Source organism: Canis aureus, chromosome 18 (assembly GCF_053574225.1).
Source record: "Canis aureus isolate CA01 chromosome 18, VMU_Caureus_v.1.0, whole genome shotgun sequence".
Classification (NCBI taxonomy): Eukaryota; Metazoa; Chordata; class Mammalia; order Carnivora; family Canidae; genus Canis; species Canis aureus.
Window position 1 is genome coordinate 8884935 of NC_135628.1, and position 71397 is coordinate 8956331.

At 43.5% G+C, this 71397-nt stretch overlaps 3 protein-coding genes across 4 annotated transcripts; all 3 read right to left on the bottom strand.

The window, feature by feature from the left end:
• Positions 1-3873: 3873 nt before the first annotated feature.
• LSMEM1 (leucine rich single-pass membrane protein 1) lies at positions 3874-16213 on the bottom strand. Of its 2 annotated transcripts, none has more exons than XM_077856135.1 (4): positions 15431-16213; positions 10919-11050; positions 8891-9016; positions 3874-4490 (listed from the first exon to the last, which is right to left on the bottom strand). In XM_077856135.1, exons 2-4 carry the CDS (start codon positions 11043-11045, stop codon positions 4360-4362), a joined length of 384 nt encoding a protein of 127 aa, XP_077712261.1. In that variant the 5' UTR covers positions 11046-11050; positions 15431-16213; the 3' UTR covers positions 3874-4359. The 2 variants fall into 2 exon arrangements, with proteins under 2 accessions (XP_077712261.1, XP_077712260.1); XM_077856134.1 differs by having other exon boundaries at positions 15223-16208.
• A 2353-nt stretch (positions 16214-18566) lies between these two features.
• IFRD1 (interferon related developmental regulator 1) lies at positions 18567-43147 on the bottom strand. Its single transcript, XM_077856137.1, has 12 exons — positions 43014-43147; positions 38068-38172; positions 37842-37926; positions 37010-37134; positions 35108-35265; positions 31610-31660; positions 31321-31499; positions 31127-31235; positions 27774-27908; positions 23347-23475; positions 22718-22813; positions 18567-20619 (listed from the first exon to the last, which is right to left on the bottom strand). Exons 1-12 carry the CDS (start codon positions 43102-43104, stop codon positions 20530-20532), a joined length of 1353 nt encoding a protein of 450 aa, XP_077712263.1. The 5' UTR covers positions 43105-43147; the 3' UTR covers positions 18567-20529.
• LOC144288554 (uncharacterized) lies at positions 43148-43355 on the bottom strand. Its single transcript, XM_077856138.1, has one exon. It carries the CDS (start codon positions 43304-43306, stop codon positions 43148-43150), a length of 159 nt encoding a protein of 52 aa, XP_077712264.1. The 5' UTR covers positions 43307-43355.
• Between the last annotated feature and the right edge of the window lie 28042 nt (positions 43356-71397).

Here is a 71397-nt window from a genome sequence, read left to right on the forward strand (position 1 = left end):
CCCACTTGCTTTTTCAACCTGTCTTTAAAACCCCCTGGGGGACACCTGGGTGGCTCAGCGGTTTAGCACCACCTTCAGCCCAGGGCCTGATCCTGGAGACCCGAGATGGAGTCCCATGTCGGGCTCCCTGCAGGGAGCCTGCTTCTCCCTCTGTCTGTGTCTCTGCCTCTCTCTCTCTGTGTCTCTCATGAATAAGTAAATAAGTAAATAAAATCTTTTAAAAATAAAAAATAAAAACCCTTGGGTGGCTCAGTGGCTGAGTCTGCCTTCAGCTCAGGGCCTGGTCCTGGGACCCAGGATGGAGTTCCTCCCTGCAGGGAGCCTGCTTCTCCCTCGGTCTCTCTCCCCCTCTCTCATGAATAAATAAATAAAATCTTAAATTAAAAAAATAAAAATAACCCTTTTCGCCTTCGTAAAGAGTAGGATTACATTTCAGTAATGTTTTCCCCATAAAAAAGTTTACTGAGAAGCATTTGTCTTCACCAAATAAGAATAAAGGGGCACAGAGGTTCCAATAAGAATGTTTTCATTTTTTCCTCTTAAAAAAAAATACACTTCCTGCCCCCCGCGGAGCGATAGCTCTTGGCCCTTCCTGCGTTTTGCAGCTGCTTGTGGGCAAACTCCTTTACAAAGGGGCTAGATTACCAGCTTCCCTCCTCCCGGGCTGACCCCAGTGGGGTCATTATGCTAAGCTGGGATAAAGTCATTTTATACACCCTGACTCAGAGAAATCTCGTTTCCGCTGAAATTATCTTTCAAAGCAATAAAAATGGGTTAGAACACAATGGTTTGAGCCGCATTTCCTAAGACCCTTGGGTGACTCCCCAGGACATGCACAGCAGGACGCTGCCCTTTGCCACGGGCTGTCCTTAGTAAGGCAAACAATGGCTTTGTGTTATTTTTACCCCTGCAGGGTTGCTTTGTTCTTACCCAGAAGCTGGGCTTTGGAGATTGGCGTCCACGTCCACCCGCAGGGCCTCGGGCAGATGGCCCAGGTCCTTTCTGGAGGAGTAAGCCAGGTGTCAACAAGTGTGATGGCAAGGGCTCGGCCATGCTCACCTGCAGGTGGTTGCCAGAGCAGCACAATCGGAGGGGCTCAGGGAAGGGGGACTAGAAATTACCTGGCCTGGGAGCGGTGGGGCAGAAGGTGTGTGGAATCCTCCCAACACAGTGGAGCCCATTGCCAGGGGGGAAAAAAAAAACAACTCTCAGCCTCTTGTGAACACACAACAGGGTCCAAAGAATGATGCAAAACATTCTTTTCCTATCAGGACATGTCTCAGGTCGGCTGTCTCTTCTCTTTCTTTTTCTCCTCCTTTGCTAGCTCCGCCTCCCCCTAGAACCTTGTGGTCAAGCCCTTAGCGCAGGACAGACACACAGATTCCTGGCTCCATCTCAGAGTAGGCAAGTGGGGATCCTGATGGTCTTCAGACTAGACTATTTGGGGAACAATAAAACCCTCCTGCATTTATTGATCACCTCCTACAGCATAGTAAATTTTTTGCTAAAAAAAGGCTCTCACCCTATCGTCCGTGGCCAGATGAGCTCAGGATGCTGTGATCTTGAACTCTGCAGCCGAAAAGATATTTTGGCTTTAAGTCCCAAAGATTTATTTTTTATTTTTATTTTTTTTAAGTCCCAAAGATTTAATGCAGAGGTTTAAATGTAGTGGGTTATTTCCACCATCCCACACTTACTGCGTTTAACAATAATAATTACTAGAACAACTAGTACTTACTTTGTTTCTGATTTCAGTGGTTTATCATCTCTTTTAGGCCTCCCAGCAATACTAAGAAATAGATTTTATAATTATGCGGTTGTGCTGATAAACAACCGGAAGTTAATTTTCCAAAACTCACAGTAAATAGTGGCAGCAGGATCTGAACCAGGAGGTTTGAGTTCCCCAGCCCGCGTCTCAATGGCCCTATTTGACAGCTGTGTAGGCAAAGGGTACAAAGTTCCAGTAACACAAGACGAATCCTCTCTCAAGACCTTATGTCCAGCACGGTGACGACAGTTAACAATACTGTCCTGTATGCCTGAAATGTGTTGAGGATAGATCTTAAATATTCTCACCCCGCACCCCCCAAACACAAACAGTAACCATAGAGGTGATACATATGTTAATTAGCTTCATTGTGGTGCTCATTCAACAATGTATACATACATCAAAACACCAAGTTCTATACCCTACATATATACAATTTTTATATGTTGATAGCTCAAGAAAGCTGTTTAAAATGAAAGCAAAGGGGCACCTGTGTGGCTTAGTTGGTTGGGCGTCCACCTCTTGATTTCAGCTCAGGTCGAGATCTCAGGGCCCTGGGATTGAGCCCTGTGTCCGCCTCCCTGCTCAGTGGAGAGTCTGCTTGGGACTCTCTCTCTCTCTCTCTCTCTCTGTCTCCCTCCCTCCAGATAAAATTATTTTGCCACAACCCATCAACAGTTTCAATAAGAATTTTCCAGTAAACACAAATTTTAGATTATTAAAATACTCTATATGATATCTATCAATTTTAACTAAGTGAGTATAAAGGACAAATGCTTTTGAGGGCAAAAATGGGTAAGTAAAATGTCTTGTGATGTATTTCATCAACTAGTGTCATAAAACATAACTGCTCGTGTATGTGTTTAATAGTTAATGGCAGGTGTTTGATCAACCCCAAATGACTGAATCACAATGCATTCTTCAGTCAACTTGCACGATATATTTGTATTAAGTAAAAGGTTTTCTAAGACTCATAGCTTTATAAGCTCATTTATGTCACACTCTGTCTTATAAACTGTGTATCTTACCTTTGGGGCTAAAACAGGGCGGGTTGCAAATATTCCAAATATACAATTTTCTACTGTAGTTCAGTAAAGACCACAAACCTATCAGATTTCTTCCAAAGGAATCCTCAGAACACTGAAGGATTGTTTTCATGAGAAAGGACGCCAACAAAGTTTATGTAATTTATATATAACCAAACCATTTCCTTGGTTCCCCAAATGAATGTAAACTCTTCTAAGAAAAGTAGATGGTGAACCCTCTTGCACTGTTGGTGGGAAGGTGAACTGGTGCAGCCACTCTGGAAAACTGTGTGGAGGTTCCTCAAAGAGTTCAAAATAGACCTGCCCTACGACCCAGCAATTGCACTGCTGGGGATTTACCCCAAAGATACAGATGCAATGAAACGCCGGGACACCTGCACCCCGATGTTTCTAGCAGCAATGGCCACAATAGCCAAACTGCAGAAGGAGCCTCGGTGTCCATCGAAAGATGATGGATAAAGAAGATGTGGCTTATGTATACATGGAATATTCCTCAGCCATTAGAAATGACAAATACCCACCATTTGCTTCAACGTGGATGGAACTGGAGGGTATTATGCTGAGTGAAATAAGTCAATCGCAGAACGACAAACATTATATGGTCTCATTCATTTGGGGAATATAAATAATAGTGAAAGGGAATAGAGGGGAAGGGAGAAGAAATGGGTAGGAAATACCATAAAGGGAGACAGAACATGGAAGACTGCTAACTCTGGGAAACGAACTAGGGGTGATGGAAGGGGAGGAGGGCGGGGGGTGGGGGTGACTGGTTGATGGGCACTGAGGGGAGCACTTGACGGGATGAGCACTGGGTGTTATTCTGTATGTTGGCAAATTGAACACCAATAAAAAAATTTATTATTAAAAAAAGAAAAGAAAAGTAGATGGTTTGCACAAAGGAAGAGCTCAATAAACATTGGTTGAATAAATTAGGCTCTCGCTTTTCACCAGCCCCCATCCCCTCCCCCCATACACATAGAAATACTACTAGCAAATACCAGAAGGCCACTAGCTCTGATGTCCAGCCATCCCCTGCCCCTGGGGAAATAAGAGTCAAAGTTTAATCACCTGAGCAGAACATCTTTTATTGCAAAGAATTATCACCTGGTTCTCTTGACTACAAATCATTCGCTGACTTCATTAGGCGCCCCCAGGAAGTCATAAAGCTGCACGGGGTGCCACGGACCTCCCCGGCCCAGTGAACTTACTCTGCTGACAAAGCTCCTCTTGTAAGAGAAGTTGTAGGTACAGAGGCGAATTCTCTTGCTCGCTGCTGGTTCCCCGCCACGCCAGCCACCCCTAACCCCAACGGGGCGGGAGGACCCTTCCAGAAAACGAGCCCTTTTCTAAAGGCTGCTGTCCCCAGCCCCTTTGCCTAGGAGCTGCTCCCCTCCCTAGAGCAGAAAGTTGGCCCCAGGGCGGGGGTCACTGACCAGATGTTTTGGGGGTCCTGCAGAAATGCACGTGCCCAGGTCAGAACCGCACGCACACCCAGAAAGAGTGCGAAGCTCAGGTGTTAGCAGCGGCTCTTAGATGCTCAGTTCTTTAGTTTTGCTCAGCGTCCAGTTGATTGAGTAGCTTTACAATCATGCTGTTGATTTTCTTAAGCTCGTCTATGTCCTTTCCCTCGGCTGTTAGTCTTCTTGACACATCATCCATCTTGTTTCCAGTCTGAACTTCAAAATAGAAAACAGACTGTGTTACACTGGTTTCCAGACTGTTCCATCGGGACTCGTTAGTGCCTTGTGTTGGTGCTCAGCTGAATGCTGAAAGGCCCTCTTGGCAAGTCCCCTGCTCCGATAATCCCACGCAGCCCAGAAGCCCGGGAGAGAAACTGCTGAAGACTACAGTTCTCTACCAAATGGATTATTTTTCCAATTTATTGGAGCCAGCTTAGACTACCTTTGGAAGCTCTGCACACACTTTGGCTGAGAAACATCACTGTGAGCAACCAGAGGAAACCTCCAGCGTGCCTCATTATGAGCATGTCAGAGAAGGGGCTGTTACATTGTCTTTTTTAGAGACTTCATCTCAAAAGGATTTTGGCTCCTCATCGGGAAATGAGGTTTTCTGGGTTTCAGCCTATTTTGACATAGGCTCTGCTGGCTATGAATTACCAGCCCATAAATGAATATGTAATAACTCCCCTCGGACCATCCTAAAAGAGCAGAGACAATATTTTCAAAATAAACAGAACTCCTGGCAACACAGTCAGCTATGGAACAGAACACCCTGAGGTCTGCTTATCAGAGTTAAAATTTCCAGAAAACGCAGCACAAAATCCACACTTAATATTTGAGCTTCTTGATTTCCATTTTAGGCAAGTTTCTTCCAAGGTATCTTTCAGGAGCTAATGATACTGGTAACGTGCCATGAAGCTTAGTGGATAAACTAATGTGGGAAGGTAAACCAAACATCAGAGCTTCCCCTGCCAGGCTCAGGACAAACTATTGCTCAGAAGCTGGTTCTTCCTCACGTCTGAAAACTTATGCTGGATAAAGGATGGCCCAAGACATGAAGGAAGGATCTTAATTGAGACTTGCTGCAGAGCAAGGCAGAAATACCACTTGCCTCTGGGAAAAAATGTGAAACTGAAGTAAATTCCTAACACATGATATCCTTTCCCCTCTTGGGAACCTTCTAGAACATTAGTCAGAGAAGGAAGCAGCAGCCATGTTGGCTTAAGTGGATTCCACTTAAATTTTAATTTAATTCCAAATTAAAATCCCCCCCCAAAAAAAGTTGCATGTGCAAAAATTTCAGAGAAAAATTATATACTGACTTGTCTCTTGGAAACTCAGAAGTAAAAAAAAATTACAATATTAAAAAAAAAAAAAAAAAAAAACTTTGAGCATTATCTGACTCAGCAATTCTCAAATGCATTTGACCAGAGAATCCTTTTTCTCTTCAGGCAACACTTGGTAACATCCCATGCCCCTAAGTAGTCTCTAGAATACACGACTTGGCCACTAGAAACCGTGACCTGAGGCATCCATAGTCATCCACCCTTGCTGTCAATTATTTCTTTATAGGACAGAGATTATGACAAAAACATAAGGCCCCATGCTCTAATAAGAAAGTAATCAGTATAAAATAAGTTGTCTCTCTCTCTCTCATGTAAAAAGACCAGAGTTATAAAGAATACAGGTTCTTTCACTTCAGTGAAAAGGCTACAAATCTGCACTAAATACCACTGAGAGCAAAAAGATTTCCATGTTAAAGATGAGCACAGGCCAAGGTCACTTCCAGATGCCGGGGCCAACTCTGGTCTTAGGTTAAGTTTTGTCTGAAAACCACACGAGATCCTTCATTTATTGCTTTATTGCGTTTATTGCCCGTTATTCACCGAGGCCAGGGGAGCTCTGGATCCGGACAGATGAGGGCTTGGATCTCAGGGCTGCTCTGATTTGCACGGTAAACACGGAGAGGTAGGCTCTCTGGGCCTTAGTCTTGCTTCGGTGAAATAGAAACATTAAATACTATCTTAAGAGGTAAAGATTTTTGTTTTTTTTTAAGATTTTATTTATTTATTCATAGAGATGCAGAGAGAGAGAGAGAGAGAGAGGCAGAGACAGAGGCAGAGGGAGAAGCAGGCTCCATGCAGGGAGCCCGACGTGGGACTCGATCCAGGGTCTCCAGGATCACACCCCCGGCTGCAGGCGGCGCTAAACCCCTAAGCCACCGGGGCGGCCCAAGAGGTAAAGATTTAAGATAATGTACTTATGTGTCTGGCACAGAGCAACCGCCCCATAAAGACATTCTTCTCTATTCATGTCTTCCTATTTCTTAATATAACTTTACCCTCAATATAAAACACCAGCAGCAAATATAAAATAAATCCTATTTATAATGACGGTGCTAAGGTGCATGCTCTGTGAGGTCAGGCAGGAGTGTCTTTGGGGACTTAGTAGCTGTGGACCTCGGGCACCGTCATGAATCGAAGCCTCAGCATCTGTAAAACCAGAATAATAGTAGATCCTACACCACAGAGTCGAGAGTGTGAGCAGACATCACGTGCTTAGCACAGTGTGTGCAACAGTGCGCACCCCAAATCTAGCATTTGTCATCATCCTTATCCTACCTATGATCCCGCAGAAGAGAGTTCTTTGGGGGGCTCTCCTGTCGGGGGGCATTCCCAACGTTTCCCAGTAGTGGAACTCAGTAAACAGAATGGTATGTGGAGCAGTAATTTTTGTTGGTATAACATTTCAGAAGAGCACTGCCCATGGGACCTTTCTGGCCCCGAAGGTTCAGGAACAAGCCACATGCAGCTGACGGATGCAAGGGCGCCCTTAGAGGGAGGAGGGTTGCCACTGCGGCTTCTAAGCGCCAGAGGGCGGGGCGGGGCCCGGGAGCCCCAACAGCGGGAGGTCCTTGTCCCCAGCTGCGGAAAGACCTTCCAGCTGGAAGGAGGGCCTTGGGGAAGAAAAGGGGTCTGAAGCTCTGAACAGTCGCACCTGGGGCGCCCGGGGGCTCAGTGGGTTAAGCGATTGCCCTCAGCTCAAGTCGTGATCCTGGGGTCCTGGGATCGAGCCCCGCGCAAACCTCTGCGCCCTGCGGAGCCGACTTCTCCCTCTCCCTCTGCCCCTACAGCCCCCTCCGCTCATGCTCTGTCCCTTTTTTTTTTTTTAAAGGTCACGCCCTCAGCCCGCCTGTCTCCCCCATCACCCCCATCACCACCACTACCGCAGGATTAATCCTGAGTGAATCTAGATTAAAGGCGTTCCCCAGACCAGGCTCCGCTCCCCGCTTAGGAGTTTCGGGGGCTGCCGGGCCTGGGGGAAGGAGGGGGAGACGACCCCCTCCCCGCGGGCTCCTTCCACGGGGCGCCCCAGGGATGCGAACCCCGGGGGTGGGGGGGGCTCGCGGGCGCTGCGGGCTGCAGGGGCGGAGGCAACGAGCAGGGGGCGCGAGGGGTCTGCGGCCGAGGGGCGGTGTGCGCCAGCCCGGGTCACGGGGCGGGGCCGCGCGGCAGAGCAGCCAGTGCCCACCGGGAGGCCAGTGGCCCCACCGCCCCCTCGCGCTGCACCCGGGACCCTGCAGCTGATTCCCGGGACGGGAGAAAACCTGCCCCGGGCTCGTGGGCCGCACGTGCGGGGCGGAGGGTGGGATCACCGTGCCCGTGGGCCCCCGTGGTGGGCGTGTGTCCCGGTGCCCGTGCCCGTGGGGCCCCCCGTGGTGGGTGTGTGTCCCGGTGACCGTCACCGTGGGCCCCCGTGGTGGGCGTGTGTCCCGGTGCCCGTGCCCGTGGGGCCCCCCGTGGTGGGCGTGTGTCCCGGTGCCCGTCGGCCCCGTGGTGGGCGTGTGTCCCGGTGACCGTGCCCGTGGGCCCCGTGGTGGGCGTGTGTCCCGGTGCCCGTGCCCGTGGGCCCCGTGGTGGGCGTGTGTCCCGGTGACCGTCGGCCCCGTGGTGGGCGTGTGTCCCGGTGACCGTCGGCCCCGTGGTGGGCGTGTGTCCCGGTGCCCGTGCCCGTGGGGCCCCCCGTGGTGGGCGTGTGTCCCGGTGACCGTCACCGCGCCCGTGGGCCCCGTGGTGGGCGTGTGTCCCGGTGACCGTCGGCCCCGTGGTGGGCGTGTGTCCCGGTGCCCGTGCCCGTGGGGCCCCCCGTGGTGGGCGTGTGTCCCGGTGCCCGTGGGCCCCGTGGTAGGCGTGTGTCCCGGTGCCCGTCGGCCCCGTGGTGGGCGTGTGTCCCGGTGACCGTCGGCCCCGTGGTGGGCGTGTGTCCCGGTGCCCGTGCCCGTGGGGCCCCCCGTGGTGGGCGTGTGTCCCGGTGACCGTCACCGCGCCCGTGGGCCCCGTGGTGGGCGTGTGTCCCGGTGACCGTCGGCCCCGTGGTGGGCGTGTGTCCCGGTGCCCGTGCCCGTGGGGCCCCCCGTGGTGGGCGTGTGTCCCGGTGCCCGTGGGCCCCGTGGTAGGCGTGTGTCCCGGTGCCCGTCGGCCCCGTGGTGGGCGTGTGTCCCGGTGCCCGTGCGCCCCCCCCCCAGCGGGGAGCCCCGCGGTCACCGCCCGCCGCAGGACACAGCCAAAGCCCCGGCAGGCCGCGTGTAGGTGATGAGAACAGGGGCGCGGCCTTACCTGTTAGAAAAATCACGAAGGAGACCAGCGCCAGGCTGACAATCAGCACAGTTATCAGCCCCATAAAGAACAGGCCCCGGCCGCCGTGTCCCGGGTCGCGGGTGTCCGGGAGCTCCTCCTGGGGGGCTGACAGGGAGCAGAGGGACAGTGACGAGAGCCGGAGCGCAGCCGCGGGGCCGGGCCGCGACCTGCTTCAGGACAGGCCGGGCCCAGGTTGGGGTCGCCTCCTCCCGTCGGGGTTCAAAGCGCAGGCGGCTTCGCAGCCTCCTCGCGGTGGTTCAAGGTGCTGGTAACCCTGAAGAGGGGAGCGCGGGCTTGGGGGGGGTCCCTAGGTGCCATCAGGGGTCAGAGTCCTGGAGGCCTCGCGCCCTTCCTCCCGACGTGACCCCGGAGGGAACACAGCCGCCTGGGGCCATCTCCTGAGTAGAAGGTGTCACCTGGCAGGCTCCTTGCACGGGGAGCCATCGGGGAGCCATGGGGGAGCGATAGGGGAGCCATGGGGGAGCCATCGAGGGAGCCATCGGGGGAGTCATCGGGGAGCCATTGGGGGAAATATCGGGGAGCCACCGGGGAAACCATCAGGGAGCCATCGGGGAGTCATGGGGAGCCATTGGGGGGGGGAACCATCAGGGGAGCCATCCGGAGCCCTCAGGGGAACCATTGGGGTAGCCATCAGGAGCCATTGGGGAAACCATCAGGGGAGCCATCAAGGAACCATCGGGGAGCCATGGGGGAGCCATTGGGGGAGCCACCGGGGGAGCCATCGGGGGAGCCATGGGGGAACCATGGGGGAACCATCAGGGAGCCATCAGGGGAACCATCAGGGAGCCATCGGGGAGCCATCGGGGAAGCTATGGAGGAGCCATAGGGGAGCCTCTGTCCATTTAAACAGGAAAACGGCCCGAGGTATTCGGGCTCCTTAGAGCTTCCTTGGGAGGGCCCTGCTCCCCAAACAGGGTTCTTCCCATGCGGTGCCCTGGAATCAGCCTGCACCCCGGAACGCAGCTGGGGTCCCCGCAGCCTGAAATGCCTGCGTCTGGCCATCACGCCGTGAGGCCTGTGTGCCCAGTGACACTCTAGGTAAATTAACTGACATCGAGAAACTGAGGGTAACGCAGGCTGCTGCCGCCCCGTGTGTCCTCTCCCGCAGCATCAGTCCCGCCGCCTAGTCCCGCAGCCTAGCCCGGTGGGTGGCCTTGTCCTGGGCTGCGGAGCACAGCCCCGTGCCCTGCCACCACCGTGCTCCCTCATGGAAGCGACGGCCCTAGCTGGCCCCCAGGACCTGTCTATGAGACTGGCGGCAGTGAAAGCAAGTGAGAACCTGAACACACCAAAATGAAGCAGATAGTGAGACCTCGGGAAGGATTTAGAAGGGGACTAATAGATGTGGATTTGGGGCGGGAACGCAACAGGCGGCCAGTGGAATATTAGGGCCTGTGTTTGAATGTCAAAGTTGAAGCTGGAAAAATGGGGCTTAGTATTTAGTAGAGTTTTGCTTTTCCCCTTCCCGTGTTCACCCTTTAACTGGGGCCATTTGCAACGTGGAAGTAGGAAACGAAGGGGACTTCTTAGCCCAACAACATCTTCAGGACTTTGTAAAAGCGGGATGAACGTGTGCGGCATCTTCTCCGCAATCCGCTATGAATGAACGAGAGCTGTCCAGGGAAATGGGCACCCGGGGGGCCTGGCTGTGGTCCCCGGAAGGTCCGGCAGCAGCCGAGAGGGATGAGCAGCCTCTGGGAGCCCCCACACCTGGCCGGGGGACAGCGCCCCAGGACTTCTCAGCACCCTTGAAGACAGATCCCAAATCTTGCTTAGGAGCCAAGGAAGCCCATAAGCCTGTCAAAGACTAAGAGAACAAAACCAAAAACTGCCTAATAATAACTAGCACTTCCCTCCTAAGCTGTTCCTACCCCCCACCCCGGTCCCCCCCACTATCTTCCCCCCAACCCAGGTCCACACCAGCAGCGACCGTCTGCAGGTGGCCTGGAAGCCGGGAGGGCCAGCAAGCTGGGAGGGCACACATACGGAACAGGGGCTGTGACCCGGCGGGACAGAGGCTGAGCTTGTGTAGGTCGTTTATGGAGTCCACGACGTACAGCTTCCTCCCCTCGGGCGAACCCCGAGAGCCGGCATCCGGGGAGCAGTGAGTCATCGTTCCTGGAAGAAAACCTGCCATGAGGTGGAAGGCTGGGCCCGGGAGCCCCACGTCACAGGAGTCACAGGCCGCGGGAGGCCGCAGCCACATGCCTTACCCCCAGCTGAAGCCCCATTAAAGCTAGGTCGTCCAGGGGCCCAGGGCCTGTGGGGACCCCTTGGGGCCTGTTCTTTTGCTCAGTGGCTCAGCTCCAGTGAGTGGCCCAAGCTGAGCCCTTGATGTCTCACTTCTCTGAACGTCCTCCCCTCCCTGCCTCCTCGGATTTCTCAGCTCTCCCTGCTTTCCCTGGGCCTGCTTTTCATTTTGTAATTCACTTTTACATAGCCTTTTTTTTTTTTTAATTCATGAGAGACACACAGAGAGAGAGGCAGAGACACAGACAGAGGGAGAAGCAGGCTCCATGCAGGGAGCCCGACGTGGGACTCGATCCTGGGTCTCCAGGATCACGCCTTGGGCTGAAAGTGGCACTAAGTGAGCCACCCGGGCTGCCCTACACAGCTTTCTTTATGACAGCATGTATGTTCTGCTGAGATGCCTCAAATTCTTCACCCAAGAAAAGTAGGTATAAAGGCACAGAAAGATAAGACTAAGCCAGTTGGCCTGTGGCCCAAAGATTCCGAGGGAGGAAGAGAACAGCACCATGAACCCTCCTAATTGCATGAGGCTTTAAAACAAAACTGCAATTTTCTTTTAAAGATTCTATGTGGTTTGTTTTTGGGGTTTTTTTGAGACAGAGAGAGCAGGGGGGAGGGGCAGAGAGAGGAGAGAGAGAGAATCTCAAGCAGACGCCACACTGACAGGAGCCTGACACGGGGCTTGATCCCACAACCCTGAGATCACGGCCTGAGCTGAAATCAGGAGTTGAGCGCTCAATCGACTGTGCAAAACTGCAATTGTTATATTCTCCCTCAATGTGGCAAAAGAGTCTCTACCCTAAATGTATCCTTTAGCCAGGAGATGCTGGCTCAGTCCTCCAGACAAAATCTTTGCAAGCTCAGGGGCTACAGACAGGAACCATACGGTGGGTTGGAGGCTAGACTCTGGGACATCTGAGGTCTCTTCCTCCTGAATTTCCTTAGATCGAGGTCACTTATATAATACAGAATTTTAAAAGTGAGGCTTACGGGGCACCTGAGTGGCTCAGTGGGTTAAGTCTGCCTTTGTGATCCCGGATTCCTGGGTTTCACCCCTGCATCAGGCTCCCTGCCGAATGGGGAGCCTGCTTCTCCCTCCGCCCCTCACCCCGCTCGTGCTCTCTCTCTTGCTCATTCTCTGTCTCTCAAATAAATAAAATCTTTTTTTTTTTTTTTTTTTAAGTGAGGCTTACATTTAAGGTACTATTTTCTTGAAGCACAACTTCAAGCAACCCTGAAAAGCCTGAATGGTTCCAAAGGTCTATTTTAAGAGGTCTCTCCAGGACAACAGAGACCTTGTGGCCTTTTAAGTACATGAAATGAAGGGCTCTAGGAAGACAAATTCAAATTACTGTCAAAGCCATCTCTGTCACAGTTCCCTCTTTGCCTAAAATGAGTCTACTGGTGATTCAGGGCCTTGATGTGAAAGGGAGTATAGACACGGTCTGGTCTGGTCCCCCTCCTTCCCACGAGGGAGGAAATCGAAGCTCGGCTGGTGAAAGGCCCAGATGGTACAGGTAGTTGCAGGGCTGCGAGCGGGCCTCTTGCTTCAGAGTTCGCCGTGTCCTCCTTTCTTCTCCACATCCCTCCCTCGCTGTCTTTCAAGGCTCAGCTCAAACCTCAGGTCCTCTAAGAATCAACCTGCTTTTCCTTTGTGCCTTTGCTCGACGCGGTGCATTCTCCCATCAGAACACTTCTACAGTTTTCCAGCATTTATTGCCACATCTTTGACTTTCCCAACTGCCTGCAAACTCCTTAGGGTGGGCACCAATCCTATTCTTCAAATGCCCAATGTCAAACGTACACGCCAGTGACTTTTGTGAAGTCGGAGCAACTAAAATATTTCATTCAAGATTTGAAGCTCACCATTTCCAAAAGAATTTGAGGCAGTTAATAATAAATACAAGCATAGAAATAAAACTGGGTGTAAAAAATCCCCATGTGCTATCCACCTGGACTCTGGTAAAGTCCGTAAACTCTGTGCCTGCTGATATAAAGCCATACGCTTCGTCCCATAAACATTTAAAAATTTTCCTTTAATAGCAGTTACAGAATGAAGAAAAGTAGGAGAAACCAAATTCAGAAAAAAAGAAAGGTGTGAACACTTGTAGAAGATCTGATAAAAGAATCAGCCGTTTACTAAGTAGACTACATTGCCGTCTAAAATATTAAAACCAAGAATGTCCCAGTGATACCTGAAACCCACTAGTACTTGGGAAAAAATATGCTCCCAAAGCCCTAAGGAAGACAGTGGGTTCAAAATGGCCTGGGGAGTTAGGTGGCTCAGTCAGCTGCACCTGCCTCTTGATCTCGCTCATGATCTCAGGGTGGTGGGGTCGAGCCCCAATCCCAGCTCCAAGCTCAGCGGGGAGTCTGCTTGGGATGCTCTCCCTCTCCCTCTGCTCCTCCCATCACACATGCTCTCTCTCTGAAATGAACAGATAAATCTTTTTTTAAAATGTCATGGTCTAATTAAACGTTTTCTCAAAGCTAAAAACTAAACAAGGTGGTTCAGTTATCTTGAAATTTTAATTAACAAAAAAAATAGAATTCTCTGGGTATCTTAGATTAGCTGCTACTGAAGCACCTTAGATATTGATATTACTGAATTCCAAATATACCTCATGGAGCATTCCTAAGGGAATGACATGATCATTTCTTTAAAAAGCAGCAGCAGCAGCATGTAAAATAAAGGAGCCTTGGAGATCAATCCGATCTTATCCTCTCATAGATGAAACCAGAATGGCTGAGCCCCGGTCACAGATCTCTATTCTTTTAGAAATGTTTTGCATTTTATCATCTCTTATACTTTATTATCCCAAATACTAATATTTGATGAGGGCTAAAGGTTGTGTGTGTGTCACATCACAGGATCATCACTCCAGCCACAGCTTCTATTTTGGGCCTGGTGACTGACGTGTGGTTCATTTTTGGATCTCTGACATAACGTCCTTAGGCCTTAGCTTCCCCTTTAGGAACGGAATTCCGATCGCTCAGATCTCATACTGAAGCTCAATCGACGTTTACAAAGTGGAGGACCAACCAGAAAATCCTGGCCGCAGTGAGCTAACCTAAGAGCAGGGCAGCTGATTAAATCTCCAAATTATGAGCCAAGCTTGCTTCTAGTGACTACAAAGGTGACTCAGCACAACATCAAACCCAAAAGCACTAAGGCAGGAACTTAGAATAAGCTAGGAAGTGCCCTGAAAGTGAATTTCTTCTTCAGGGTGAAGTCACAAAAATAAATGGATGCCACTTTCATATATTTTTAAATTAACTCAACATGCAAGAGGACAATAAGGAACTAGTAAGGAAAATGGAGTTGGCTGGCTGTGGTTCGCGGCCCCCAAGGGCGAAAACGGATATAGGATGGCATGGGCCCCTGAAACCGGGGCCCATGCTGTTGACATCCAGTTGTTGCTATCTCTCCGTATAGGGCAGCAACCAGCGGGGCTGGAGAGGCCACAGTCACTAAATTCTGCATCCCACTAGCTCAGCCCCCCTCCCTCACGCTGCTGTGCAGATCCCATTAAGACCGACCAAAGCAGCAGCCGGTCGATGGAGCCCTTTCTCAGACCTTTGCCCCACAACATGTAAGTAAGTCCGTTTTCCTCCAGCTTAGATCAACGCTCACAGCTGATTCTTATTATCATTTGAGAATCCTTTCACTACCTACAAATAAATATTCTGACAAAATAGTTGTCTATGGAAAATTGCTTTGCTCTTTTTTTTCCCATAGGTGCTCGGAATCAAAGCACAGAAATAGCACACCGGCACCGCTTGCCACGGGATCAGAATTGTTATAATAGGGCTTAATTCAAAGCTAATAGGGAGCTTTATTGAGTGAGTCATGGTAATTTGTTCCTTAATTCCATTTCAGAGTCGGTGCCTCTTCACATTCAGGAATTAATTTTTTAAATCAAGTCTAAATCACTTCTATCAAAAGTTAAAAGCACAGAGCGCATGCAACAAAAAAACATCCCAGCCTCAAGAATCATATAATTCAGTGTGGGGAGAGTAATAGCATGCAAATTACTTACAAAAATGTGAGCTTTGCCTGCTAGGTTACCAGGAAAAAAAAAAAAAAAAACTGTTCAGAAGCAACTGTAATAAAACTTTTTGCAAACTCTGTGGTCCTTTGCCTTCCTTCAGCGCACGGGTGCTCCCGCAGGCCCCGGAACCCCAGCACGATGCCGGACTAGATTTAGGGTTCGTCTAGCCAAGCAATGTCAGGTTCCAAATACTAACTTTTTTCAAAATGTCTTAAGGTTTCTCGTGAAGGTATTACTGAAACTATGCTTTCAAAAGAATCCACTTTGCCTTGATTCAACTGGTAATGGAGAAGGTTCTTACTGGGCCGAAGTTAATGTCCTTATTTGGCCGCTGTGACTGTGGAAGCTGACCCGTTGCCAGCACTTGCGCCACCCTAGGCGCCCGGGTATTAACCCGCAGAGGCCAGCTGGCCCGGGCCCCCAGACCGCAGCCAACAAGGGCAGGATAGGGTGGTGACAACCCAGGGTGACCGTCAGACACCCCCTGGGGCTCCCAGCAGCTACCAAACAGCGCTGTGAGTGGGAGGTCGGATGGCCGAGAGCACATGTCATCCACGGCCCTTTCTCCCCAGGGGCTTGATTCTTTCGGAGTTTCTATGCACGTTTCTCAGGAACGTCAGGCTTTCTCCTGCGTGGTTCCCTCACACACATGCCAAGGAGCTTCTGCCCTCTGGTGTACACGAAAGAAGCTACAGTGAGACCTGCCATGCCCAGTCCCATCTGCAGGCCACAGGGACCGACTACCCCAGCAGGACACTGAGGGCGAGGTAGGCAGCGGACGTGCAGTCCTGTCTAGTCCCACCTTCCCTTGCTACGTCTAGACGGACGTTATTCATCCTTGAAACACTTTGCACGTCAATGAGAAAATGTTTGCTTCACCCAACTCCCTTTAATTTTATATTCAGGGGATGCCTGGGTGGCTCAGGGGTTGAGCATCTGCATTTGGCTCAGGGCATGATTCTGGGGTCCTGGGATCGAGTCCCACCTCGGGCTCCCTGTGTGGAGCCTGCTTCTCCCTCTGCCTGTGTCTCTTCTCTCCGTGTCTCTCATGAATAAATAAATCTACATTTATATTCAGTATAGACCTCACTGTATTTTGAGAGGAAAGGAATGCCATTTTCTTTTTTTTTTAATTTATTTTTTTTATTTTTTTATGATAGTCACAGAGAGAGAGAGAGAGAGAGAGAGAGAGAGAGAGAGAGGCAGAGACACAGGCAGAAGGAGAAGCAGGCTCCATGCACCGGGAGCCCGACGTGGGATTCGATCCCGGGTCTCCAGGATCGCGCCCTGGGCCAAAGGCAGGCACCAAACCGCTGCGCCACCCAGGGATCCCAGGAATGCCATTTTCTTAAGCTTCATCTGTACCAGCAGGCCAGTTCATGGAGGAAAATGATGTAACCTCTGTCTTCTCAGAGGTATATTATACATTAAAAAGCTATGCCAAGGGCAGCCCGGGTGGCCCAACGGTTTAGCGCCGCCTTCAGCCCCAGGGCATGATCCTGGAGACTCCGGATCAAGTCCCACATCGGGCTCCCGGCAGGGAGCCTGCTTCACCCTCTGCCTGTGTCTCTGCCTCTCTTGCTCTCTCTCCGTGTCTGTCATGAATAAATCATCTTAAAAAAAATAAAAAAACTATGCCAAATTCCTTGAAAAATGAGAATGTGTTTGCTGTTATGAACCTGTTTTTTTTTTTTATGAACCTGTTTTTGACATAATCTTCCAACTATCTGATCTATCTTAAACCATCGAACCTTTGAAGAAATAGGATAGCCTCATTTTGAGCATTTACTGTGTTTTTCTCTCTCCTATAACCTTACAAGCCTGTGACGTATCATTTCCCCTTCAGGGATGAAGAAGATGGAGCCTAAGCAATCCTTACACCACAAATCTGAATAAAACCATTATTTGAAGCCAGTGAAGGGGATGAAAGTTTTTATGGCTTATGACCAATTGTCTCCAGTTCTGGAGAACCACTTAACAAAGCAAGATAACATACCTCATTTTATCTATTACATACCTGAAAGACCACATCAAGAAGAGTTCAGAGTTACCAGAAGAAAATAGGTATTCTCACCTGAATTGTTTTGTCTGGGGGCATTTTAAGTATTTCTTAATTTGGGGGATCCCTGGGTGGCTCAGTGGTTGAGCATCTGCCTTCAGCCCAGGGCATGATCCTGGAGTCCCGGGATCGAGTCCCATGACAGGCTCCTTGCATGGAGCCTGCTTCCCCCTCTGCCTGTGTCTTTTCCTCTCTCTCTCTCATGAATAAATAAATAAAATCTTAAAAAAAAAAAGTATTTAATTTTTATTTCAATACTTTATCTGGATTCAAACCCCAGGAAATTCAGTCAATGCCATTAGAGACTTGAATCATGGAATGCTGGATGCTCCAAAATTAAAGCTTGAGCCTCAAAATAAAGAACTTAGTAGGCAGGGACCATTTAAAATTCCTTTAAACCAGCAGGAATAACAAAGAATCAAGGAATAAGCTCGTCTATCATACACTGTTTTACTACTTTCAAGAAAACTCAAACATTTTTATACACTGAATCCCCAGTAATCCTTGTTGAGCAATCACCCATAAATAAATTTCATGAAGACGTACCCATCTATAGAAAAGGAGGTGGGCGGGGGTGGGGGTGACTGGGTGATGGGCACTGAGGGGGGCACTTGATGGGATGAGCACTGGGTGTTATTCTATATGTTGGCAAATTGAACACCAATAAAAAATAAATTTATTAAAAAAATGTACCCATCTATAAATTTAATATGTAGATTAACTCATTTCTCTCGTCTTCCTCCTAAAACCCCAGTAAAAAAAGCAGAATAGGAATAAAAATTACAATACTACAAGAATGAAAATTGAAAGAAACAATGCTGAACAAGATTTCAACAAATGTGCTGAATACGGAAGAGCTAGTGGTTGTTAATCTGCCTTAGCAGACCTCCAGAGGCCCATCACTGATGGGGGAGGTGCAGAATCTTGGCAGGCTCTAGAATTCGAGGAAACAGGTAAGGAGCTAAATACAGGAAGGTAATTTCATGAAGATTGGGAAACTGTTCTAGAAATCTCCCAGAAAGAAAAATTAATGAATGAAAAGTAAGGCCAGAGGCTCAATCCAGCAGCTCTAGTAGGTCATGGGGTTCACACACAAAACGTGTGCGCATTCAGTTGGGTTTTTTTGGCGAAGGCAGTGAGGAGGACAGTGCAGGGCAGGGTTAAGAACTTACAAATACTTTCCGGGTTGCCGGAGGCCACCAAAGCACAGTATCACACAATTTTAGAAGAACACTAAAGAGCCCCTAACAAAAAAACAAGTCAGGAATAAAAATTACACATCACAATGCTTTAATTAGAATAGAGCAATGCCTTCGAAATTCTTAATTTGATGATCTAGCTAAAATTTAAATACCAAGCCATGCTACCTTTCAGACATGTAGTACTCTTAGAAGTAACTGACCTCCCCTGTACCCATCACCGGAGTTATTGAAGGAAGTGTTCCACTTTAGCAAATAATCTAGTAACAAAGACAGAGGGTCCAGGAAACGCAGACTCCCAACATGAGAGGAAAACAAATCACAGGGTGAAGTCTCAGGAAACAGCTGTATACATGAATGAGACCAATTAGTTTAGACTGAAACAACTAAGTATGCAGTTGAGCTTTGACCAGTTGAAAATAATTTTAAGTTTTACATATTTGGGGCTGTTTTGGAAGCAGTGGTGATGTGTATGTAAAACCAAGACCAAATGTTGAGAATGGAAATGGAAGCACAGTAAACTAGTTCAGGAAGGAACATAGAAATTTGGTCACTATAATGCAATGATGCCAATTTAATGCAAAAATACTGGAGAATGGGAAAAAAGTAAAAAGGCAGAAATCTTCATGTATCAAATGGGAAGCTGTCAGACGCCTAAACACAGTAAATTAATAAATAAGCAGCATAAGACTATTACTTAGAAGTCTGAAGCCAAAGCACTAGCAGAAACCTCAAGTCTGAAATGTCCCCCGAGAAAAGGACAGAGCAAGGAGCGTTCTCCCTTACCGTCCTCGCAACACCACTGAGCTATGTACATAGATCACTTTAATAACTCATTATTTAAAGGTATATACATACAGGCAACTGAAGATTTACGGGGGAAAAACACTCCTTGCAATCTCTTTTCCAAGGTTCTAAGCTACTTGGGAGTACAAGGAGGTGAAAGCACGCAGACTCAAGTTCTGGATTCCAAGGTGGTCTTCCCCGGCACCGGAGCTGAGGGATGGGACGCAGACTCCCAGAGGCAGAGAGACTCCACAGGCCACCGCGTGTGCAGGGAGGGGTCACATCAGACCTCCCAGGAGGTGTTGAGGAGGAGAAAGAGGAAGAACGCTAGTTTGGGAAGCACCTTCACTGACTTGGGTTCTTCTCTACAGTGTACATGCTTCAACCGCCCTCTTATTACTGTTTTCTACACTAATACCAAAGAAATCAGTAACTAGAATCCCAATGATATACTACACTATTATTCTACAGTACTACTCCCGGTGACATGGCTACATTTTTTTCATTTATTCTTATGCGTCCAAATATACAAAGCAAGTTTTGTCTCACTCCCTATCTAGATTGGTCACTGTGAACTCTACTTGAAACTCATAACTATTTCTATTAGAAAAGAAGCACTTCTTATGTGAAAAATCTTTATTTCAAAATACAAGAATATAGCAGATAAAATGTGTTAGTACCCTCAGAGGTCAAGGTTAGCAGCCTTTCTGGCGTATGCTAATTCTTCATGAACTCCCAACAGCTGGACTGAATGACCTTTAAGTGCAGCTGTAAGGTCTCGTAGTGTAATTCTGTTGATCCCAGTGACAAAATTAAATTAGGTTCCATTTAAAAATTAAAATATAGCAGCTTTTCCAGAAGAACTAGCTCCCAAAACTGTATTCAGAACTTGCCTAACATCTTAAGTTAAATGCCTCGTATATTTACACCATTATAATCAATATTTTTGGACAACCACAATCAAGAAATTTAACCTTGGGTAATAGTTTTCCTCATTGTGAAATACTGTATTTTTGTTCTCTCATAAATAGAAAATGCCCAAACATTACACTTTATTTATGTTTAATGATTTACAGAGAATATTTAATAATCAGAACTCACCATTTGCAATATTGTACATTAAATTATAATATAACCCCTGCTGCTACAAAAGCTATCTATGTTGACCCAAGATAAAAACTGTCTCTAGTTTAAATACATTAGAAATTAAAAAAAATATATATTAGAAAGTGGTCTTTAAGTGCTGAAAATCTAGAAGAATTCTCCAACATCTGCTCTCTTATCTCGACATTTGCTTCGAGCTTTTGTTCGAGCTTTGAAGGCTGCAGAGTTATACAGGTGCTGAAATGGAGGAAAGGAAAACACATGTGGATCACTAAAGCTTAAGGTATCCTGATAAAGAAAAGGATGAACAAAAATCACAGGAAAGAAATGAGCTAACTCAACTTTATCAATATTTTAAATGTTTATAAAACACATACACAAAAAGAACAAGGGGGAAAACACATAATAGATGATAGCTATTCTGTATTAAGAAAAAATATTAATCAAATATGTAAAATACCAAGAAAATTCCAACAAAAAGTTAAAAAAAATGCATCATTTCATCTGATCAAAGCAAAAACAAATCATGAACCAAAGTGAGCAAAATATCCAATTAATTAAAAGAACATGGAAAAAAGCAATAAGCTTCCATCTCGATGCCAATTAAACCAAAAAATTTTTTTAAATCCTAAAACTCAATGCTGTCAAGAATGTGTGTAATTGCTATGTGCCTTTGTTCATTACTAGAAACAATTCAAAATGATAGAATAACTTTAGAAGGTAATTTGGCAGTACATATGAAAAAGTAGTAATCCAGCCCCATATCCCCATGTGAAGAGAAAAATTTCAAAAGAGAAATAGTATGTAAAGATACTAATATTAAAATACCCAACAATCAATTACATGGCCATATAAATGATTAACTATAAAAAGTCTATAAATCTAATTAAGCACTTCAGGAGCACCCGGGTGGCACAGTCAGTGAAGCTCCTACTCTTGGTTTTGGCTCAGGTCATGATCTCAGGATTATGAGATCAAGCCTGGCATTGGGCTTCTTGCTCAGGGTGGAGTCCGCTTGGGATTCTCTGCCTCTGCCCTTCCCCCAACTCACACGCTCCTGAGCACACTCTCTCAAACAAGCAAATTCTTTAAAAAAGTTTTATATATATATATAAAAATTATATATATATATATATATATATATATGTACATATATATACAAAAATGTTGCACTTCACACCCACTAATATGGCTATAATTTAAAACAAAAACAAAAAAAGGCACAATACAAGTGTTGATAAGGACATAGAAATTGGAATACTCATATACTGCTGATCGCAATGCAAAATCAGTCCCTACAGAAAACAGTTCCTTAAAAAGTTAAACACAGAACTACCATATGACCCTGCAACTCTGCTCCTAGGTATAAACCTAGAAGAACTGAGAACAGCTGTTCTAACAAAAACTTGTACGCAAATGTTCATAGCAGCACTATTCACAATGGCCCAAAACTGGACACAAGCTAAATGTCCATCAATGGATGGATGACTGGATAATCATGTGGTGTCAGCCACACAATGGGGTTTCATTCAGCCACAAAAAGGACTGAAGTACTGGTGTGCGCTAGAACATGGATGACCCTTGGCAACCTTACGCGAAATGAAAAAAGCCTACAATAGGTCACACGATACATGAGTCTATTCATAAGAAATATCCAAAATAGGTAAATGCAGAGACAGAAAGCACACTAGCGGCTGACAGCAGCTGGGGGGAAGTGGGAGAGAGAATGGGAAGTGAATGCTTAAGGGGTTTAGGTTTCCTTTCCCAGCGATGAAAATATTTTGAAACTAGACAGACAGTTGCAAAACATTGTTGAGTGTACTAAATGCTCTGAATTGTACACTTTAAAATAGTTCATGTTATATGAATTTCACCTCGGTAAAAACATAAAAATATAATTAAGAATTTTGAAATGTTAAGGAAATTTTGAGGAATGTTACAAATTCTCTGAGCACATATTTCCTTAACTTGCAAAATGAATCTGGTACTTATTAAGTAGGTTTAGTTGTCAGATATAAAAGCACTATGGACTTATTCTTAAATATAAAAGGCTAACAGAACAAGAAAGGGAGAGAATTTCTACGTTAATGGGATTATGGATAAAATTATTCATTATCACCCCTCCATACTCTAGACGCAGTAAAGTTTCTACAATTTTCATACAGCTGTTCTGTGTCTGATACAGCATGAAGCACTGTAAGCCCAGACTCCACTAAATACCTATTTAGCCCAGACTAAATACTAAATACCCTCCCCCCCACCTGGGAGAATCAAAGCTTTGGCTCTGCTTTTCTTCAATGCATTTAGTCTTGAGGAGAACAAAAACAAAACCTACCCTTTCAAAACGAGAGATCTTCATTGTTTTAAGTGTTGCAGCATCAAGCATCACGGGGGGTCCAAGCTCAAATACATTACGAAGGAATTCATTGGACTTTGGTAAAACAGAAAGGAAATAAGGCTCATTATTAAATACCAGCTCTTTTTTTATTACACAGAGTGAAATCTGATTAACGGAAGTTATGCAGAGCTTATAAATAAGCACTCAGGTCACTTATTTTCTGTTTCTAAGACTAAACTGTTTCCAATGCCTCGAATCCGACAAAGTTATGAGGAAAGCAACAGTGCTCTACTAAATTTATAGATGATCCACCCGATTTATACAATACAAAAAGAACAGTTTATTTACTCAATTTTACTTTTAAAAAAAGTCTCTCATGAATAAATGAAATCTAAATAAATAAATAAATGAATAAATAAATAAATTATAGTTCTGTATCCTGCTGAAAGTATTCTGCACAACCAACTTCAAAAGCCCATTAAGAGAACATTTAAAGCTGCTCTCTCATTTTTTTGTATATTTTTTTATTGGAGTTCGATTTGCCAACATATAGCATAACACCCGTGCTTATCCCGTCAAATGCTCCCTAATTTAAAAGCAAACACACAGAGAAGTCACTCACTCACCTGCAAATGATACTGCATCCCTGATCCAAGAACTTCCTTAAAGGTGTCATAGGTGTGTTTTTTGACCCAGCAATCAATATACATTCGTTCAGGACCAAATTTAACAGTTTCTGTTGGAAAATCCCGTTCCTAGCCAACAAAACAACCAAAATATTAAGAGAAATTAAGATGGCTTGAAGAGATACATAAATATAATTTCTAAATAGACACATTTACATGCTGAGGTAAGAAAAGATGATTTAAACCTGATACCTCCATCCCTGAGATGTGAATAGACTAGAAAGTACTATCCTAATATAAGGGTGTAAAACTTGCCAAGTTGTCATAGACTTGGCACAACTGAGTTCAGATAAATAATACTGGCAAAACCACATTGTTGTGAATGTCTTTAAATTTCAAGAGCACTTGATAAACTTGAAGGAAAAAAATCAGATATCTGTACTGATCTGCCAATGGGGGGTAAGATGGGGAGGGAGAAGGAGGAGGTTGCAAGACAAGTCAGAAGACAAGATGTCCCCACACGCCAGCGATGGTACTGAGAAGGGAAGGGATCAAGAGAAGACAAATGGGGTTAAGACACCAACCAAAAAATAAAGGACCACCAACTAGACGACTCCAAGGGTCTAAGAGCAGGTTTACTAAGAAAATGAGAGGGGGCATCCCTGGGTGCCTCAGTCGGTTAAGCGTCTGCCTTCAGCTCAGGTCATGATCCTGGGGTCCTGGGATCAAGCCCCGCATGGGCTGGGAAGTCTGCTTCTCCCTCTCCCTCTCACATTCTGCTTGTGCTCATTCAGCTTTCACTCTCTAACAATAAGGAGGGAGGGAGGAGGAAAGGAGAGGGAACAACTGAGTTTAAGACTTTAGAGATGGAACAATTTTGCCAGAAGATAATTTCTGAGAGGGAATCAAGTGAACGGAAATAGAGAAAATGTAAAGATCATTGTACCAAATACAGAATAGGGTTTTTCAAAACACAGAGGAGTCACCCAGAATAGGGGCAGACCTGGGATGAAAAAGACCTGGCCGCTCCATTGTTTGATGAATGAGGACTATGAAGAGAAAGCAGGTAGCGAACAGTGGATCACCACAGGGACGGGAGAAAGGAGATGGAACCTGAGCACGCCAACTGCTTTCCCCACATCTACCTAGCTCCTTTCTTTGTCAGCAGACACGGCATGTAATATGGGAGAAAAGAACGTGAACTCTAGACTTAACAACTTGCCGGCTTGTCAATTTGGTAAGTAATTTAACTGCTTTGGGTCTATGCCCCTGCTTGTCAGGTGGGGCTTTCCCTGCCTGTACCACAGTTGTTAGATGTGTGAGATAAACCTGTGAGCCTCATACAGTGCCTGGTCTGTCACAACAGTTCAAAGAAACCCACAAGGGTTCTACTATTTCAGCCGTCCGTATTTCAGAAAATACTAACACACCAGGAAAGAACTCCCTCCTAACTCATCCGCACCCTTACCTACTCCTCTCCTAAATCTCTCCAGTTCAAGGCAAATCATACTGTTTACATCACACTCTCAATCTTTCGTTTATATTTTCAAATGTTCCCTCTCCATGGGTTCCTTCTCCCATAAACTGATCCAGCATCTTCAACAAGACACAATAACAAACCCTCCCCCCAGTCCACTGATCAACTCTCTTCCCGTTTCAATTACAATCCATTTTTCAAAAGACCATCTTCTGGGCAGCCGGGGTGGCTCAGCGGCCGGGGTGTGATCCTAGAGACCCGGGATTGAGTCCCTCGTCAGGCTCCCTGCATGGAGCCTGCTTCTCCCTCTGCCTGCCTGTCTCTCTCTCTCTCTCTCAATAATAAATAAATAAAATCTTAAAAAAAAAAAAAAAAAAAAAAGACCATCTCCCATTTCTTCACTTCCATTCACTCTTCAATTCACTTCCATCATGTTTTTCTGCCATCACTCTGCTGAAGCTGCACTTATAAAGGTCATCACCAATGACCTACCTGACAAAGCCCACTGACACTTTGATTCTTTGTCCCTTGCCCGATCAGCAGCACTTGACACAGTTGAAAGACAGCACAGTAGGTTCAAATTCCAGCTATGCTACTTACTGATCTTTAACTATGCCTTTAGTCTGTTTTTCCTTAAAAAGATAATTCTGTTGCTTAAGTGTTATAATGGAAATGAAATAAGAAAACTGAATGTCAAGGGACCTAACATATTGCTTGCTGATTTAAGAAATACATGAGCTTAAGGAAAGATTTCTGGAGGAAAAGAAATGATAAAAGCACCAATAACTACACCTAAAAGGGAAAATTCTCCTCTAAGCAAAGAAACAAAAACACTTAGCAAGGCTGTGAGGACAGACCTTTTTCATTGGCAGGTGCACTGAGGCAGAGCACAGGGAAGCCAGTCAAATGGAAGGGGAGAAGCAGAAATCCTGAGATGGAGAGGAGAGGGTGCATAAGGCCTGGGAGGGAGAGCACCACAGGTCAGAATCACGAGGCCAAGAAAACGCTTTCACTGAGTGGTGCTGGGCAAGAGCGACAGGCACACAGAGACCTGTTAGAGCTGGTGGACACGGAGATCTGGCTTGTGTCTAAGAAGAATCAGTGCCATGTGCTGTGGGTGGCTTAGGCTGAGGGGTTTGTCACAGGGTCTGCTCACATCCTGTTTTGACTCTTAAAAAAAATCTATTATCCAGAGAGGATGCATCCAGACAGAAAATGTGACGTCAGGTCTAATCCAGAAAACCCACAACACACCATTATCTTCTCTTTAGAGGCAACATCCCAAGAGAGGCGTAGTTTGTAATTATTCAAGAAAACAGCTTAATTTGGGGATACAGCCACACTAAAATTTTAAAACCAAAGGGATCAATTGTTAATATAGATGTCTGCTCAAGTTTGAGGATTTTGTTTTGTTTTTTACATTATAAAAAACCAGAGTAAATATACAATATTACTGTAATGAAATGACAGTTAGCATTAACCAAAATGTTTAGATCCCAGAAGATCTCTAAACTATTTTATACCCCAGGCTTTAGAAGAAAGTAGTTCTTAAGCAGGCTATGTATGAGAATCACTGCAACATTTCAAAACTGCACCTGCCTTAGCATCTTTATTTTAAATTCCCATTCTAAATTTTCATATACGTGTCAAGTTAATGACTCTTTGGTGACATTCTTAACTGAACTGCTCTATCAGATATAGCAAGAAACCCAGATATTTATTCTTTATATCCAAGAAATATTTCTTACCTGGCCAACAAAACAAACAAAAAATTTTATATTCTCCACAGTAAAACTGCTCTTATCCTACAGTTCCTTTTAACCATGCATTCTGTTCAAATCCCTGAAGGTTTCTAAATCAATTTCTTTGCCAGGCAGATAGAAACAGGTTAGAACACTGTACAAGGTTCTCAAGCATCAGATGATAGGTTAGAACACTGTACAAGGTTCTCAAGCATCAGATGATTTTAAACCCTTATTTAAACACTGGGTTTGGGATCCCTGGGTGGCTCAGTGATTAAGCATCTGCTTTTGGCTCAGGTAGTGATCCTGAGGTCCTGGGATTGAGTCCCACATTGGGCTTCCTGCAAGAAGCCTGCTTCTTCCTCTGCCTATGTCTCTACTCCTCTCTCTGTGTCTCTCATGAATAAATAAAATCTAAAAAAAAAAAAAAAAAGAATATTAAAAAAAATAAACGCTTCTTTGTTATTTCAGTTTTTAGCACCTAGGCTTCCTAGGGAGAATACAAAGGTCTTTCCTTAAAAGTACTGAGGGGTAGGAAATAATTTACTATCCATAAAAAGCACTGTACTTAGTATGTACGTGCTAAGTACCACAGCTTAAATGATGGCAAGTACAACCACCTGAAATACACTTTTGTAAACTATGAATCTTATTTTTTAACATAAAAAAAAAAGTACCTTTATGTGTCAGAATTAAATTTTCCTTAGTTTAAAAAAAAAAAAAGTTGTTGGGACACCTGGGTGGCTCAGCACTGAGCGTCTGCCTTTGGCTCGGGGCATGATCCTGGGATCCAGGATCGAGTCCCATATCGGGCTCCCTGCATGGAGCCTGCTTCTCCCTCTGCCTGTGTCTCTGCCTCTCTCTGAGTCTCTCGTGAATAAATAAATAAAATCTTAAAAAAAAAAAAAAAAAAAAAGCTGTCTTTATGTCTGTGTTAAAAACCTACTCCAGGTTTAAAATGAGAAAATTATTTTGATGAAAGGTAAAATTAAAAAAAAAAATGACCCAATTGTCCAGGTTAGCCTAAAACAATCTCATTTCAAAATGAGTAGCAGGCGCCTAGCTGGCTCAGTTGGTGGAGCATACTGACTCTTGATCTCAAGGTAATGATGAGTACAAGCCTCACAGTGGGCATGGAGTCTACTTAAAAAAAAAAAAAAAAAAAAAAAAAAAGGAGTAGCCATTAGAGAGAGCATTAAGAGACCTACCTCCACTGCCCTCAGGATGTCTCTGAACACTGACCGCTGCTTTCTCTTGTCCACTTTGGCACGGTGCTTGTTTCCATCTGTAGCCAAAGCCCTAAGCATCTGAGTCAAAGATTCCATGTCTTCATAAAAGAAGTCCTGGTCAGGAAAAACAATTTTGTTTAGTTCGTTATTTGGGTTCTTTTCCACCCCCAACCTTTCCTAGCTAACAAAGAATACCTAGCAGGGGTAGAAGAATCACATTATCTCTGAGCTCTTTAGAGATCTTGGCATACAGGCACACGTTAAAGCATTTATAATATCATGCAAAAATTTTAATCCAGAAATGCTGACTACAAGATGATATACTCCCACTAAACAATTAACATTCCCCTCCCAAGTATATCCAGATACATTCAACAAATGCTTATTGTGCTCCTACCATATCCAAGACATTTCTGAGATTTCAAAGTTCAGTGAAGATACCACAAATACGATAACAACGTCTATTCTTTGGCACTCTTCAGTCCCCAAAGCACACATCCCCAGAATTCCAAATATTCTTATTCTAAAAGTACAAGCTATCAGTAATGCCTAAAGCACCCTCATTTCTAAAAAATCTTTAAATCAAGTGCGCAACTCAAGTAATTAAATTACTCAAGCTAAGAGAAAATATTTTAATCCCCTTTGAAGAGAAGCCACGAAATATATTACTATTTGCTACTACCTTGGTTTGACTCCCCTCCAACAAAAAATTATCCAGCCCAATAATATATCAACATGCACAGTTGAAAAAACCCACTGTAAACGACCCCTGCAATCAGTAAAACTCAATCTAGTTTTACAGTCTGAATCACGGAGTTCAATAGCACTAACTTGGAAAAATAAATGTTAAGTACTGTAGGGAAATTTCTCCATAACCTTTTTGGGCATTAAAAAGAAAATGTAAAACATAAAAAATAGTCCATAAAATAGCATCCAAAAGCCAATTTATTGGAGTTTAGGATAACTCTACAGTAAAACTATTCACCCAGGGACAAATGAAAACCGGGCTCTCGGAGACACATACCTTAACTCTTAGCAATAATAAAAAGAAAATAGCGTAATCATTAACACACAAGGGGGTGTGTGGGTCGGCCTCCTTCCTGCAGCACCTCCCCTCCTTCCTGCAGCACCTCCCCTGTCGCAGGTTAGGTGGGGGATAAAAAAGGAATTGGGGAAGGTCTGTCTACACTATATTTTGGTATATTTTCCTGAGTCAGTATGTTATGTGGCTGCCAAGATCTGTTAACTCTGCCCGGTAAATAGTCTATCTTATTACAGATTATCCTAGAGAGCTCCTAAAAGGCCACTACTAAAAGATGACTGCCAAAGAGGGGGACGTAATCCTCACTTTAGTGAACAGTTACAATAGCTACCGCTTACACTGTATCTATCCTATGTTCTCAACAACCCCATGAGGTAGTTACTATTTTATTCTCCATCTTAAATATACTGATACTGAGGCATAGAGAAGTTGCTCAACATCATCCAACTAGTAAGGGTGGAAAAAGAGATTTGAACTTGGGAGAGTGACGCAGAGTACGCTCTTACCAGTTTGGTTATAGAACAAACATGCATAATGCACTAGAGAGCTCTCACAAACAACTCCTAATTCCTCATGTCCACTTAAAACTATGTTAGCAAAAGGCTCTGAATATTTCAATGCTATGAATTTGCTACCAAAACCCTAATTTAAATGAGCCTATATATACATGAACACTTGGTTTAATTAATTTTTTGAACACCCTATAACTACTCCCACCACCACCACCACACACTGGCTCCTTTGAAAAAGCTTAACAAAAATAGCAAACAGAACACTAGGTTCTGTTTTGTAATCCATTCATTTTTGTCCTTAGACAAGGACTTATCCAAACATGTTTAATTTGATCAGAGTTCCCCTAGCTATCTTATATGATTTATTAAACCCAGAGAATATACAATACGTGGGCAATAATAAATGTATGTTTATGAAATTTTTTAAAAATTCAACATGTATCATTTAAACTGCATTATCACTTTACTTTTAAGATACACTTCAAAGGAAAAAGAGAAGAAATTACCATTTCTAGCCAGTAGAAAAACAGAAGATTAAAAAATTGGGACATCTGGCTTCTATGCCTTGAGGTTAAGGAGCCATTAACTAGCTCAATAAAATTAGATTGATTGCTAAACTTTAGTCCAATTTCTCAAATAAGCAGATTCATTTGCTACTGAAAGCATTAATAACTTCTTTCCATTCCTACCTGCTATCCTTCAAAGAAAAGGGGATAGGCTGGGGGAAGCCTAAAAAAGACGTGTCTCGGATATTTCTAAACATAGGACTTGAATGGAATGAATTATTAACTGTTAAATGACATCTTTAACTCCAGAGAAGGTTTCATTCCAGAAATATAGTCTTTGTTCCTACACTAAAAAGTAGCTAATAAGTAACCCAAGCTTCAAAACAGGGGACGTGAAATGGGGTGACCAAATGTCCCCCGTTAGCCTAAGATGAAAGGTTTCCTGGAACAGAGAACTCAGTGCTAATCCTGGAACAGAGCCAGGCAAACTGGTAAAGCTGATCACCCATTACAAACTCAAATACCTTTGAGAGCCAAATGGATGTAACAAATATCCATGGACAGTGGGGGGGACTGCAAAGCACACATCCTAGTCCAAAGGGCCATGTTTGCTCCTAGCTTTGGCTCAGAGAAGTTAAACAACAGTGACTAAACTCATCGGATCTCAAACTCATGTCAATTTAGTATCTCATCCATTTGTTTGACATTTATTATAAAGCATCCGTGCCTCAATCACCTTACTGTGCCCTGTGTCTGAGAAATCCCAGCAGATCCATACAGACTGCAGTAAACAACTCTCTCCACGAGGAACAGTGTCCCTAAACTTGAGTTCTCTAGATAGCAAGAGTTAAGTGTAATTAACTAACTATAATCAAATGTTGTTCTACCAACCCCTACCGGTATATGCTCTTAAAATTATTGTATCCGGGACGCCAGCATGGCTCAACAGTTTAGGGGCTGCCTTCGGCCCAGGGCATGATTCTGGGGTCCTAGGATCAAGTCCCACAAGGCACTCCTGTATGGATGGAGTTTGCTTCTCCCTCTCTATGTCTCTGCCTTTCTCTTTCTCTCTCTGTGTCTCTCCTGAATAAATAAATAAAATCTTAAAAAAAAAAAAAATTATTGTATCACCACTGCCAAGAGGCAGGGCAATCACTTGATTCTCAAGGTGGCCGTACTCCAAGGTTATCATCAAATTCTTCATTATGAAGATAATGATAGAATAATGGTCCCTGCGACACAATCTTTTTCCTCTATCCATCAGATACTTACACTCTCCATCCCTCTGGCCAATTCAAACATAAGTGCCAAAGATTCACCAGCAGCTATTCTCATGTTGACATCATCAGAAGAGAGGAGGCTTGGAAGTTTATGGAAATGCCTAAAAAACAGTCATTACTGTGTAAACACAATGAATTATGCCAATAAATTTTGTTTTTATAAAATATGAAACTAAGAGTGCATACATCTCGAGCTTTTTCTTCACTTCACTGATTGGGCATATGGTCAATAATAATGTCCACGCAAGAAGCGAGCTGATATGAAGCCCTGTATTAGGGGTGTTGCAAATAACATTAGTGTCTTTCTCTTTTAGATAGGACTTGGTGAAGACATTTTCCAAACATTCCAATGTTGAATACAGCTCCTAATGTAAAAGAACATGAAATAAAAAAATAAAAATAAAGAACATGAAATAAGGTAACCACCTTAAATTTGAAATGTGCAAATAAGTAGAGTCAAGGGTTTTCTACTTACAGTAATGTCTTCTGTAGCAATAAAACAGCAAACACCAAAGCAAGTTGCACACTAAAAAAAAAAAAAAAAAGTAAATACAGACATTAGTATTTGTAATTTTCTTATTATTTCTGCATCTTCTTGCTTTTAGAATTCGATGTGGAAGTTTTCTCAACTACACGACTACACTGGTCCCAAATATAGAATGAAAAGAGAGAGGGGTGCCTGGATGGCTCAGTCAGTTAAGCATCTGCCTTCAGCTCAGGTCATGGTCCCAGGGTCCTGGGATGAAGTCCCGTGTTGGACTTCCTGCTCGGTAGAGTCTGCTTCTGCCTCTCCCTCTGCACACCATGCCCACTCATGCTCTCTCTCGCTCTCAAATAAATAAATAAAATCTTTTTAAAAAATGAATAAAAAGAGAGAAAGAACATAGGATCAAGAGTTAGGGGAAATGGGGCAGCCCGGGTGGCTGAGCCGTTTAGTGCCACCTTCAGCTCAGGGTGTGATCCTGGAGACCCGGGATCGAGTCCCATGTCGGGCCCCCTGCATGGAGCCTGCTTCTCCCTCTGCCTGTGTCTCTGCCTCTCTTTCTCTCTGTGTCTCTCATGAATAAATAAAATCTTAAAAAAAAAAAAGGGGGGGGGGGGAATGGGTTTCACCCAAACTCTGCTACCAAACTGAGAGTATGACCTTAGGAAAGTTATTCAATTTCTCCTAGGTCTTCCTTCATTAACCCAACAGACCCTTTTCAAACTTCCAACTCCAATTTAAAGACAGAGATGAAGTTTGCACATTGGAGATAGAGAAGCCTACTCTATTAAAAACCTTAAAAACACAGTGTTTGTTATAGGTTTTGAAGCACTGAAAACCATTTACATTCATCTGTTTTTACATAGACCCTATTATGAAAACTTCTAAAAAAAAAATCATTTTCCAAGAAATAAGCACACCTGGAGAAGAAATCTCCTAAAATTTAAATAATTGTCTTTGGGGCATCTGGGTGGCTCAGGTCATGATCCCAGGGTTCTGAGGTTTAGCCCCACCTAGTGCTCTCTGCTCAGCGGGGAGTCTGTTTCTTTCTCCCACTCTGCTTTCCCTCTGGCTTGTAGTCTCTGGTTCTCTCTCTGTGTTAAATAAAATCTTAAAGATAAACAAATAAAGGTCCTCAAACTTGCCACCTAAACAGGGATCTCATTGATTCAGATTTCACTTTTTTCCGAATATGTTGAAAAATGTTCAGGAATCTTATAATTGCCTTTTGTTAGGGGGAAGAGGGGGCTCAACAAGTGATTACACTAGAGGACTACCATACCAAGGTATAAGTTACCAAATAAAATGGAGCTCAGAATACAAAATTAAAAAAAAAAAAAAAGCAAAATTTATATACAATCTGCTTACAACAAAAAAAAAGAGCCATTAATTTTCAGAACACCGTTCTCAACAAATAAATCATCTGAAAACAATTTAAAATTTGTGAGTTTTTATTCTCCATTTCCGTCTTCACTTTAAATTTTCTCGTGCTGTTCTGAGTGCCACTAAGGCATTAAGTCTTTAAAGTCACCATTCACATGCCCAAGTGCCTGGTATCATGAGGACATTTGTGGCACTAATCTGCTTGGGATCACAATTTTATTTTCTTACTACATCCTGGTAAAAACTAAACATAGCGGGGATCCCTGGGTGGCTCGGCGGTTTGGTGCCTGCCTTTGGCCCAGGGCGTGGTCCTGGAGTCCCGGGATCGAGTCCTGCATCGGGCTCCTGGCGTGGAGCCTGCTTCTCCTTCTGCCTGTCTCTGCCTCTCTCTCTCTCTGTCTATCATAAATAATAAATAAATAAATAAATAAATAAATCTTAAAAAAAAACTAAACATAGCTAAAATTAAAAAGTAGTCTAGGTATTATTCTCAGTAAAGGCAACTTTCAAAACTTTCAATCTGTAAATCCTTGTTCTATGCAAGCAGCAGAGGCAAAACCACATCTCTTCTTTTGATGCCTCTAAGTGAAAAAAAAAGGTAGCTTAACAATTAGAACTAAGCTAATTAGTCCCATTAGCTGTCAAGTATTTTTTTTTAATTCACAGCAAGCATCAAATGTATTTAAAAAAAAGACAACAAACGCACATGTAACAAAAATTAACGGCTCACTACAAATATCTACCCAAGTGTTTTCTGTCGAGCATTTTAAAATACCTCTACCGTCCCACATGATTCAAAAGTTGCATGAAAATCCAAAAAGAGGGGATAAAAATGTAAAGAGCAAAAGTTTAATTAGCTATTTGGGGATTACTAACTGCTAGAGGGCAGAGATTCCTATGAAGTTACCAAAATCCTATTTCTTTGCCTATGGCGAAACAGGTTAACTATCCCCAGCCTCTACATAGTCGGTAAACCAAGCAACGGGCCACTAAGTGATGTGTTGTGGCCTGAGCATCTATCTGCCTTCTTTCTTTCCCCACCTAGCCATCCTAGCTGCCATACAGAGGACCTAAAGGTAGGGCCGAGAATAGCCACCCACGGACTCTGCCCACTTACACAGTGATATGAGCAAGAAATAAACTTATTAAGCCCACTAAGATTTCAGGGTTTATCAGACACAAAGATCAACACCATTTACTTTAAGTAACACTAAAGAGAAGGCTAATGTGAAAAGTCAGTATTAAAAAAGTTTTAAACCTGAACTGTTTTTTTCTTAGGAAAACAACTTAAGATTCAAATCTACTAAGATTAAATTCTTAAGATAAAGATTCTTAAGATCCATTAAGATCCAAATCCACTTTCTAAACCCAGAAGGATGTTTGTAACAATCACAAAAGCACACCAAAAACAAACCCCACAATCTAAAGTTATGGGTGATAAATATCAAATTAGAGAATGAAAGGTTTTTCAAATCCCATGACATGACTAGATGAGTATCTCACAAGTTACAGATTCCTACATCTAATACCCAAATCCACCCATGGAAATAAAGCATTCAGCTTTTTCATAAGGACTTATAGGCCACAGCAGCCAATTTTTTTTTAAATACCTATTACATTTCTTAGAATAAAAAATAACCACCCAATAAACACTGTCTAGATCATTTAAGTTCCTATCAAAATTATTCTTCAATCATCCTAAATAACTCAAGATAGTATTTCCTATCAGAGTATGCCCTTTGATTGCAAAGACGTAGAAATCTGCTCTATCTGGGATGGTCTGTGGCATCTCAGAAAATTTAAGAAAACAATTGTCGTATTAAGTCTGCTCACTCTGGGATCCCTGGGTGGCTCCGCGGTTTAGCCCCTGCCTTCGGCTCCTGGAGTCCTGGGATCAAGTCCCACATCAGGCTCCCTACATGGAGCCTGCTTCTCCCTCTTGCCTGTGTCTCTGCCTCTCTCTCTCTGTATATCTCTCATGAATAAATAAATAAAATCTTTAAAAAAAATCTATTTTAAAAAAATGTAACCTTCCTAGATCATTCATTAGAGTATCTGGGTGTCATTCCTAGATAGGTTTAGAAATTTAAAAAATCATATACTTACTGTTTGCCTAGCCTGGATACTAGCTGTTCCATCACAAATTATTTTCTTTAGGATTGGTCCAAGAGTTTTTAAAACCTCTTCACTTTCAATTCCAGGGCCCAATTGAATACAAAGAACAGATGCTAATGCTGCAGCTGCACGCTGCTCATCACTCTTACCTATAAGAAAGCAAAGGTGCAAACATGAAAAATTATTTTGAGAAGACTTAATAAAAGAGCAATTTCCCTAATTTGTACAATTCCAAACTATCATCTACCATTTATAAAATCCCATAATATGTTCTAAACTTTGACATGAGCTGCAAATATAGTGAGCTCAAACTCTGGAAACAGACCTGACTCAAACCCTAGATCCACCACTTATTAGCCAAATGACTTACAATTCTTATTCTCAAAACATATTTCTTCAGCAGTGAAATGAAGATTAACACTGCTCTTTAGGGAGTAGTGTAACAAATCAGCAAAATAATATGTTTCAAGCTGCCTTGACCTTCCAAATCTTTCATGTACTCACAGAACAGTGCTCAGGTAGTCCCTGAGTTAATTGCTCAAGCATTTCAGATGTAACCAGCCTATGAAGTAAACTAAGCCTTCAGGGCTTCCCCTCCTCCAATTTTTTTTTTTTTATATAAACAAACAAGGAATTAAAAATAAATGATTCTTGGAGCACCTGGGTGGCTCTGACGGTTAAGCATCCAACCCTTATTTTGGCTCAGTCATGACCTCAGGGTTGTGAGATCCAGCCCTGGGTTCCTCTCTCCCCTCTCACTTGCATGTGTATGCTTTCTCTCACAAATAAATAATTAGAAGCTTTTGAAAAAAACAATAAAGTTAAAAATAAAGGATTAAGACCATACAGAAATTGCAGACACCAAATGAATACCTGACAAATTAAAAATTTATAAAATAAACAGATCGGAATATAGTTTTTAAAGGTCATCTAATCCAGCTACCATTATAGGAAATAGTTCCAACGTAAACAACTCAAAGCCTTTGTACTATCTCAAAAAAGTTGGCTCTGCTCAACTATACCACAAGAAGTTATATAACCTTAGACCAATCTCCCGTTTCCTAGGCCTTTATTCCATACAATGAGAGAGATGGAATAGATGTAAGGTTTCCAAATACCCATTCATGACAAAGCTTTCAACTGAAGTAAAATAAGAAAAACAAGGACATAACCTAGTAAGCTCATTCAATTTAAAAGAGCACGTGTGCTTCCCACATTTCTGACACTAGAAATATTTTGTTAATAAAGACCTAATGACAGAAGGTCATTATTCTCACAATATTCTTACTTGGCAAAATAATTATGCTGGCATGGCATCTCTAGGTCGTTTTAATTTTGGTGGTTCCTAAAGCTGAATGAAGTCCAGTAATACCAGACTTAACCTTTCAGATCTCTCTTCATTCTTAAAAGTTCTATGATCACAACAATATGAATTCTAGAATTTCTATCACAGAATTCTAGAATTCAAATATTCTAAAGGATATCCTGAAAAATGATGTCATTCACAGGTATAATTGATGTTTTCAGTAACCGCAAGGGAAAATAAGCTATGTGATTATAATACTTTTTAAATTTCAGGAGAATGAAGTAGAATGGCTTTTTTAATAATAAGTTTTGTGAAAATCTGACACAGGTTTTCAAGACTTTCTTATATATGAGAATGGTGATCATCTCTTCCAATACAAAAAAGGATGGCAATCCACAATTCGAGTTTCAAGCCGTTTATTACATAAACAAAAACAACACTTCTCACAAGTCTCATTTTTAATTTGAATTAGCATGGCATATTCCTTGACAACTCTAAAGTTGAAAGAGTGAGCCAGTCTTCCATTTCCCTTAATAAGCACCAAATCCCTTTTTAGTTTGGTGCCTCTGACTCAAAAAGAAGGTTACCTTTCTTCAGGCAGCGCTCAATGCTGTCTGTCAAAGTCATTCTTCGTTCCAGAATCAATTCAGAAAGCATTTTCGAAGCGAGTGCATTTTTAATGCCTTCAAGAGCTGCTTGCCTGGTCTTCGCACTATTTAAAACAAAACAAACAAACAAAAAAAAAAACAAAAAACAGAAGATCCATTTGGAGTGTACCATAAGACAATGACTTGTAAAAACTTCACTATTTCCCTCAATTTCTCTTCATAGATTTGTAGATTTTTTTTCCCTCTATCGCTGTCATCAAGCTCTAACCATTTTTCTTTAATTTAATTTTTATCCATAATTCATCTTATTACACAAAAGACATAAAAGACATGTTCTATATGACATATTTAAGTAAGCTCACTTTTTTTGATGCTTCAAAAGTCTAGAGTTCATATGTGAATCTTCGGGACTTTTTAATTATTATAAGTCAGCTCTAGAACTACTATGAAATATGAAAATTTAGCTTTGCTCTTTTTTCTGTCTGCTACATAATGAACAGAAAAGAGGCTTAAAGCAAAGTTTACCTGTTCTAGCTGAAGAAGAACTTTGAATCCAACAAATCTATTTCAGTTGTAATCATATATAGTTTAATGCCATTATGCTAGAATAATGACTAACTTGAGTCGATCTAATTTCTAGTGGCATGTTCCTATCAACATTAAAAGTCCAAAGGAATAAGAAACATTAAAACATCCAAAGTAAATAAATCAAGCTTAGAAAAACATATTGTTAAATCAGAAAACTGCACATTATATACGTAGTAGCTGATCAGAATCACACAGAATGAACAGAATTTCCAGTATCTCCTACCTCTTATCCAGGGTCAAGTCAATGAATCCCTTCAATTTATACTCTAAGTCTTCTTGAGTTCCTTCCTCATCAAGGACTTCTGGTCCTAAGGAATAATATAAACTAACCATTATAATTTAAGTAGAAAACAAGCAGGGAACAGTGATAGTGTGCCTTAACTCTAAAAATTCTTCTACCTAAAACATCCTTTTATCTAAAGTTGTCCATTTAAATTTAAAACTCATACCATCTTCAGCAAAACTGGAAGGATCGCTGTAACCACTGCAATGGCTCATTGTCTCAATCGATGCATCCTCATCACTAAAAGGTTGAACGTTTCGATGTTGGCCACCTATTAGGTAAAAGAAAGTGGAAGTAAATAACTGTATTGCCATATGCTCAAATATTTAACTTGAGAATTTTTAAATTTACTTAGCAGAAACCCAGCACTAAAAACCCAACCTTATTTAAGAAAAGGGATGATTATGCTACAAAAAAAATAAATATTCTTAAATAAGTCAATTCACCTGTTTTTCAGACCATCAACTGTTTACAATATACATCAACTTCAGAAATGTATCAAAAACTGGTATTATGGCTGAAAAAATGATCTCCAAAACATGACTTCAAATCATGAAAACTACAATAGACCCAGAAATAGAGTGTGAAATTAGAGAATAAGAAGTTTATTTTTCAAGGAGAATGAGCTTAGCAAACACAAACATGGCAAATGGGTTAATTTTTAAGTTACACACCATGTGTGAAGAACTAAGACATTAAGAGACAGTAGTTTTAAAGATAACTTGAATTAAGAGAGGAAAAAAGGAGGGGCAATGGGTGGCTCAGTTGATTAAGCATCTAACTCTTCATTTCAACTCAGGACGTGCTCTGGGATCAAGCCCCATGTAGGGCTCTGGACTCAGTGCACAGTCTGCTGCTTGAGATTCTCTCTCTCTCTCTCTGCCCCTCCCCCTGCTCGCTGGCACGTGTGTAGGCTCACTCTCAAATAAATAAATATTTTTTAAAAAGGGGGGAGGAGTAAAATAGAAATTTTGGTTTTTAATATAGTATAAAAGCCTGTTAGATAATTCATCTTTAAAAGAAAGGTTAACAAACCCAACAGTTTATTTTTATTTATTTATTTTTTTATTTTTTATTTATTTATGATAGGCACACAGTGAGAGAGAGGCAGAGACACAGGCAGAGGGAGAAGCAGGCTCCATGCACCGGGAGCCCGACGTGGGACTCGATCCCGGGTCTCCCAGGATCACGCCCTGGGCCAAAGGCAGGCGCTAAACCGCTGCGCCTCCCAGGGATCCCCAAACCCAACAGTTTAAAAACATCAGGGCTGTTACTAAAAAATAAAATATTAAAAAAAAGATTTATCTCTATACCTAACTTGGAGCTTGAACTCACAACGCTAAGACCAAGAATCGTATGCTCCACTGACTGAACCACTCAAGTGCCCCAAAATAAAATTTTTTAAAACTAGAATCTTTCCTCAAATTAATTAAAAATGAATAAATAAATCCATAGTAATGTTTTGTTTTGTGGGGATTTAATATTAACAGAAGTAATGCTCAGTCATGAATTACATTGAGCATGGAGTTAAAGTAAGTTCCAAATTCTGCCCCCGAAGTGACTTTGTGTCACCTGATTCACCTCTGAGCCCAATTTTCCTTATCAATCAAGTCAAAGATTGCATCAAATATCACTAGGTGCCTATATTCAAAAAATTCATGGCACTTAATTACCTTTAAAAAAGTTTTTTTTTTTAACCCTCTAGGTTTAAGCTTGCTAAGTTTAGGGGTTTTTGGAGTTTTTTAAAAATCAAGAGAGAGAATTTGGCTGATTTTTAAATCAACAGAAGGTGCCAAGCAGCCTTCAAATTTATTTGGTATCCCAAAGGAGTAACTTTGCCAATCAAAGTAGGAAAGCATAAAGAAGCCAAGATACCATAATGTATTAATCAGAGTGCTTAGGGCAGGAATAAACAACCCAAGACCTATGATATCATACTCTATTTCTGGGTCTATCTTCATTGTCTTCATGATTTGAAGTCATGGGGATAGTTCAGAGTCATCTGTTTACTACTACTAATACCTAGTCACAAGTCAACTCATTTTTTTTTTCATATTCAGTCTACCTCTAAACTGCCAAGAAGAGTATTCCTATATAGCTCCTACTCAGCTCCTTTCTCTCCGTTTCAGTTTCCAAGACTCCAGAGAAAGAGAAGTTAAAGAAACAGCCAAAAAATCAAGAAAACCCTGTATGAATGCCTGATACCTAGATCAAAGTCACCCACCTTGCCATCTCAAGTAATATTAATTAGGTGGCACTCTAGACACATGAAGTCTTTATTTCTTAGGTTTACTTAACTAACAAGGTTTGGTTCTTTCATAAAAGATGCTTTCTTTAAATTAAGTGCAATGGAAAGTATGCATACTTGTCAATTTTATCAGCTTTCTAGAACCTTTCACTAACTTAAAAGAGAATTAAATGGAAAATCAACTGAAGTGAAAGGAAAGTTGGTTATCTTTTGATTGTACATGTTAAAATCTCATTTGAATCCCAACTCTTCTAGATATTTAAAAATACCAACAAAGTAAGCAGCTAGAAAAGCACAAGTTTGTGACAACTTTCCATCTCTTCTCAGTTATTTATTCATTTATTGAATAATACAGGCACTTGGAACCAAATTCAGATTTATTTTTAAAAGATTTATTTATTTATTTATGATAGACACAGAGAGAGAGAGAAGAAGACAGAGGGAGAGGGAGGGTGAGAGAGAGAGAGAGAGAGAGAGAGAGAGAGGCAGAGACACAGGCAGAGGAAGAAGCAGGCTCCATGCAGGGAGCCCGATGTGGGACTCGACCCCGGGACCCCAGGATCGTGCCCTGGGCCAAAGGCAGGCGCCAAACCGCCGAGCCACCCAGGGTTACCCCCAAATTCTGATTTTAAAAAATAAATCGCACTGCATACTCAACTCACCAGAGGGAAGCACGGATAACAAGTTCTAGTTTAAATTTCGAAAGATATTCAAAGCCTGTACAGTTTTATTTGTTTTTTTATTTTTTTTTTGCCTGTACAGTTTTATAAACTAATTGAATTCTTTTCTATTTGCTTAGATATGCTAAATCAAGTGTTTAAATTCACCTTTTCTACTGAAAATATTGAAAAAAAAAAAAAAAAAGCAACAGCAATAAGGCTGATGGGAGATAAGGAAAGAGCCTGGAAGCACATTTTGAAAGGCAGCCCCCACCACCACCTGAGGTTATTCTGTTAGTACCAGGAAGGAAGGAAACTTGGGAGCTTCAGACGGAATAAAGGTTTGTTTGCAAATCGAGGAAGCCACTAATAACACAGTTACAATTTTTAACCTGACTTTGGCTTGTTGTTTCATCATTGTTTGTTCCACCAACAAGAGGTTAAAACTTAAAAGGAAAATAAAACGAAGAAGGAAAAGCTGAAATACAGAAAAGAACAGAGGTATTCCCTATTCACACACAGCAATGAGACGCTGCAACAAGCAAATTTTGTATTTTACATCTTGATCACGAACCAATTTCATGAATACCGACCGCGGGCATACAATCAAGGAGCGATATGAAGAAAAGGGAAAAACTTCAAGTATGGTAACCCATTCCTATTGCCAATGTTTAATGCAGGAACACAAGTGCTCGTGCTGCTATAAATCCTAAAGGAAAGCGTTTTATTTACTTATTTTTTAAGATTTTATTTATTCATGAGCGTTTTATTTATTTATTTTTTAAGATTTTATTTATTCATGAGAAAGAGAGAGAGAGGCAGAGGCACAGGCAGAGGGAGAAGCAGGCTCCATGCAGGGAGCCCGACGTGGGACTCGATCCCGGGACTCCAGGATAAGGTCGTGGGCTGAAGGCAGGCGCTAAACCGCTGAGCCACCCAGGGATCCCCCAAGGAAAGCGTTTTAAATGCCACTTTCCAGAGATCTTTAACAAAAAACTGGACTGTTTACTAATGAACGAAGGCCTATCACTCGGAGGGTCGGATTAGCAATTGTGTTGACAAACACCTCACGGCCAGTAGTAGTTCCGATGGGCCCAAATCTGAGAATATTCCAATGCTTAACTGCAAAAATCTCAACCAAAAAAAAAAAAAAAAAAAAATTACTAAATGGGATGATTTCACCCGGTTGAACACTCGATTTGAGTTCGGTCGCGCCTCCTAGGACTTTCCGCTTCGAAGTCCTTTCTCCTTAAGCCTAGAGTTAGCAGGAGAGAATCACTGTTCATCGAAGCACCTACTCATCCAGGAAAAGCTTCACCTTCGCAGAGACCACACACACGCACACACACACACACACACACACACACACACACTCTACGGTCGTGGCCACAATTGCAACCTGAGCTCCTCAACACGTCGCCCGTCCGGGCCTCAGGGCGCAGAGCCTACGGGAGAACAGCACAAAGGAAGGGGGGGGGGGGGGAGGTCGCCGGGCCGCCGGCTGCAGGGGGGGGGGGAATCTCCGCAGGTGCCGGTTAGCAGCAGCAGCACAGCCTGGGCTGGGACAGCGGCCCCGCCCCGCCCCGCCCCGCCGCCAGGTGGACTCGCGGGCTCCCCAGGAGGCAGCGCCCCGGGATGCCACGGGATGCCACGGGATGCCACGGCGCCTCTGCGTCCCCCGCGTCCCCCGCCGCACCGCGCGAGGCCGGGCCTCTGACGCAGGAGCCCCGCCGAACCCGCCGGACGCTCGGCATCCCCGAGAACCCCAGGTCGCGGTCGGGGGGCCGCAGGCGCCCACTGACAGCCAAGCCGCACATCCTAGCTCGGCCCCACCCTCCGTGGGGGGAGGGGGGAGCTCCGAAGAGCGAGCACCAGCTTGGGAAAACGGTGCCCCCGCCGCTCAGCGCCCCGTCACCCCGGACCCCAACCCACTCTCAGGCCCCAGGACCTACTCGCGCCGCCCCCCGCCCTCCGCCCTCCCTCCCCGCCCCCAAGGCCGGTGCCCAAGACTTCGGTTCGCACGCCAGATCCAAATCGCGCGAGGTACCGCCCCCCAGGGCACTCTGGGAATTGTAGTTCGCCAGCCAGGCAGAGGCGGCCGGCCGACGCTTACGTCCAGACGGACGGAACTACAAATCCCACGGTGCCCGAAGCTAGCCGGCCCGGCCGGCCACCGGGATGCCGGCGGCGGGGACACCCCTTTACCTGCTGTCGCCGCCGTCGCTGCAGCTGCCCCTGAGCCGCTGCCACCACTGCCACCGCGGTGGGGAGCGTTCCGCTTCTTATTCTTCGGCATCGTGGGACGCCCGGTGCCGCCTAAACTCGGAGCGTAGCGAGGATCAGCCGATGGAGCTGCACTTTTTACTCGTGCGTCTGTGCGGCGGGCGGCTAAGAGGCGAGTCTTCGGCTAACAACAGAGGCGAGAAGCGGCGGGGGTACGAGTGGGCGGTGGCAGCAGCAGAAATCCCCGTGAAGAGCTGTGATCGGAAACGATACATGTTTCTCTCTAGCGCGGGAGCTAAGGCGGGGCGGTGTGGGCCACGACGCCTTAAGTAGCAAGACCGCCGCCTGTCGTCACCATATGTGGGCGGGACTCGAACGCCGACCAGCCAATCCCTATAGATCTCCCCACCAGAGGCCCGCCTCCGGCGGCCGAGGGACGCTGACTACCAATCCCATGTCGCAAATCTGCCAGCGGGGCCCAGCGAGCAAGTCTTCGCTGCCGCACTGGCCTCTGGGAAACGTAGTACGCCTTGGTGGGGACGCTCCTGCTCCCTCCTGCCTCCCGACTCGTGACCTCTCCCGTACTTCCCAGCGGCCCCGCCTCGGAATAGCCTGAGTTGTTCCCGGCGATGAGCAATGGAGCGAGTATGCCTGGTGACGACGGCCAGCTTCCAGCCGGGAGCCACGCCATCCGCTTAGCTCATCTCTGGGTCGCGGCTGGCCTCCTGCTTAACCTCCCCCGGCTTCCGTGCAGCCGCCGCCGGGCGCCCCCATACGCCCGCCTCGGGAACACCTCCAAGGTTTTAGCTGTTTAATTAGGTTAGCGGTCACCAATGTCTGTAATCGAGCTGTGCGATTCTGCCCCCCCCCCCCGTGTGCCCCCTACCCCCCAAAAAAGGCTGTGCTTTAGTCTAGTTAGTCGTGTAGTGTGGGTATTTCTCCTATTAGGAACTAGAAAGATCTGGCTATTCGGTGTCACGTGAGTCACAAATTCTGCACAAGAGTGAGTCCTTTGACAAGTCGGCCTGCCAAGAGGTCAACCGGGGATAAGAGTTGGTTTCTGAGAATTTCACAGCTGGTAAAACAAACATGAACTATAAATACCGGTATCACGGTGTTCTGCATTTTCCGAGGTGCTCCTAGACAGCTCTGCATTTTCTTTTCTTTTTTTTTTTTTTTTTAAGATTTTATTTATTTATGAGAGAGAGAAAGAGAGAGGCAGAGACACAGGCAGTGGGAGAAGCAGGCTCCATGCAGGGAGCCTGATGTGGGACTCGATCCCGGGACTCCAGGATCACCTCTGGATGGAAGGCAGGTGCCAAACCACTGAGCCACCCAGGGATCCCCTGGTTTGCATTTTCTGAGGTGCTCCTAGACAGGTCTGCATTTTCCAAGGTGCTACCTAGATAGGCCTTCCTCGTTACATTTGTTGTGTATTTAGGACCTGTTATTAGCATCTGTCTTAGGCTTAGGACAGCCCCAACTCAACGGCCTCACCCCAGTGTGGGGGACTCATCCCCACTCCACCTCTCCCCTCGGCTCCTTCTCTTGTTCTCAGCCTCCTGCAGCACATTTCCACGGGAATGGGCCACCTGCACTTCAATATCGTTAAAAGGACAACTGTTTCCCTCTTCCTGTCTGCCCTTGGTGTCTCCACAGTACTACTGTTCTCCCCATATGTCCAAATTCAAAAACTCAACTTCATACATGGTTCCGGCTCTCTCTCCAGTGCCCCCCAGAACAATCAATTTTACAATAAAACTCAAATTCATGTCCTGTTCTCCTCACACATGGCCTCAGTTCATACCTGGGCACTCTAAGGGACCTTCCAGTGTTTTCACCAACGTTTCATGCATGATAATGCTGCCAGGCTTATTTATGGCTCCCCTATATTACTAATACACTAATTTAATAGTTGCTCAAAAACACTCGTTGGTTCCATTACCACTATGTTCGATGCCAACCGTCTTAGCCCGGCCTGGGCTCCCTGTCCAGCTCCACCTGTCCCTGCTTCCCCAAGCACATCCCAGTCTTCAGCCACACTGCACCGACTGCTTGTCATTCCCAGGACACAGCTCTGCTCTCCTCCTCCATTTTATCGCTCACATAGTTCCATGTTCTTGTAATGCCCTGACTCTCACCTTCATCTTAACACTTTATCCCGCCTTTCAAGATCTAGCTCAAATGCCACCTCCTTCATGAATACTTAACCAGAATTGTTTCTCTCTCCTGACAACTCTTAGGGCTCTTTGTAACATTCTATTGCCACTTATTATATCCCTACAGGCCACACAGGTTATTCAAAGATGTTCTTCAAGGGGCCATATTTTGGGGTAGCTTTTCCTCTGTTGAATCCTGAAGCAGCAAGTAAACTGCACAGAGCACGTAAACCAAATAAGGATACAGGTTGATGGACACGGCTCCCACTGACCTCCTTCCATCAGCCCTCCAGACGACTACACATCTGCAGTCTAGTGACCTTGGCCCGCATTGAGTGAGGTGACCCCAGGTTGGAGGAGCACAGAACTCCATACCTTTTATAACACCAGGCTCTCCATCATCCAGAAATAACTAACACTACACAGAAGGCAATAATTTTACTACAGTCTGAGCCCATTTCCCAGGCGGATGTCCAGGTTCCAGGCTTTGATCTGTGCCTTGCCTGCATCTGGGGCACGTTCCTTTTATTTGCATCCATGTTCATGTCCACTTAGAGGCTTTTCTTAGGCAGGCCCAGCCATGGCCTACCACATGACATAAGTACTTGTTTTACGTTTATTTATGAACACATGCGTCATCTAATAAAATTGCCAGCTCCCCAAGAACAAGAACCTTGTTTTCATCATCTCTATTCTTCATGGCATATAAAGAAGTGTTATCTTTGTAAATATAGCCAGTATATGTTAAATGAACTTCTAGGAAATAATTGTTGACTATATTTCTCTAGTGTAAAAAAAGGGAAAAACATTACATACACAGAAGATAAGTTTCAAATTATGAACTCTGAGACGTATTTTTGATAAATTCATCTTAATATATATTTTATATTATATTTTTATGTCTGTAGTTACCTCAGATTAAGTGCCAGAAAGATGCACAGTTCTCACAAGACAGTGGACCTTAACTCCACACATTGGCTTTACAACATATTTAAAGTAATTACAGACTCCCAACAACATTGAGTCACCAAATGACTACAAATAGCAGGAGGAAAGGGAACAGGACCCAAGGGCCTTTTCCTAGCCAGAATTTGCCTTTTTTTACCGAGGAAAGAATACCTTTTCCAGGGACTTCTGCCTAGATCTCACTAGCCAGACTTTTGTCACACGATGATCTTTGGCCAAAGGGGAGTCTAGGGGCAGCCCCAGTGGCTCAGCGGTTTAACGCCGCCTTCAGCCCAGGGCGGGATCCTGGAGACCCCGGCTCGAGTCCCCCAAGTCGGGCTCCCTGCATGGAACCTGCTTCTCCCTCTGCCTGTGTCTCTGCCTCTCTCTCTCATGAATAAATAAATAAAATCTTTAAAAAAGGGGCAGGGGGAGTCTAGAAGACAAGTATTTTCAGCTGGGCTTACTGACCGTCAAATCTGAGGTTCTGTTAATAAGAACAAAGGGGGGATCCCTGGGTGGCGCAGCGGTTTGGCGCCTGCCTTTGGCCCAGGGCACAATCCTGGAGACCCGGGATCGATTCCCACGTCGGGCTCCCGGTGCATGGAGCCTGCTTCTCCCTCTGCCTATGTCTCTGCCTCTGCCTCTCTCTCTCTCTCTGTGACTATCATAAATAAATTAAAAAACTTAAAAAAAATTAAAAAAAAGAACAAAGGGGAGATCATGGATGTGGGGTGGGCAGCTAGCAGTGTCTGCTTCTTGTACTCTGAGACAAAGTTTTCCCATGATCTAATAAATATCACGTTTGCTACCAACTTGACATTATGTGCTGCCTCTCACTTCTGAGTAGTAGGAAGATGTGTCCTCCTCCTACGAAATACAACCTACTCAGATATCACTATCACGGTAAATACACTCATTGTTACAAAAATAAATGGTACATTAATCTGAATTTGTGGGCACACCTATCTGAGAAGAGTTCTAAGCTGCTCATGGGGTCAGTATATTGAGAAATATGGTTCAAGAACAATTAACACAAATAAGACTTGGTATTCAAACCTCCTTTGAAGGCATAAACATAAAAGGTTGTCTTTGAATGACTTTAGTCATGGCTTCCTTGGGATTCCTTGCATAGTATTAAGCAAAATTAAATGTCTCCCAGATCCAGCTAAGACTTCTCATAACCTCGTTGCTGCCTGTCTCTTCCAACCCACCTCTCATCACCTAACAACACAGTCCCTTCCCTTTGACCATATGGAACTCCTGGCAGGTCTCGGAGCTCATCGTGCTCACCAGGCCTCATACAGGCCTGGTGCCTCGCTACTTCTCCGGCCTGACTTCTCACCCACTACACTTTGCCTGAGTGTCTTCTTTGCCACCTCAGAATACAAAGTTCATTCCCTACCCCTTAGACTTCTGTACCAGCCCTCCCTCACCCTTGAGCTTCACAATTGCCATTCAGATCTCAGCTTAAGTGACGCCTCCCTTAGGAGGCCCCACCCTTACTCTCCATCCTGATGTGGTCCTCTCACCCCACTTACCGCCCCCCCCATGTATGTTATTCTCCTAAAGCACATCTCACCACCTGTTTCTCAGGTTCAATCATTGTTTACTCTTGGCCCTACTACAATGTCAGAATTATGAGAAAAGAGATTTTGTTTTAGTCACTGCTGTATCTTCAGTATTGGCACTTAGTAGATATTCATGTTTGCCAAATGAATAAATGGACAAATAACTGAATGTCACTCCTCTGCCTGGAACATCCTTCTCCATAATCTCCCCTCATCCTTTAAGTCACCAATCCTGGGCCTCCCGCCCCCATAGCATCAAGGTTAAATATCTTTCTACTACAATCCTATAGTGCCTTCCCTGGAATAGCATTAGTTATACATATTGTAATTCCTGATGACCACTTCCCATCAGACACAGAGTGGGCAAAGTCCAAGATCATCATTACTGAATCAGACACCAAAGTTTACAAGCACCTGAGCTTTACATGTAGCACTCTTGGGATGCCTGGGTGGCTCAGCGGTTGAGTGTCTGCCTTGGGCTCTGGGCGTGATCCCGGGTCTGGGGATGGAGTCCTATATCAGGCTCCTTGCAGGGAGCCAGCTTCTCCCTCTGCCTGTGTCTCTGCTTCTCTCTCTGTGTCTCTCATGAATAAGTAAAATCTTAAAAAAAAAAATACATGTAGCACTCTTGTGCAAATTAGAAAGACAGGCAAGGGCACCCAGTTTAATGGGTGATAATGAGCTGGAATTCAAGCCCCCTTTCCCCCTTCATCAGGCAACAACCTGTCCATCTGTACACAGTGGCCCTGGTAAGTGGCCCTAGTAAGTGTTTAATTCCATGAGGGAGTGAATTTCTTCTGTAAAACTGCAAACTCAGAATTTTGTAAAACTCAGAATTTCTTCTGAGCAGTTTTCTTAAAGACTGAAACTCAGGTTGAGAGAGAAGATGACACTTAACCATTACCGGAAGTCCACTCTGCTGCTGGCACTGTTGTAGGGCTCTCTTTGTTACTACTTTATTGCAGTATGATTGACATACAAAAAGCTATACTTGATGGATACAACCTGATGAGTTTAGAAATAAATATATACCAGTGGAACCATCACCACAATCAATGCCATAAACATACCCATCATCTACAAAAATTTCCTTCTACACAACTTGTGTGTGTTTGTGTGTGTGTGATAAGAACACTTAATTCTAGGTTCATCTTATACATCTCATACACTTCTTATAGTGACCATACGCAGGACAGATTAGTTTTAACATTTTGTGGATGAAGAACTGGGCTCAGAGAGGATTAGCCACTTTCCCACTGTTATACCATTAGTAAATAGTTCATCTGTGATTAAAGCCCAGGCCCGTCTGATCCCAAGGTTGTCCTTGGCTGACCTCGGCCACATGGGACCCTGAGTGCTCCTTCCGAGGAGTCATGGGTTATGAGTGTAGTCCTGCTAGGAGGGCCCATGTGGGCAGAATATTGCCCTGTTCCCCCACTTTTTACTGTCCCTTGACCTCTACTGTTGTTGACTGCTTGTTTGATTGGTTATTTGGCAGATTTAGAGTTTTCTGATATTCCAAAGGCTATAGCAGAATTATATTATCAAATAGCAATGTTATTCAATCAAATAACATTTAAATGGATTATCACTTATGTTCAATGTATTTTGCTTTTTTTTTTTTTAAGATTTTTTACTTATTTATTCATGAGAGACACAGAGAGAGGCAGAGACATAGGCAGAGGGAGAAGCAGGCTCCTCACAGGGAGCCTGACGCAGGTCTGGATCCCCAGACTGAGATCGTGCCGAGCCAAAGGCAGACACTCAACCGTTGAGCCACCCAGGCCTCCCTGTATGTTGCTTTCTTAACCTGTTTGCAAGTTTTGTTTTATTGCCAGGGAAGGTGATAATACAACATGCTGAATATGAAGTCTCTGTTTATTTGTTTTAAGAAGGGATACGGCGGCAAAGTTAGTTAAAACTCCTAAGGCTTCAGATATATTTTGTTCGCCTTTTCACTTTTTTTATGTAGGAGACATTTCTTTGTGGTCATCGATTTTGAAGTTACATACACTTTCTCTAATGAAATTTCTGAAAAAAAAAATAGGGTTGTCAATTGTCTTCTAAAAAGAGAATGTTGCTTATCTCACAAAGTTGTGGTAGTATCAATAATACAGTATAAGGTATGTTAGAAGAGGGCTGTGAGCCATACATAATATATACAGCCAGACAGTAATGCTCATCACATGTTGTAATGAACGGGCTTTTCATGAAAACGGCATACATATGGATTTTCTTTTCTTTGAAGAGAGAGCTATCATTGGACTATTTCATTTGGATATCCTCTGATACTTCATACCAAATATAATCAAAATCAATCTGTTCTCTCTGACCTCTCTTTCCTAAAACCCTACAGCCAGTTCTACTTCCCCACTTTCTCTGTGGCAGCACCAATCTTCTGGCCAAACAACCAGAGAATCTTAAAGTCAAGAAAGACTTGAGGGGATGCCTGGGTGGCTCAGCAGTTGAGCATCTGCCTTCAGCTCAGGGCATGATCCCGAGGTCCAGGGATCAAGTCCTGCATTAGGCTTCCTGTGAGGAGCCTGCTTCTCCCTCTGCCTATGTCTCTATCTTTCTCTCTGTGTCTCTCATAAATAAATAAAATATAAAATAAAATAATAAAATAAAATAAAAATAAAATAATGACTTGAGGTCATCTACTTCAAACTCCTGTCTCATCTAGGAAATGCTGTGGCAACACGACCGAGATCCTGATCTCTAACTCAGTCTACCAGGATTCAAATCCTGGCCACACTGCTTGCAATGGATTCTTGAGCAAATCACTTCACTTCTCCATGCCTTGGTTTCAATGAGAAGAATAAAAGAACCTATTGCGTTGACTTGTAATGAGGATACATGAAACAATACTATGCAGAGCACTGAGCCCAGGGCCCAACACATAGTAAACATTCAATAAATGTTAGTCTTTAATATAGGAAGCAGATATTTATCCATCTTTCTTAAACCCTGCCAGTACTAAGAATCACACAAATTTCAAGGCAGATCATTCCAATACCAGATAGTTATCATTTTAAGAAGTCCCATATTCCTTCAACAAACATTCATCATCAAGTGGCTACTCTGTGCAAAACATAATGCTAGAATCTGAGAACAAAGAGATGGGTGAGAACAGTGCCCTCATGAAGTCCCCAGTCTATCAAGAGTTCAGTGCCAAGTGGCCTGTGGCTGTCCTGCCCTCATAGCCCTGTAGAAGTGATGCTTTTATGTTCCTCAGGGATATGACCAATGAGAGCCTTCATCTACCCCCCCAAGCAACTAGTCCACAGCACCCCCTCTCCCCGTCCCCAGGGAGGTCAGTCCTCTCTTCTGGAGCAAAGCACTTTGCTCCTGGGAACGTCCTTCCTTACATCTAACTGGCCGTAAATAACCCTGCCTATTAGGTCACTGGATTGTCAAAATAAAATGAGATCATTATATAGTCTTCACAATCTGTCAGGTATTCTGTAATGATGAGATAGTCCATGTGTTAAACCAAAGGAAAAAATGACTCTCCTCATGATGGAATTGTAGATGTCAGTCAGCAAGGGAAGGTCTTTTGGTGAGGAGCTGATAAAGGGGTTAAGACGAAGAGCTGCACCAAGCCCCCAGATCAGGCTTACCAACAGGACAAGACTAGACTGAGTCAACAAGGCATCCAGCTTTGCTTCTGAGAATCCAATTGTGGCCACATATTTTGCTGGAAGGTCACCAGGCTTTAGATCCAGACAGACCTAGGGTCAAAAGGCCTTATCTACACTTACTAGCTGGGTGATCTTGTGCAAGATACTTAATCTAAACCACAGCTTCCTCATTTGTAAATTAGATTCTCTCCACTGGGAATTCAGAGTTAGAATGTAGAGACTCGGTCAGAGTCTGAACTAGTCTTTTGAGTAGAGGGGATATGATGTCAAAGAATATAAATTAGCTATCATCTGCCCACCACAGATATGAAAAAACAAGAAAGTCAGTTTGTAGAGAGAAAAGAAAGAACCAAGCAGTACTGTAGAGAGAAGCAGGAACAAGAGATAAACTGCCAGGCTCCTGAAGGGCTTCTACTTTCAGATAGCAGAACTTCCTGAGACTCAGCTGAATTTGGGTCCCAGGATCATCCCTGAACTTTTAAAATAAACCCTTTCTTTGGACTCAAGTTAGGTCTAGTCTGTTTCTATTTCTTGTAAGCCGGAGTAACTAATAGTTTCTTCTTGGCACTCCCCTGTTTCCTTGAATCTAATGTTTCTTGGAGACCCAGGAAACTGTTCAGGCAGTTGCAAATGGGACTTGCAGAGCCTATCCTCTACTCTCAGATGAAAGGCAGTAGGAAGTAGGAACAGATTCTCCAACACTTTGGAGGCATGTTAGCATTTTAGCATTTTTCTAAATTATGGAGAATGAGTTGAACTGCCAAATTTCATTCATCATCAGTGATATTTACTGTGAACCATCCCAGCCAAAAGAATTCTGAAGAGCTAGTTTGAAAACCTAAACCAAACTGAACTGACCATACCAGGCCCATCACACTGAAATATTTATATTAGGTACTTTTAAAATTATAATTATTTTATTAAAAATAAGAGAAAATTGGCTATTGGACACATTGCTAAAAGACTGAAAATTTTAATAAGATACATTTAACAATTACTTTTCCATTCCATTTAAGAAAGGCTTTTGTAGTAGTTAATCTGAAGCAGATGCCTACTCCAAATCTATCCAACCCTCCCTCCTCATTTACAAAACTCCAATTTTGTCCAGATTTCCAACCCCCTTTGAGTGGCATGTGCCTCAGGGAAGGGTGGATCTAGTCCCAGCTCCAGGCACTGGGTCATGAATGATCCCATGACTGATTCCTCCTACAAATGGTTGGTGTAGTCCTGGATACACAATATAATTCTAACCAATGGTGTTTAAGAGTTGAGGGGTTTGGCAGGAAGACTTCTCCTTCCCAGGAGACCGAGACCAAGACCAAAAAGAGATGGTCTTTCTCTGTGTATATTGTCATTTGAGACCAATGATGGCAAATAAAGCTAATACGCCAGGAACTGCAAGAGAGAAGGTTTACAGAAACTGGATGAGATTCCTGAGACATCAATTACCAAGTAGCATCACCTACCACCTCTAGACCACTCATTATGTGAGATAATAAAAGCACTTATTACTTAAGTCTGTTTTAACCGGAGATTTCTGTGACTTGGGGCTGAAAGGATCCCAACTGATGCTGTTACATCTAAGAATCTCTTTAAAATGATGGTAGCATTTGGCAATTTCTAACATTCTTATATGTATTTAAAAGTGAGTTGAATAAAAATAATCCTTCAACTATTCCCCTACAACCCTTAAAAAGTTCCATATGTTCCAAGAAAGAAAATGTCTTTGAAATCCTCACTCCTGTCATCTGCTGTTTTGTACATAGAATGTACCAACATAGTGCCACTGCCCACTTCATGCCGCCTCCGCAGAAGTCTGTCCAAGGACACCCTGTTAAAACTCTTTATTTGGAGAATTTCCCTTCCTTCACTCCATTAGTGTATGTGAGTGTTTTGTGGACTTTTCCCCCTAGTATCCTTTTCTGTCTCCCTCTTTGCCATTCCTAGTTAAGAGTGATCCTCCTTAAGGCAAATTTCATCACTGTCTCCATGTAGACTTTCCAAACCCTACTTCTGTCCCTGCAGAATGGATCGTCCCCTCTGATGTGGTAAAAAGTGCATTTTCTGGAGTCAGACTGTTAGGATTTGAACCCTGGCTCCCCCTTTACCAGATGCAAGTCACTGAATCTCTGTACTTTGCTTTCCTCTTCTATAAAATGGCATTAATCAATAGCACTTTTAGGATTATTGGGAGAATTAAATAAGACAATGCATGTTAGCACTTAGCACATGCCAGACATGGCAGTAAATACTCGATAAACGTAATAATATGATTATGATCACAGAAAAATCCATGAGTTCTATTGTACCGACTTCTCTATATTTTTCTTTACCAGGCTTTGAGATACTTGCATCTAATTTTTGTAGCTCAGCATCTAGCACTGGCCTGAAAAGTGGTAGGCACTATATGAATACTTTTTGATTGAATGACCATGTTAGTGCCTGGCTCATAACCCTTTATTGGCTCCTGATCGCCTGTAGTATAGAATCCACACATTTCAACGTGGTTTACAAAATTTCGGGTACCTGGCTTCTACACATCCATCTTGCTTCGTCTACCTTTCAGCTAAGCAAGATCAGTAGTAGTTCCCCAAACAAACATCTCCTTCAACTGGGAATGTCTTCCCAGGCCCTTTCTCCAAACCTGGTGAATTTCTTTTGACATTCAAGACCCAAATCAAGTATCTTTTCCTATAAGGTCTTTCCTGACCATCTTCTAGCTGGCCACCAACTCCAGAAACACAGGCAAATATATAGTAATTTTGTTGGTATTATGTTACATTACAGGATGAAATAATATATCTGCATTTCCAGATTTCACAGCTCCCTGGCTCCCTCGCAGCTAGAGCCCATCCCTCCCTCTTCTGTGCTCCCAGAGAAACTTTTGCCTCTTTCATGAACCACTGATTATCCAGGATGCCACACACAGAGGCCCTACCTTATTGATCTGTGTATCCCAGCCACCCAACTCCATGATTGGCACAGGGGAAGCACTCAGCAAATATTTGTCAGGTAAACAAAATGTCAGCCCATATTATGGATCATCTATGTATTAGGCAAGGAAAACTGCCACCTGTTGAAACGTTGATAGTTGAATATCCCTCGCATATAAATCCTGCCTGCAATCACTTTCATCCCTGTTGGTCTAGATAGTAAAGCAAAATGCTTGCCATGTGCCCTGGTGATTTCATACTGAATTACTTATACTCAGCTTTCACTCATGGTTAAAACATGTCTTCTTTGAACAAATATTTGCATGTTTTAAAAAGGAAAAAATTAAGGAAATGTGGTTTATAATCAGTCAATGTTATTTGATGCCTTCAAGAAGAAAAATATCAACAAAGTAAAATGGATAAAACATTTCCAAATTAATGCTATACTAACATACGAATGTTCTTACTAATAAGAGAAAATTTTACAAAGAGCTATTATCTAAACTGAGCAGATAAATACACTGCTGTTAATCAACTTTAATTTATACTGGCTGATAGAGCTCATGTATATAGTTGCAGTCAGATTGTGTGGCATTTCAACTAGTGAACTAGTGGTTCCCCACTCCCTCTACCTGCAGCAGATATCCTCTAGATTACGGTAAAATCCCAAGTCAGGGGTACCTGTGTGGATCAGTCAATTAAGCCCCGGATCTTGGTTTAAGCTCAGGTTATGACCTTAGGATCTTGAGATCAAGTTGCAAATCAGTCTCCTCACTCAGCATGGAGTCTGCTTGGGATTCTCTCTCTCCCTCTCCGTCTGCCCTTCCTCCTGCTTGCATGCTCTCTCGTGCTCTCTCTCTCTCCCCCTAAAATAAGTAAATCTTAAAAAAAAAGAAGAAGAAGCCAGTCTCCTCTCAGAAAACTCTCTAATGAAATAGTATTTCTTAAAGGTGACATTTGGCCAGAAAAATAAATACTTAACATGACAGTTTCATGAAACAGTTTGTGAATTGGAAGATAGCCCCTGGCTAATGATGAAAACCACATTGTCAAAATGCATGTTTTACAGTTGCACACTGGCTGGTCTAATGAGGGAACCATTTAGAGGCTCTCTCTGCTTAAACAATGACTTATTGTCCCCGGGAAACTTCACTTTCTCTGACAGTAGAAGAGCTTATAATTAAGTGGTCGCTATGACCATTCTAACCTTTAAGAGATGCTTCAGATCTGGGGAAGTTATATTTTCAACCTGATTTTGAGTATTGCAGTAGGGAGGTAATGGCATCATCACTCATGCAAATCTAAAGTAAAATTATTGTCATTCAATAAAGAATTACTCTGTTCATCGTTAATCCAACCTATAAAAGGTAACTTGCAAAGTGAGCCATAATAAATATGTATCCATAGCACAATAGCACCCAAAGCTAGGACTGCCAGGTTGGCACTTAAAACCTGTCAGAGGAAGTTGATAAAATGATACAGGGCGACTCAAAAAGTATTGAACGCTTCCAAAGTGGACTACTCCGTAACCAGGTAATATATGATCACGTATGTATTAAACTGTGGGTGACCTTTTAAGTGTCCAGCCATAGGGAATGTACTAGGTTTTGAACACATGTTTCTGTTTGTTAAGTGTTTGATTCTTTTTGAATCATTCTGTATGGGATCCCTGGGTGGCGCAGCGGTTTAGCGCCTGCCTTTGGCCCAGGGCGCGATCCTGGAGACCCGGGATCGAATCCCACGTCGGGCTCCCGGTGCATGGAGCCTGCTTCTCCCTCTGCCTGTGTCTCTGCCTCTCTCTCTCTCACTGTGTGCCTATCATAAATAAAAAAATAAATAAATGAATCATTCTGTATAATACTATGGGTAAACTAATCTGAGGGAGTCCTAGGATCGAGTCCCACACTGGGCTTCCCGCATGGAGCCTGCTTCTCCCTCTGCCTGTGTCTCTGACTCTTTCTCTCTCTCTGTGTGTCTCTCATGAATAAATCAATAAAATCTTTAAAAAAAATATGTGTTATGTGAGTGTGTGTATACACGTGTGTGTGTTTATATACATAATATATACATAATATTCCAATATTACTCCACCATGAAAAATAATGAAATTTTGTCATTTGCACCAACATGGATGGATCTAGAAGATATTGTGCAAATAAAGTAACTCAGACAAATACCATATGATTTCACTTATATGTGGAATCTAAGAAACAAATGAACAAACAGAAAAGAGACTTAGAGGTACAGGGAACAAACTGGTGATTGCCAGAGGGGAGGGGGAGGGTGAAATATGTGAAGGGGATTAAGAGGTACAAACTTCCAGTTATAAAATAAATAAGTCATTGGGATGATAATGTACAGCATAGGGAATATGGTCAATGATATCACAATAACTTTGTATGGTCACAGAGAGTAACTAGACCTGTCGAGGTGATTATTTTATAATTTATAAAAATATCAAATCACTATGTTGTACACCTGAAACTAATAGACTACTGTATATCAAGTATCCCTCAACTTCAAAATAACAAGGACACTTCAACCCCAGCTGCTGCAGTGCTGTTATCAGCATTCTTGCTGTAGGACCCAGGGTCACTGCTAGCCCCTAGAGAATCTTTTCTAACTTCTACAAAATTTTAAAACTCATCAAGTTGCCTTTCCCCTTGGTGAGAGGGAGGCAGTCCTCCAATAGGCAGCACTGCTCGGCATGGGAAATGTGATTAGATTTCAATCCTTTTGCACCCCCCCAGCTGGGTACCTGTGTACAGCACACAAACGATACAACTTCTAAATAGCAGCCCCATTTGGGTGCCAATGCAAGTGAAAATATCCTAGGACTCTTCCATACATTTTCTATAGAAAATACTTCAAACAAATACAGCATACACTCTTACTTAAAAAAAAAAAAAAAAAAAGAATTGTAGGGACGCCTGGGTGGCTCAGCAGTTGATATTCTGCCTTCGGCTCAGGGCCTGATCCCAGGATCCGGGATCAAGTCCCACATCAGGCTCCCTGAGAGGAGCCTGCTTCTCTGTCTCTCTGTCTCTCTGTCTCTCTCTCTCTCTCTCTCTATATATATATATACATATATAGAATTAATAAATAAATCTTAAAAAAAAAAAGAGAATTGTATTTGATTCCAAGATCCACATTTTTAAACAATTCAACATCTCTGAAATTGAGGTTCCTTACAGTGCTCTACACAGTCAGCCACTCAATATATTTTATATAATGAATACATTTGCTAAGCAAAAACAAGGAAGTGAAATAATTCTGAATTCTAGTTTTATACTTCACTCAGAATAATAGGTCATTTTCTACTTGAACAATGACAGACACCCTATAGATCTATCAAATAGAGCATTTTTTCTTGTCCTCTGTTTTCAAGGACTCCTTAGACTAAAATAATTCCCTCTCAACCTTAGAGCACTTTGTTTATACTCTTCTTGTTGGCCTTATGCTGTTGTGCTTTGCACTGTAATTATATTTTGCTTGTCTTGCCTGTAAGCTCCTACAGGACAGGGCCCGTGACCTTTGTCATGGTCACATGGAAGCAAAATGGTCTCTGGAGACAGGCCGACCTGCATCCAGGTCTTAGTCCTGCTGTCTACTGGTTCTATGATCAGGAGCAAGTTATTTAGCCTCCCAGAGCCCTATTCCCTCACTTGTAAAATGGAGATAATCCTTAACACATGGGAGTGGTCTGAAGGTTTAAAAATGAGTTCAGTCATAAAGGACTGGCACTTAGAGGTCCTTTGTAACTGACTGTCACTATTTTTCATAGTTCTGGAAACAAGCAGATTCACATCCAGCCTTGGTCACTTATTGTGTCCCCTAACTACCCGTTCCCTCTGTAAGCTTCAGCTTTTAAGCACCATGAAGGTAGGATGCTGTCTGTCTCGTTCACTGTTTGTCCTTCGCATCTAACACAGAGCCTGGCTATTTTTGAATGGGCCAGTGAATGAATAAAAAAATGAAGATAATCCCTTACAGCGCTATTGTGAGAATTACAAAGAATGTATATAAAATGCCAATCACAGTTACAGTGCCTGGTACATAGGAGGCACCAATAACTGATCTTTGATTTTCAAAACAAATAGATATAAAACAAAAAAAGGATACAAAGACTACTATGGGCATTCCTGCCTGTGTATTTATCATGTAATTGCTGGAAAAGGCATGAGAGGACGTGGCTAAACGACTGGCCCGATGACTAACACATTCTACTATAAAATTATTCGTATACCTCCAACACAACATGATTACAGGCAGCAAGAGTCATTTATTTGCTTAGTAAATATTGAGCACGTAGGATGCAAAGGACAAAATGGGTAACATATTTATGAATAAATACATTGATGTCAGGGACGAACATGAAGTGTTTACTTTCCAAGAATTTGAGGGCCTAGACAACTCAGGTTTCCATGTAAAGTAGATTCAAAAAGATCACAGTGAACATACAGGACACTTGGTAGTCCCTTTCCTCTTTATTGCAAATACTACTCTCATAACTGAATTTTCTGCTCCCACTCATTTAGACAGAGGGAGATAGTGCCTATGATCTTTGCTACAAACACAGAGAGTATAGGAACCATGACTCTGGAGGTCAGGACAAGGGAGTTCCTACTGCCCTGGATACTATCCTCCCATAATTACAACACCATGGGAAGTAGGGCTGTGCAGACATGAAGAATGGGTGGAGGGAGGATAAATTCTAACCATGAGACTAAAGATAAATGCTTGCACCTCATCTGTCACTTGGCTTCTCAGTGATCTCACCTAAAAAAGTCCCTGCTGCTATGTGTCATTCCTCTCCTCCAACACAGATGGGGAAGTAAAGTCCATAAGCCATACTAGAGTACTGTTGATCAAAGAGGACGAAAAAGTTCAGGACTGTCATGCTGAATTACCAATTTGAATTTTGTTGTCATACATCTTTACATTGAGATCCTTAATTCAAAATGTAATAGGACACAGAGTTAAAACAATGTTACAGGTCTTCATACAAGCCTTTCCTGGCAAAAAGTTCTAAGCAGTAACCCCGAGACCCATCCTGAAGCTCCCCCTCAGCCTCCTGCGTCCCCTCTCAGCTTTTAATGATAAATGCAGATTTCTGGCCACTATAGGCAACACAAGATACAGAGAGTGGCAGCAACACTGCCTGAAAAATAATGAACAGAAAGTTTTCTAGGACCACAAATGCAAGAGCAAAAGAAAGGGAGTGCAGGGAGAAGGTGGGAGGGAGGGGGAAAAAAAGGTAAGAATTAATAAATCAATCTAACAAGGTCCAGCCATATCAAGGATTAACTTGTAGAACACGGAGCTGAAGGAGCTCTGATGAATGGCCTTTTCACCCCCATTGGCCTTTTGGGGGGAATATGATGCCGCCTTATATGAGAGAGGATGCTGGGAGAACCCTCTATTTCGGACACCAGATTACACTAGTGCCCAGGGCCACTTCTGGGGATATTAAGCTACAAACAGGTGGCGAGTGACTGAGATCTTCTTTGCTCTGTTTATATAAAATACCTTCCAGTCTTCCCCTTTTCACTTGGGCAACTCCAAATGGAAGAGACAGAAGTCACATGAACACCGACGGGGAGGGAGTGTGTATGTGGAAAGGAGGTGGGGGGTGATTGACATGTGCTCACCGGTGTCTGTTCTGGGTAGGCCAGATGTTATGACTTGTCCAGTCGTCCACGGGTAACAAGGATCAAAGCTAAAGCTCTTGTTATGTGCGACAAGAAGGGCATTTTTCTTACATCAGATTCTCCTTCTAGGTGCTTCTGAGAATCCTTCAAGACGGCTCACTGGCTCTGCACATCTGCGCTGGCCACCGTCTGTCCATCCGCCCGCAGAGAGCAGCACGGAGCACGGAGCCAGGCAGCAGCTCCACACTCCGCAGGTTGTGGCTCCCTGGGTCATCACCCCCTCCCTGGGCTGCTCTTGGCCTTGCCCTTCTGCTCTCCTGCCACCACTTACACTCACCTCTGCCCGAATCCCTCAAAGCATCGGGAAGATCAGAAGGCTTGTTCCCACAGGAAAGAACTCATGGTTTAGAAAACAGTGATTTACCGAAAAAGAATCAGACTCCCAAGTCCTCCTCCTGCCCCACATTGCATTTGTCCCACATTTCTTAGTATTATCATTTTTTGCTTTCCTTGGTTCATGACTCCTGTGGGATCATGGCCGGCAGATCTAAATCTGTTTATCCAAGAGACGTCCTTGGGCCTCTGCGGGTGCTGTCAAGCCCCCTGCACCTCTGATCTGGATCTGTCAACACGTGACAAAGAGAGGGAGAGACTGAAGAAGTAGGAAGAAGCTGAGAAAAAGGAAGAGGACAAAGATCCAGTATAAAAGGTCAGCACTGGGCTCCGCTGCTCACAATCTCTCCTAATAGTAACACCCTGTTTTTACTTCTTTTATGTAACAAATTTTCTCCATAATAAGTCATCTTGTAAGAAAAAGTGAAGGACTGTCTGTTAAAATTTAACCAAGCTGAAATTTTTGTGACATGAGGCCACACAGTATGTTCTTTTATAGAAAACTGCTAGGTGTGCCTTACTGCTAAAGAGAAAAGAACATGGTGAAAAAGAACATGGTGAGACTGTCTCGTTTACTGAGACTGCTAAAATAATACACTGATTATTATGAGTCCCGTTTTAGTGCGTCTGAGTGAGAATTTGTTGAAGCAGAAGGGACATTATGGGAAAAATGCTTAGGAAGTGAAATTAGATATTTCACACATGGAGTAGTGGCTGCTTGATAGCAGAAAAACCCTCAGAAATAATTGATCAGGGGCTAACAGGGCAAACAACAACCAGCACAACTCTTCTTCCAGATGAGAGAATGGTCCGGGATAGCTCTGCGACTGCAGATGACAGCACATTATATTCCAGATATTGGAACTATTGAGTAACTAATGCTCAAAGGTTTATAGCCTGGATGAACATTCTAGAGTGCACATCACTTTTGATTCAACACTATCAAAAACAGAATATTAAAGCAAAATCAAATGATAGAGGTACATACACCACGGCCAAAATGCAAAGTGATGTTGGCTTTAGCACAGAAGCTTTCTATAGGTATGAGACATTCCAAACACCAGCTGCTGCTGAATGGCCAAGTCTGAATAGCAAGGAACATAGAAAAGTCACAACTGGTATAAAAACAAAGCAAGCAAGCAAGAACCAAAAAAAAAAAAAAAAAAAAAAAGAAAAGAAAAAGAAAGAAGAGTGGTAATAAGAAAGTGCAGCAGAGTAATTGCAACTTTCAGTAGATGGATTAGATGGATCTTCAAGGACCTTTGTAATTGATGTCCTTGCTCTTTGGCAGACGGGTCAAAGTTATTTTTCTCAAATCATAAACATTTGTTGGGAGGCAATTTTAGAAAGAGGTAAAAGGCAGTGTTCCAGTAAAATCGCCACTAACACGGTTACAACAGCTTCCAAGGAGAGGACTGACATGTCGTCCATGGTTTTTATAGGAATATTAATCTAGTAATCAGAAGAATAAATGGAAAGAGGATGGGCAGGGTTGGGTTCAGGTTCTGTGTGTCTGAAGCTATTATCAGCTTAAAGAGGGTGTAGGTTGTCTTTAAGAAAAAGAATATATATTTAAGACTACAAAACTGCCGGTGCCACACCCAGAGCCTTTGAATGGACCCATACGAGGAAGGAGGTGTGAAGGTTAAGCTTTCTCATCTTCACAATAAGCTACCTTATGGGCAAGTGATAGCTTAACGCCGCTAACACTGTTGCCCCATCTGTCCGACCACCCTAGCTAGAAACCCAGAAATTGTCTTTGATTCTTCTTCTTCTTTCCTCTTTTCACCAAGTCATGCCCATTTTTCCCCTTAATTATTTCTCAAATCCATTTCTGTCTTCATTCTGTTTTTTCTAAGAGAAAGAGTGAGAGAGGAGGGAGGTGGGGTAAGAGCAGGGAGGGAGGGAGGGAGGGAGAGAATCTTAAGCAGGCTCCACACCAAGCACAGAACCTAAGGTGGGGCTCAATCTCATGACCCTGAACTGAGATCATGACCTGAGCTGAAATCAAGAGTCTGACACTTAACCTATTGAGCCATCCAGGTGCTCCTCTTTTTTCATTCTTAATGCCGACACCATGGATCTAGCCATCTGCATCTCTTCCCTACTCTACTGCAAATAGCTTCCTAACAGGTTCCCTGTTCCCACTCCTGTTTACCTCCCAGAAATCCATGACCCTGTACCTAGAACACTCTGTCTATCCAGAAGGCAAATCTACAATTTCACAATCTATGGAGCACCCTTCATCAAAGCCCCAGTTAGGAGAAAGCTCTAAGCCTCCTTAGCATGACAAGCAGACCTCCATGACCTGGTCCATTGTACCTCTCCACCCTCAGCACTCAACTTTTCACGGTATCAACAACAAACTGCCTGTATTTTCCTGCAAAAACCTTACAGGTTTTCACATCCAGGCTTTTGGCGCCTGGCTGACCTCTTAGCTCAGAGTCTCCCTTTCTCCTCATCTTCCTCCCTTGTACCTCCCTCCAGGTACGTAGCACACTATGTTAGGACTTGTATCTATCTCCCTTTTCCTCACCTCTCCAGCCTGTCATTAACTCTGGGGTAGGGGTCATGTCTGACTCATTTTGTATCCCTAGCACTTAGCAGAATGTCCATCCTCACTAGATTATTTTTGAATGAATAAATTAATGACTGAATCAATCACCATATGAGTCATTCTCTGTGTCAAAGTACAGAGAGACAAAAGAGTAGAGAACTTAGTTCTGGGCTATGCCCATTATTGTAAGTCAGAGAAAGAAAAGAAGGCAATTAAGCATAGGCTACTGAGAATAAGTAGTCAGAAAAGTAGAAGGATTAACAGGAATTGTGTCATCTTCTATTTATCATGAAGTTATAGTTTCTACAGTGAATGCATACTACTTTTTATTTATTTATTTTTTAAAGATTTTATTTATTTATTCATGAGAGACACAAAGAGAGAGAGAGGCAGACACACAGGCAGAGGGAGAAGCAGGCTCCATGCAGGGAGCCCGATGCGGGACTCGATCCCCGGTCTCCAGGATCAGGCCCTGGGTCGAAGGCAGGCACTAAACCGCTGAGCCACCTGGGCTGCCCCTACTAGTTTTTGAATAAGAAATGTTTATGGGGCATCTGGGTGGCTCAGTAGTTGAGTGTCTGCCTTTGGCTCAGGTCATGATCCTGGGGTTCGGGGATCAAGTTCCGCATTGGGCTCCCACAAGGGAGCCTGCTTCTACCTCTGCCTATGTCTCTGCTTCTTTTTCTGTATCTCTTATGAATAAATAAAATCTTTTAAAAAATGTTTATTAGGGTACATGCTAAGCTGCTTAAACAGAGAGACCCCAAAATAAAATTATTAAAATACAGTAGTTTATTTCTCTCTCATGTAAAGACCCAAAGGTGATCAGTCCAGAGCCAGTGGAGCAGCACTGCTATCCTCATCATGCCTGCCCTGCCTCTCGACTGCCAGTTTCCAAGGCTGCTTCTAGTCAGCAGGGAAAACAGGACAGAAGCCCCAAGTTGCCCCCAGTTCCCGGCCATACCCAGCTGCAAGGGATACTGGGAAATGTAGACTCTAGTTGGGCATGAATATGACCAGCTAAAACTCAGGAGAGTTTTATCCATAAAAGGAAAAAAGAAGAAAGGAATACCAGGGATGACTAGTGGTCAGACGGAAAGTGTTCTGTTCTGTTGGTTTTCTACAAGAGAGAGGGAAAGAGAATGTTTTAGTAAAGCAGTAGAAGCAAAAGCCAGATTTCAAGGAACTATCGTTACTGGGTATTGGACAAATGAAGATAAAAAGTACAGACTATTTATTCGAGTTTAACAGTAAATGGAAGAAGAGAAACAGTCTGATGACCATCAAGAACTACAGACTTGAACCAGATTTGTTTTGTTTTGTTTTTGTTCCATCTTTCTTGGAGGAAGACTACACATGCTTGTTCGAAGGTAGCAGTGGAGATAAGGATCAAGCTGGAGACAGCCTCAGGCTGGAGATGGCAGCCTTGTTGGATCAGAGGGCCTGCTCTCCCGGAGCTGAGGGCCAGAGGAGAGGCCAGTCTGGAGACACTGATACTCAAGTGGAAGGAAGGTAGAGGGAAAGTTGACCCTACCCACCAGGTCTCCCACCACAGAGTCCCAAGCCCCACATTTTCCTGCCCTTTATCCTACCCAGCCACGTCCCCCCAAATACTACCTGTTACCCAGTCCCATTTTCTACCTTGCAAAGTCAATGAATCACCTAACAAGAGTCTCAACAAAGCCTTCAAGGGACACTCTATCTCCTGCTCCCCTCTAATCCGTTTAGCTATATACTCTTAATTCAATACACAAAGATTACCTTCTACATTCCCAGGTGGACAAGTAAAATCTTTGCCTTCATGGACTCTGACTTGGAGGACAACACGTACATTTCAAAAATAACCTCCTGGAGACAAAGTCCAGTATTTGCTGTGCTACCAAGTTACCTGAATAGTGAAAATTTCTGGGAGGGTAGGAGATGGGGAAACAGTATGACACATGGGACACACTGTCACACTGAATATACACTTATCCTCCGGTGGCTTGAAGAATACAAATCTAGATAATGCATTCGCAGAACTCATACACAGAAAACGGAGTCAACAAACCATGTCCATCTTGAAGAGATGTTAATAGGTAAACAAGCCTCTAGGTAGGGCCTTGAGTGATCATAAAGAGCCAGTGGTTTTATCACCTCCACTTTCCAGCAGGAGCACATGCTTCTCTCCTGTTCCTCTGTTTGCTTTTAATTTTCTCCACATTCTCCTGCGTATGATCACCTTCTGACTTTCATTTGAACTCAATAGGCCATTTCTAATCTCTGCTGGGCTGAAGAGAGAGATGGGGAAACACAGGGCTAGCTGAGGACAAAGCACGAGCCTGGGGCAGCTCGCTGACGAGTCCTTGAAACAGCCAAAGGACATTCCTCTATGGACTCAACTGCCTCGATGTTCATACTTTCCTATCTTAGCCCGACCCCCTGGATCCTGTGAGTATACTTTAACATAGAAAAATTCCTTTAGAAATCTTTTTTATCTTTACCCTCCAAGATACATGTTGGCAATCATCCCCCAAGCACACGGCCCACCGATAGACATCTGAAGGATCTCATGACTCTGGTTTTATTAGACGGTAATAAGTAACCTTTCCCCAACAATAGCTAGTTCCCTCAAGGTCCTGGAAACCTTGCTTCCAAAATTCCTTACAGTACATCTATCCTCAAACCCCCCCAATCAGCCACCCCTGGGAGCCTTGGTGGTTCAGCGGTTGAACATCCATCATCTGCCTTTGGCTCAGGGTGTGATCCTGGAGTCCCCAGATGGAGTTCCACATCTGGCTCCCTGCATAGAGCCTGCTTCTCCCCCTGCCTATGTCTCTCATGAATAAATAAATAAAATCTTAAAAAAAAAAAAAATCAGCCACCCCTCACAGGCCTGGGGCAGTAGTTCTTCCTGCCCACGGGTTCCGTCCCTGTGCTTTAAGAAAACCACCATTTTGCACCAAAGAAATCTAAAAAATTCTTAAAAAAAAAAAAAAAAATTCTTTCTTTGTCTCGGCTCTGGACCTCACCCCACCAAATCTTACCTATATTCCAAAACTTCATCAGAGAGTACAGGTTTAGAGGGAACATGGACTCATAAGTGAAAGGCATGAGTTAAATTCTCAGTCCTGAGCAATTTCATTGACATCTCTGAGCCTCAGTTCTCATCCGCTGATGCAGATGGATATAACACCTACCTCGCAGCTTGCTTCTGAGAATTAAAGGGGATGTTTGTGTAAAGTTCCCATTCTGTCAGGACCCAACAATCACCGAAAAATGTTACTTGTTATTATGTGACAATGCACCCAGATAAAGTAGCTGGTATCAGCCCAAAGCCTGACCAGCTCAGGCTGTTGGCCCAAGTTAAAAAAAAGTAATGAAAGAGCATAAAATACTGGGATGACTTACGTATCCCTTCTGGAACACCCTATTGCTATGTAGACCTAGAATGAACCAGAAGCCAGGAGACCAGTCTGGTTTTAACAGTAGTCAGCCTTGCTAGGGCCTCTGGAATTGGCCTTATTAGCAATAATAGGAAATGCTGAGTCATCCTACCACCCCCTCCCACACCTGGGCGGGGCAGGAGGCTGGAGGGTGTTGGGGACAGAAATCCTCTCTGGCAGGCCTCCCAGCAGAGCATTCCAGGGCCTACTGGGGCCCACTCTGATCTCCTGACCCACTTGCAGTTGACCTCTTCTTTGTCTGAGCCCTATTTACGCTCTCACCTCTCGCCCACTGATCCAACTGGTTATTTTCCTTCTCTGGGCAGGAGCCTCCTGACCTCAGTTCTTGAGCTGCAGCCAAATGGGCAGGTCCTCCTACTGATAACTGGGAATTTCCACCTGTGACTCAGGGGAATGCCCTGAACAGAAAAAGGTGCTTTCTTCCTGAAAACACCGCTCAAGTTTTTCTTCTAAAAGAGTTAAATGAGGGATCCCTGGGTGGCGCAGCGGTTTGGCGCCTGCCTTTGGCCCAGGGCGCGATCCTGGAGACCCGGGATCGAATCCCACATCAGGCTCCCGGTGCATGGAGCCTGCTTCTCCCTCTGCCTATGTCTCTGCCTCTCTCTCTCTCTGTGACTATCATAAATAAATAAAAAATAAATAAAATAAAAGAGTTAAATGAGAAGGAGGAAGAAAATTAAAAACCTGCTCACAGTGGACATGGATGAAAGTGAAGCAGAAGAAAAAAATTAGATATGTTTTCCAGAATGCAACTACTTTATTAATTTCCTGATCTTATCTATGCAATTTAAGGGTGCTGCCAGAATTTTAAAGATGGCTTGCCATCTATTCTCTGTTATAAATTCTCCCTGTAATAAGTATCAATTTTGGTAGCTAATTGACCTTTGCTCTGTGCTGTAGGCCTGTGAGATGAATGGTTTGGTCTGATTTTCAGGCTTCAGAGCCCTGCAACAGATTGCAGATGTCTTGAGTTATAGAGCTGGTCAACAACACTATTAAAAAAAAAAAAAAAAGCCACATGAGAAACGCTTTTCAGCATCTTTGCTTACTGAATAACCTGTATTGGCAAAAATACTTGCCCTTGGAAGTCTTGAGTCTACTGCTCCCAGCCCCCATGTTCCCTTCTAAGTCCTCACTTCCTATTTTCTCAGTGGTGAAACACCAAGTGGTTAGAAGGAGTGGTTAGAAGTCTGATGCATGAGGACTGAGTGGTCACAAATGCCTCCTCTGTCCCCACTTCTCCTGCAACCCTGATCACAGTCCCTGCGACTGACAGGCGGTGGGAGTGGCTGGCAGGTCTGAAGAGCACTAACCACCAACTGTACCACTTCCTTCCCTCTTGGGTTTCAATCTCTGATAACCGCCCCTGTCCCCTCCCCCCATCAGGTGGTGCAGATGTAGCCCTTCCACCCCAGGGTGCGTACAACCCGGCTGTGGCATCTTCACCAATCCACACTGATCACCAAGGGTGGCTGTAGCATGGGTGATGCTTGCTGCCTCACTGCTCTATGCCTGGCTCCCCAGAGGGCCATTGAAGATGCCTTCCCTGCAGAGAGAGAGAGGGTGCCTTGCTTGATGAGAAATATGCACCCCACCTCGGCTCTCTCTGCTTCACACGGGGCACTCTGTTGAGCCTCATCTTGAGATGGTTCTTCTTGCCCAACACTCAAAGACTTGCCATCTGCTCAGCAGGTCCTAAAAGTTCTGACTTCAATATTTGTGCTAAAGATCAAGTCCTCAGTTTTCATTCTCATTCATATTTGTTTGCAGAAACAAAATTTTTTTTCAGGCCCTAGGTCTGTGTGCTTGTAATCTCCTGGTTGTAAATGAAATGATCAGACACACAACTTGTTTTAGTTTGATTTTTGTTGTGAATTATTATTGGGAGGGGATCCCTGGGTGGCTCAGTGGTTTCGCCCAGGGCGCAATCCTGGAGTCCCAGGATCGAGTCCCGCATCGGGGTCCCAGCATGGAGCCTGCTTCTCCCTCTACCTGTGCCTCTCTCTCTATGTCTGTCATAAATAAATAAAAATAAATATTAAAAAAAATCTTTGAAAAAAAGAATTATTATTGGGAAACTGGACAGAATCATGAAAGGAGAACCGATAATTTTGTTTATTAAGAATTATACAAATTACTTTTATTGATGTTTTCTGATTATAAAACTCTCGTCTAATGGCTTTATAAGATGTGGAGAATCCAGGAAAGTTTAAATCACCAAGATAAAAAGGACAAAAATCTCACCACCCCATGGCCATAACTGTCCATGTTTTTGTTTTTTTTTTTAAGATTTTATTTATTTATTCATGAGAGACACAGAGAGAGGCAGAGATATAGGCCAAGGGGGAAGCAGGCTCCATGCAAGGAGCCCAATATGGGACTCCATCCCAGATCCCATGATCACACCCTGAGCCAAAGGCAGATGCTCAACTGCTGAGCCACTCGGGCATCCCAACTCCACGTTTTGATCTATTTCCTTCCAATCTTTTTTTCCTACAATTTTTAGTAAGAATAGGAAGCCTATTTTTATTACTAGCAAACTTCAGCGGAGAACCCGGGCTGTGCAAGGGGGGTGACATACACATTTGCTGGTGTTTCCAACAGCTCCAAAAGCCAGATGTTGCTGAAATTGTAGAAACTGAGTCCTAGAAAAGTGACTTAATAACTTGTCAGAGTGAGGATTCAAATCCTCGTCTCACTCCCAGGGCAAAACGGTTTATGACATGGATTCCCAGCTGAGGCCTTTTTGTGGATTTTATGGAGAGAAGGAAACTTCCAGAGAGGGATGTGGGAAGGTTGATGCTGTTCTTAGTGAGAGTTGGATCGATCCAGTTTATTATTACACCAGACCTACTGAAAGAAATCTCATTTGTATATAGACATTTTCAAAGAGGGAGTGATTTCTCCATGAATCCAAAATATCACTGTCATTGTAAGCTGAGTAGAAAGAAACGGAGAGATAGGCTCTGAATCGTCTACAAAGCCACTCAGCTGGGGGTGTACCAAAAATGAAAGAGTAATTCTTAGACAGTTTGGGCCACGTTCAACGCACCATGAGCCTGGGCAATGTCTTGGTTTCCAGGGATGTCCAGCTGCAGACAAAGTTATAGCAGCTCTAGCAATATAGCTATTGCCCAGACATGAATAAATGACAGCGAGGACAGAAATGTAGTTGTAGTTCTGCTAAAAACCTTTGGGCTCAGATAACCATATATATTAAGCGATCCCTATGCTAGCCCTCCCTGTACAAGATTTGGGGCATTAAAATACGTACATACAATAAATGGCTTCCCTGCCCACAAAGAGTTTCATCCAGTCAACAAATATTTATTGTATTTGTATAGCACCTACTATGTGCCAGACACTGTATAGACCAGATATGACAGTAAACAAAACAATTAAAGATCCCTACCCTATAGAGCTGGCTGTTGAATGGGAAAAGCTGGACGACAGTCAATAAACATAATTGAGACAAGTTGTGCAAATTCCACAGAGTCCCACAATTTGGTATGAAGTGCAGGCTTTACCGGGGAAGCTCATAAGTGATGGGTTAACAAGAGGCATGGGGTCGCTCAATCTGCTGTTCATTCATTCATTTAGATTTTATTTATTTGAAGGAGAGTGAGCAAGACAGCGCGCATGTGCACAAACACAAGTGAAGGGAGGGGCAAAGAGAGAGGGAGCAGCACACTCCCCGCTGACCAGGGAGCCTGATTAGAACCGGGAGTCCAGGACCCCCGGGGGATCATGACCTGAGTCCAAGGCAGACCCTTAACTGACTGAGCCACCCAGGCACCACTACTATTCATTTTAAATTCACTTATTTCCAGTATGAGGGTTTGCTTTTATTTTACTTTTTAATTTCATTTTATTTTTTAATTTGTAAAATGTTTATACTTTTCACTGTACTTAAAGAAGTGTCTTCTCCACTATCATCCATCTCTTCAGTCCTTTATCCTGCTCCTTCTAGGTGATTTTTACTAATTTTTTACTTAACCTTCCAAGGCCTTGGTTTTGGCAGAAATAAGCAAACATTCATATTTCTCCTCCTTTATTACACAAAAGACAGTATTCTATATATGTCTTTCACTAATCTTTTGTTCTGAATCTTGTTTCTAGAAAGCTGTTTCTTTTTATTTTTTTAACAGCTATTGTGTTTTCTCTTTTGCTTTATTTAACAAGTCCCCAATTGCTGAATATATGTTTTTAATTGTTTGCTATTCTAAATAATGTCATAATGAATAACTCCCTGCACACAGTGTTTCAAATTTCTAGAGAATCTTAAAAGTAGAATTGCTGTCCACTGGTGAAACAAATGTAGCTTTATTAGTTAGTTCCAGATTATTCTTTATAGAGGCTGTACCATTTTGCACTCCCAACAATTATGACAGCAACTGTTTCTCCGCAGCCTCACCAACAGAGGGTATTAGCCAACATTTTGAGTTTTGCCAGTCAGATAGATGAGCAGTTATATATATATTTTTAGTATAATTGACAATGCTGTATTAGTTTCAAGTGTACAAGGTAGTGATTTGACATCATGCTATGCTCACTGCAAGTGAAGTAGCTACCATCATGAGTAGAAATATTTTAAAATACTTTTTTAAAAAAAGATTTTATTTATTCATTAGAGAGAGAGAGAGAGAGAGAGGCAGGCAGAGGGAGAAGCAGGCTCCATGCAGGGAGCCTAACATGGGACTCGATCCCGGGTCTCCAGGATCATGCCTTGGGCTAACGGTGCCGCTAAACTGCTAAGCCACCGGGGCTGCCCTAAAATACTTTTTAAATTCATTTTCCTCTTAATATAAGATGGAGTAGCTTTTGAGAGACAGGCCATCCCCTTTAAAAATTTTTTTAAATTTTTATTTATTTATTTATTTATTTATTTATTTATTTATTTATTTATTTATTTATTTATGATAGAGAGAGAGAGAGAGAGGCAGAGGGAGAAGCAGGCTCCATGCAGGGATCCCGACATGGGATTCGATCCCGGGTCTCCAGGATCGCGCCCTGGGCCAAAGGCAGGCGCCAAACCGCTGCGCCACCCAGGGATCCCCTAAAATTTTTTTT

What these genes read in the sequence shown, in the direction of transcription:
- LOC144288554 (XM_077856138.1), bottom strand. Translation starts at nt 43,306, where the DNA reads ATGTATCGTTTCCGATCACAGCTCTTCACGGGGATTTCTGCTGCTGCC.
- LSMEM1 (XM_077856135.1), bottom strand. Translation starts at nt 11,045, where the DNA reads ATGACTCACTGCTCCCCGGATGCCGGCTCTCGGGGTTCGCCCGAGGGG. An exon ending in CGGGTCACAGCCCCTGTTCC is followed by an intron (nt 9,017 to 10,918) that starts GTATGTGTGCCC and finishes GCTCCCTGTCAG; the next exon opens with CCCCCCAGGAGGAGCTCCCG. An exon ending in CTTCGTGATTTTTCTAACAG is followed by an intron (nt 4,491 to 8,890) that starts GTAAGGCCGCGC and finishes TCTATTTTGAAG; the next exon opens with TTCAGACTGGAAACAAGATG.
- IFRD1 (XM_077856137.1), bottom strand. Translation starts at nt 43,104, where the DNA reads ATGCCGAAGAATAAGAAGCGGAACGCTCCCCACCGCGGTGGCAGTGGT. An exon ending in TGAGCGCTGCCTGAAGAAAG is followed by an intron (nt 35,266 to 37,009) that starts GTAACCTTCTTT and finishes GCTTTCTTATAG; the next exon opens with GTAAGAGTGATGAGCAGCGT. An exon ending in GTATCCAGGCTAGGCAAACA is followed by an intron (nt 31,661 to 35,107) that starts GTAAGTATATGA and finishes TTTTTTTTTTAG; the next exon opens with TGTGCAACTTGCTTTGGTGT.